The sequence below is a fragment of the Nicotiana tabacum genome, chromosome 18, assembly GCF_000715075.1.
Source record: "Nicotiana tabacum cultivar K326 chromosome 18, ASM71507v2, whole genome shotgun sequence".
NCBI lineage: Eukaryota > Viridiplantae > Streptophyta > Magnoliopsida > Solanales > Solanaceae > Nicotiana > Nicotiana tabacum.
The window spans coordinates 74,662,890-74,734,978 of record NC_134097.1 but is presented as its reverse complement, the minus strand read 5'-3'; the positions used below and the strand labels follow the sequence as shown (position 1 = coordinate 74,734,978).

The 72,089-nt window shown below is 38.5% G+C and overlaps 1 protein-coding gene across 1 annotated transcript; it reads left to right on the top strand.

Annotated features, from left to right (window-relative positions):
* The first annotated feature begins 30,889 nt into the window (after window positions 1–30,889).
* Window positions 30,890–35,938, top strand: LOC107766615 (ATP-dependent Clp protease proteolytic subunit-related protein 1, chloroplastic). Its single transcript, XM_016585426.2, has 9 exons — window positions 30,890–31,430; window positions 32,250–32,365; window positions 32,494–32,697; window positions 32,807–32,911; window positions 33,971–34,033; window positions 34,294–34,405; window positions 35,009–35,070; window positions 35,303–35,485; window positions 35,564–35,938. Exons 1-9 carry the CDS (start codon window positions 31,202–31,204, stop codon window positions 35,645–35,647), a joined length of 1,158 nt encoding a protein of 385 aa, XP_016440912.1. The 5' UTR covers window positions 30,890–31,201; the 3' UTR covers window positions 35,648–35,938.
* Window positions 35,939–72,089: the final 36,151 nt, after the last annotated feature.

The following is a 72,089-nucleotide window of genomic DNA, read 5'->3' as shown; positions in this document are numbered from 1 at the left end:
TAGGACTACATTTAATGAGAACATGTTACAGGCTCACAGTCACCTCCACAAATATAACAAGTAAGTACACGTCTTCAAACAACAGTCAAGTATTTAAGAGAAAATCCTAGAACATGATATCTAGGTGATCGGGGATTATACAGCACTGAATTAGGACAAAGTGTCAAAGACCTATTTAGCTTGCCTACTGATTTTAGACCTGTGAATGTAAACAGTCTAAAATAAGAAAGTGCAGCTTTTATAGTTGCAAGATTTTAATCGCCCTATAGGCTTGCCTAAGCATATAACAGTGACGTCCTAAAGGCATGATATCTATATTGATTAGGAATACACTAGGACAGTGACCAGTGTTTTTAAAGAATAACTTGAGATCCTATAAACATGCTTTCTAGTGATATTAATAGAGGCAGCGTCTGAAAGCTTATTAATAAAACATATAGACTAATTAACTAAGCCGTTTCAGAGTATATAAACACGAATTTGAACTGATTTATTTAACTAAACTGGTTTTAAGTTCTATAGGCATGATTTCTATTAGAGTTGATTTTTATTCCTATAGGCATGGTATCTAATTATTAAAAGTTGGCTTTTGAACTTATAGGCATGATTTCTAAGGAGACGAATTTGAATACATGCTATAATGAAAATTGAACTTCAATTACTTTACATTCGATAGGCATGATATCTAATTATAAAGCTGATTTTAACCCTACATGCATGATCTCTATTATTAAAGCCATTTAGATCCTTTAAATATGGTTTCTATTTGTGTGGAAGTAAAACAAACACAACAAATACATTTGAATCAACATGGACCCTATAGGCATGGTATCTACCCAATTTACCCAATATGTATAACTACCCTCCCCTTTTCACTAACCACCCCACTGTTTGTTTACAAAAATTATTATAGACCAATGAAGTTAAATAAAAATACATATATAAACATGAGTTAATCTATAGGGAGCCTACAGTAGGCCCAAATGACTTCCCAGCCTCCAATAGCCTCAAATGCCCAAAGTTCCATTGCTAAATTCATGTTTAGGTGTGTCAGAGCTCCCTAAGGACCTCAAGGATCTCGAGCAATGCTCACACCTAGACCTTTTCTCAAACAATAACTAATCTAGGTGCAGTGTGAAAAGGCCAGCTCTGACATGCCAGAGTTCAGAGAGATCTCAAGGAAGTACACATATCAGATGGGCAAAACCTAGTATTCTAAGAGTGAAGTGATAGTGTTTGACATAGTTTTGAAAAGGTTTTGAAAATAGTACAAAGATGTCCTTAGAAGTAAAAGGTTTTTCAGAAACATGAAATAGTTTGGTGGTAAAAGACAGTTTGAGAAGAGTACCAAAATAGCAGGCAATCAATTGGTCATAAAACTACCCAGATTCATAAAACACTTAACAAACAGATCTCACATGGGGGTAAAGGGATTGGGGGCACATAATAGTCAAATTAGGGTACATGGATAAGGTATAGAGGAAACATATAGTCAACCAGACTGCATAAACACTTAGGATATTAGGGACTTTTGCAGGCTAGTCATGGACAGTAAATAGTTAAGACATAGATCACAATTGTAATACGAAAAACCTGACATGTCTTGAATCGGATTATACATACAGTTTAGACATGCTAGGCAAAGAAGTAAGCAGGAAAGAGTGCAGAATATAAAGTATAGATTGAACAGGACAGAGTTCAGACATGCTAAGCAAAGAAGTAAACAGGAATACAAGTTGAATTCATAACTGATGATCTAGTGTAGGAATGAAACACAAATGGTTTGGATTTCAAAACTTAACTAGAGACATACCAGTTGAAGAAAAGGGTGCAGAATATAAAGCAGATGAAGTTCCAATATCTAGCCTTGGCTTTCAGCCGGCTAGATCAGTGAGTATCACAAGTAACAGAAGAGAAGAGAACTTTAGAGTGTAAGTGTGCTTTTTGTGAACTAATGTTTTGTTTTTGAAGTGAGAATAGGAGAGTTCTTATATAGCAGTTTGAGGGTAGAGTTAATAAGGTAAAAGAATTAGAAATCAGCAATTAAGGGCAAATCAAAATCCAATCATATAAGGAGTTCATAATAGACTCCTTTAATTAGGGCAATTAGACAAACGGTAACAACAGGGGCAAGCAATTAAGGCAGATACAACCAATTAAGGTTATAAACAAGGAAACAAATAAAGTCTATGCATACCAATCTTTAACGGAGTAATCAATCAGCCAGAATTTCAAAGTAATACTGATTTCTATAAAGAATATATATCAATTCCCATAAATAGAAAAATAAACTAAGTAAAATATCACAGAAACATAGAACTTAGTCGGAAAAAAATTAGGTTAGAACCCTAATAGGGCTCAGTTAGAGGAAAAATCACGAAAGAGTCAGCAAGTTTTAGCAGACAAGGTAAGAAATGAATAGTCAGGATGAACATAAACATATAGGATCAGTGAAAAGTTGAATTAAGAATCTCAGTAGAGGCATATTAGAAAACCACGAGACATTCAAATGGCTAAAGAGAAATCACAAGAACCAAAGCAAGAACACAATCGATATACCAATACTAAGGGTGTCTAACGGGTGGGCTGGGTCGAGTTGGGTAGGCAAAATTTGGAACCGTACGAGTTGGGTTCCGGACCGGTTATGGGTTAGGGCTTACCGAGTTTAACAGGTTCAGTTTCATTCAGGTAAAAAATGAACCATAAGGGTTACGGCTACAAGGGGTCGGGCCAGGCCGGGCCGAGTTAGCATAATTTTAATTTTTTTTTTGTATTTTGTTTTTGTATAACTATTGTAAGTTATATTAATATAAAGTAAAAATATAAAGAATACAATGAAAAAGCAAAAAATATTGAACTTATAAATTGCAAGTGCTACATTTATTTTAAAATTCAAACTTACAAATTGAAAGATTTACATTTAACAAGATGTAAATTAACGAAAAAAGAGTAAATTCAAAGGCCCAAAAAAAATTAAGGAGCTGTTATACCGGTCTGGGCTGGGCCGGTTAACCGGCTATACTGTAAAAATCGTTGACCGAGTTTGACCGGTCCAGTTAACCGGTAGCCCCAAGGTAAATGGACCAAACCCCTTACCCCTTTAACCCAGCCCTACCCGGCCCCCTTCTAGCGGACCGGGCCGGTTCTGATTTTAACCGATCTGGGTCGGTCCGGAAACGGGCTAACCCGGCCCGTTGGACACCCATAACCAATACTCAGAGACCAAACGAAGAATGTAAAAAAATTTAAGGCTTTCAGTACAAGCGAGTTAAGGTTGTAGCAAACTTATAAAATCAGTCAAAACACATGAGAAGCAGAAGATCAAACACTCAAAATAATAATCAAACATTTTGTAAAAGAAATTTTCGAAAACCCTAGTTTAGAAAAAGATAAAAATTACTTGAAAATCATACGATTCTTGTAAAGAATCTCAAGGTTGTTGTAAAACTCATATGAAACAAGTCCAAATGATCTTAGATCTGTATAGATCTAAGAGGTTTAGAAGAAGGAGATTAGGGTTTCGAGGAAAACACAACAGAGGTGAAGAAACATGCTTAGAAACCCATAGATCATTGTCAATATAGGATGACCTTAGTCGGAATCATACTGGAACAGCCTGAAACAAGAGAGAAAGGGACCATAGATGCAAGCCAACTGACCCTGGTCCCTTGAGGACCCTGGAGATGGCAGTACCAACGTGAGAGAGGTCATTAGAGGCCTGGGGTTGGTGAGAAATCATCATAGATAAGTGTCTATGAGGTTCAATTAGGGTTAGGTTTGAGAGCGTTTGAGAGAGGAGAGGGGTTTTAGGGAGGCGAGTGGTGTAGAATGAAAGGGTTTGGGGGGGAGGGGTCGTTTGGTTTATTTTAGGTAAGGGGTGTTTGTGGTCGTTGATCTCTATGATCAACGGCCGAAATTAAAAGGGTTTTGGGGCCGTATCGGGTAGCTGGGTTTGGGATGGTTAAATTCAAATTAAAATTGGGCTGGTATTGGGTTGAAATAGGGCTGAAATTGAAATAAAAATAGGCCAGATTTTAAATAGCCACTTTTAATAACTATAATTTATAAAAATAATGAATGATTTCCAAAAAAAATATTTTCATGTACTAGAATGATTTAAAATAGTTGTTAGAAATTTTAAAAATATAAAAGACCATTTTATGCATCAATAATGTAATTATGCATTAGTAGGGCTATTATTGCAAAGATGTGCAATTTAGCCTAAAAGTACAAATATAATTACAAAAATGCACAAAAAATATTTAAACACTATTTAGGCATAAATAAAAAATTCAGATGACTAAATCATCACAAAAGTAATTTGAAGGATAATTATTGAATATTTTATAAATAAAAAAGAAGAAATAAATTGATTTGGAGCTTTTAAAATTATGGAAAAATTATAAAAAATATTTATGCATGATTATAATATGTATGTATGTATGTATGTATGTATATATATATATATATATATATATATATATATATATATATATATATATATATATATATATATAATGAGAGAAATCTTGAAGTATCAACAGTGGTCAGAGTCACTCTCAATTTTCTCAGCCGTAGTAAAAGGATGAGTGTTTTGAATGTGGTGAGTATGGTCATATTCGGAGGATCTGTTCGAGATTAGTGGGTGTTCAGCCACAGCAGCAAGTTTCTCGTGCCATGATCCCGGCACCGCCCGCTTAGCCACCTAGAGGTAGAGGTCAGGGAGCCTGAGGTAGGGGTCAGCCCGCTAGAGGTGGAGGTCAGGCCGTTAGAGGTAGAGGCCAGGCCGCTAGAGGTAAGGCCAGCCAGCAGGAGGCCGTCCTAGAGATATGGTTCAGAGTGGTAGGGCCCAGCCCCGATGTTGTTATCATAGGTACTGTTTCGGTTTGTAGTAGAGATGCTTCAGTTCTGTTTGATCCAGGGTCTACATACTCCTATGTGTCTTCTTATTTTGCTTCATATTTGGTTGTGCCTCGTGATTCTTTGAGTGCTCCCGTATATGTGTCCACACCGGTAGGGGATTCTATTGTTGTAGATCGTGTCTATCGTTCGTGTGTGGTTGTTATTTGGGGTCTTGAGGCTAGTGTAGATCTCCAACTTCTCGATATGGTAGATTTCAATGTCATTTTGGGGATGGATTGGCTGTCACCTTATCATGCTACATTGGATTGTCACGCTAAGACCGTGACCTTAGCTTTGTTAGGGTTGACTCGATTGGAGTGGAGGGGGACTCTTGGTCATTCTACCACCAGGGTTATCTCTTATAAGGCTCGACGTATGGTCGAGAAGGGGTGTTTGGCTTATTTGGCTTATGTTCGTGATTCGAGTGTTGAGGTTCCTTCTATGGATTCTCTGCTAGTTGTCCGGGAATTTCCAGAGGTATTTCTTGCAGACCTGTTGGGGATGCCACCCGATAGGGATATTGACTTTTGCATTGATTTGGCTTCGGGCACTTAGCCCATTTCTATTCCGCTATATTGTATGGCCCCGCCAGAGTTGAAAGAATTGAAGGAGCAGTTGCAAGATCTGCTTGATAAAGGCTTTATTAGACCTAGTGTCTCGCCTTGGGGTGCTCAAGTGTTATTCGTAAAGAAGAAGGATGGGTTGATAAGGATGTGCATAGACTATCGGCAATTGAACAAAGTCACCATCAAGAACATGTATCCATTGCCGAGGATTGATGATTTATTTGTCAGTTGTAGGGTGCCAAAATTTTTTCGAAGATTGATTTGAGATCTGGCTACCATCAGTTGAGTATTAGGGCATTCGATGTCTCTAAGACAGCTTTTCAGACTTGATACAGGCATTATGAGTTCCTAGTGATGTCATTTGGGTTGACAAATACCCTATCAACATTAATGGATCTGATGAACCGAGTGTTTAAGCCATATTTGGATTCCTTTGTGATTGTTTTCATTGATGATATCTTGATCTACTCCCGCAGCTGAGAAGAGCATGAGCAGCATCTTCAGATCGTTCTTCAAACTCTAAGAGACATCCAGTTATATGTTATGTTTTCGAAATGTGAGTTTTGGTTGAGTTCAGTTGCATTCTTGGGTCACGTTGTATCAGCAGAGGGTATTCAGGTGGATCCTAAGAAGATCGAGGCAGTCAAGGACTGGCCTAGACCCACATCAGCTATAGAGATCTAGAGTTTCTTGGGTTTGGCGAGTTATTACCGTCGGTTTGTAGAGGGGTTTTCATCTATAGCAGTCCCGATGATCAGGTTGACCCAGAAGGGTACCCCGTTTAGGTGGTCAGACGAGTGTGAGGCGAGCTTTCAAAAGCTCAAGACAGCTTTGACTACAGCATCGGTGTTTGTGTTGCCCACAGGTTCAGGGCCATATACAGTGTATTGTGATGCATCTCGTATTGGAGTTGGTGTGGTGTTGATGCAAAATGGCAAGGTTATTGCATATGCTTCACGACACTTGAAGATTTACGAGAAGAACTATCCAGTTCATGATTTAGAGCTAGCAGCCATTGTTCATGCGCTGAAGATTTGGAGGCATTATTTATATGGCGTGTCGTATGAGGTGTTCATGAATCACAAGAGTTTGCAATACTTGTTCAAGCATAAGAAGCTAAATTTGAGGCATAGGAGGTGGTTGGAGCTATTGAAAGACTATGATATCACCATCTTGTACCATCCCGGAAGGCCAATGTGGTGGCCGATGCTTTGAGTAGGTAGTCGGCTAGTATGGGTAGCCTTGCATATATTCTAGTCGATGAGAGACCAATTGCATTGGATGTTCAGGCTTTGGCCATTCAGTTTGTGAGGTTGGATGTTTGCCCAGCCATATTCTAGCATGTACAGTCACTCGGTCTTCATTATATGAGCGTATCAGAGATTGGTAGTATGATGACCCTCATTTTCTTGTCCTTACGGACACAGTGCGACATGGTGGAGCCAATCAGGTTACAGTTGGAGATGATGGAGTTTTGAGGATGTAGGGTCGTATTTGTGTGCCCAATGTGGAGGGACTTCGTGAGTTGATTGTAGAGGAGGCCCATAGTTCTTGGTATTCTATTTATCCGGGCGCCGCTAAGATGTATCAGGATTTGTGACAACATTATTGGTGGAGGAGAATGAAGAAGGATATTGTTACATATGTAGCTCGGTGTTTGAATTATCAACTGGTAAAGTACGAGCATCAGAGACCTGGTGGTTTGCTTTAGCAGATTGAGATTCATGAGTGGAAGTGGGAGCGTATCACTATGGATTTCGTTATTGGACTCCCACAGACACAGAGGAAGTTCGATGCAGTATGGGTTATTGTTGATTGGCTGACTAAGTCAGCGCATTTCATTCCTGTGGCAGTTTTCTATTCTTCGGAGCGGTTGGCAGAGATCTATATACGTGAGATCGTTCGTCTTCATGGTGTGCCCATGTCTATCATTTCTGATCAAGGTACACAGTTTACCTCGCATTTCTGTAGGCAAGTACAACATGAGTTGGGTACACGGGGTCGAGTTGAGCACAACATTCATCCTCAGACTGACGGACAGTTCGAGCGTACTATTTAGATCTTGAAGGATATGCTCCATGCCTGTGTTATTGACTTTGGAGGTTCTTGGAATCAGTTCTTACCATTAGTGGAGTTTGCCTACAACAACAGTTATCAATCGAGCATCTAAATGGCTCCCTATGAGGTATTATATGGTAGACGGTGTCGGTCACCAATTGGATAGTTTAAGCCGGGAGAGGCTCAGTTATTGTGTACAGATTTAGTACATGATGCCTTGGATAAGGTTAAGATCATTTAGGATAGACTTCGTACAGCTCAGTTCAGGCAAAAGAGTTATGCTGACCGTAAGGTTCGTGATGTGGCATTCATGGTCGGAGAGAGAGTGTTGCTTCATGTGTCGTCCATGAAGGGCGTGATGAGATTTGGGAAGAAGGGCAAGCTAGGCCCTAGGTTCATTGGACTTTTTGAGATCCTTGATCGAGTGGGAGATGTGGCTTACGGACTTGTGTTGCCGCTAGGTTTATCAGCAGTGCATCCAGTGTTTTGTGTGTCTATGCTTCGAAAGTATCACAGTGATCCATCCTACATGTTAGACTTCAGCACTGTCCAGTTGGACAAGGATTTGACCTACGAGGAGGAGCCGATAGCTATTCTTGACTGGCAGGTTCGACAGCTGAGATCGAAGAGTTATACGTCGGTTCGTGTGTAGTGAAGAGGTCAGACTATTAAGGCAGCAACCTGGGAGTCCGAGTCCGATATGTGGAGCCGATATCCCCATCTTTTCACCAATTCAAGTACTTTTCTATGTCCGTTCGAGGACGAACGATTGTTTTAGAGGTGGAGAATGTGGTGACCCAAAAGGTCATCTTTTGTTTTAGAATCTGATTCTGTGTTCTGAGGCCTTCAAAACCTCATTTTATCTCTCATCGATTTGCGTATGCAGTCCGAGCGTGTATCCGAAAAGCCCTTATGTGAAAACGTAAGAAAATATGATTTTTGGTTTAAAAAGATGATTTTAGTTGACTTCGGTCAACGTTTTGGGTACACGGACCCAGATCCGTGAGGTTCCATAGTAAAATATAGGACATGGGCGTATGCCCGGAATTGAATTCCAAAGTCCCTAGCCCGAGAAATAATTTTTTGAAGAAAATTGTTTAACTGAAAATATAATGGTTTTTGGAAATTTAATAAGATTTGATCTTGTTGGTATCGGGCTCGTATTTTGGTTCCGGAGCCCGGTACAGGTCCGTTATGATATTTAGACCTTATCTGGGAAATTTGATGAAAAACGGAAGTGATTTGATGTAATTCGGGCCTTTGGTTGAGAAAATAGAAAGTTTGAACTATATTGAAAATTTCATGTGTTTTGGTGTTGAATTCGTAGTTTTAGATATTATTTTGGCGATTTGATCGTGCGAGCAAGTTCGTATGATGATTTAAGACTTGTGTGCATGTTTGGTTTGGAGCCCCGAGGACTCGGGTGAGTTTTGGATAGGCGATGGAGTGTTTTGGACTTAAGGAAATTTTATGGTATGTTGCAGGTCTGCAGACTTCCCAAGATGCGAGCATCACATTTGAGAAGACCCTTCGCAGTTGCGATCAGGAGGTTGGGCAGTGGACCTTCGCATTTGCGAAGTTCATCGTCGCAATTGCAACTTGAACAGTGGCCGCATTTGCAAACAATTGTTCGCATTTGCAAATATAGCAGGTCAGCCAAGCTTAGCATTTGCGAAGTATTGGTCACATTTGCGATTTCGCATTTGTGAACCTGTGATCGCAAATGCGATACTTGCAACTATTCAAAACGAGTTTTGGACGGGATTTTCAATTCAAGTTTCAAACCCTATGCTTCAAGAGGCGATTTTCTAAAGAGTAGTTCTTCCCCAAATCATAGGTAAACGATTTCTAACTCATTTCTTTCAATCTATTTAATCTTTTTACAAGATTTCATCACAAAATCTATGGATTTTCATGGGGAAATTGGGTGTTTTGGGTAGAATTTAGGAATCCGGGCTTAGGGGTAAATAGGTAATCGGGTTTTGGTCTGAATTTTGAGTTTGGACCAAGCAGGCCCAGGGTCGGGTTTTGACTTTTTGGGGAAAATGTTAGAAAACCTATACTTATGCATTTGGATTGATTTCTTTAGAGTATTGATGTTATTAAGTAAATTATAACTAGATACGAGTGAAATGGTGGTGGAATCGAGAGGTAAAGGAGTGATTGAGCTTAGAAATATCGTTGGCTTGAGGTAAGTGTTTGGTCTAACTTTGACTTGAGGAGTTAGGGATCCCCGACTTATTTTCTATTTGAAATTCCATGTGTGTGGCATATAGGTGTGGTGACGAGTACCTATGCGCCACCAAATTATCATTTTAGCATGTTCCCTTCCCCGTTTCCTATTATAAATGGTGATATATATATTAAGGAGTAATAAGGGTGGACTGGTCGGATCGGGTTACACGCTGCAATGAGGAGTAATAAGGGTGATTATTTATACCGTTATTAATTATATGGTAGGATAGGGATGCGCGCCGCACCAATTGTTGTTTATGTAATCATTTCTGTTGAGGCTCATTATTATGATGTTGAAATTCCCTTAAGGATTGGTTATAGTTGTGTATTGATAGAAGACTGGATTCCATATTTACTTAATGCCAGTTACCGTTATATTTCATTCGGTATTTTATTTCTATTTTAGTAGCAATTGTTGCAGGTTATATATATTGTTATGCCCCACCGTAGCCTCGTCATTACCTTGTCAATGTTAGGCTCGGCACTTACCAGTACATGGGGTCGATTGTACTGATACTGCACTCTGCACTTTCTGTGAAGATTTCAGAGCTAGTGGCTGATCGAGAGGTTGGTTGTTGTTATTGCATTCAGGAGACCCAAGATAGACTTGCAGGCGTCTGCAGGGCCCTAGCGTCCCCTTCTACTTTCTATATCTCTGTTTTGTTTACTTCCGAGACAGATGTATTCTCTTCTTTCAGACTAGTATTTTTAGAAATCTGTAGAATGTTCGTGAGTTATGACACCAGTTTCTAGGTGGTATTTACTTCTGTTTTCGTTAATAGTATAAGAGTAATTAGTTAAATCATGCACTTCCGCTTTTATTCCGCTAATTTAGTTTTGTTAAATGTTAATTATAAAAAGATGAAGGAAAAAGGTGTAATATTCCGTAACATTGACTTGCCTAGCGAGTACAATCTTAGGCGCCATCACGGCCCCGAGAGTGGGAAATTCGGGTCGTGACAGGTTTGATTTTCTTTGGTATCGGAAAGAATTCGATCATAATTAGTTTGGTTTAGTTGTAACTAAAAAAAAGTTAAACCGAAATCAAAGCAACCCCACATTACGTGTATATAAGTTTTAAAAATATTTTATGCATAAAAATATCTATTGTGATGTAATTTATAAATATTTCTTAAACTTTTTTATAGTTTTCTCTCTTAACGTATTATTTCGAGCTTGGATTTGGAATTTTTGAATCGTCCAATATATTTTATAGCTCATAAATGTTAGTAACTCAAATAAAGCTCAAACCAAAATCAAATCAATGCTAATGCTGATAAAAAAAAGTCAATTTAATATTATAAATCACAATAATGTTGAATATTTATTTTTTTAGTTTTGAATTAATTTAGATAGTGAAATGAATAACTTTTTTTAATTTGATTAGTCATGTAATTAATATTTAATACTTATTAGTTGTACTTATTTTAGCCTGACTAAGCACTTTTAGATTATATTCATTTTCATTATGGTTTTATACGATTTATTATATTTATTGTTGAATATTTTAGTACAATATTACTACTCATTTCAACTTATTTTGTATTATTTTCTTGGGTAATACCTTATATAGTTATATCCTACTTACTACTTTTAGATTATGTTCATTTTCACTATGGCTTATTAACTAGAAATATTTATTTTTATGCGATTTCATTATCTTTATTGAATATTTTAGTACAATGTCATGACTCATTTCATATTATTTTATGTTATTTTCTTCGATAATACCTTATATAGTTGTATCCTACTAAGATAAAAAAATTTGGAGCTTAAGTTATATGTTTTGTGCTATAAAGATTTTACCGGGAAAAAATCAGAAAAACTCGAGTAAATCGAAAAACCCAAAAAAATCGAGATTAAAAAACCTGACTTTTATTAGTTTGGTTTATGGAATTAAATTCCCGACCAATTGGTTTGGTTTGGTTTGGTAATTAAAAATTCCAATCAAAATATTATGACTTGTGTGAATCGTTGCTTTTGATTTTCAGGTTATTCAGAATCGATTTGGATGAATGAACGTCATGATTGAAGCTTAAGTTGGAAGAGTTGACCAAGTTTGACTTTTTAGCATTTGACCTCGAATTGAAGTTTTGATGGTTCTATTATGCCTAGATGATGATTTTGGACTCGGGTGTATGCCCGGATCTGCATTTGGATGTTCTAGAAGGTTTCGGCACAAATTGGCAGAAGTTGGAAATTTGTAGGTTTGGAATGTTCATAATTTGACCGGGAGTTGACTTTTATGATATCAGATTCGGATTGTGGTTCCGTGAATTGGAATAGCTTCGTTATGTCATTTGGGACTTGTGTGCCTAAAGTGAAATTTCGAGTTTTGAACATCAATTCGGAGTCGGATTTGAGTGAACTAGTATGGTTGGACTCCTAATTGAATGTATTGTCGGATTTTGTGAGTTTTGTTGGATTTTGAGGCGCGGGCCCGGGTATTAACGTTTTGGTCGTTTTGAACTTTTGACTAAAGATTCGACCTTTATCAATTGGTTTGCTTCCTTTGGCATCATTTGATGCATTTGAGTTGCTTTTGGCTAGTTTCGAGCCATACAGAGGTCGATACACGCGAGATGGCATTTTTGGAGCATCGCTTGGCTTGCTCGGCATTGGACTTGGATTGTTCGAGGTAAGTAACACTTCTAAACTTGGTGCTGATGTATGAAACCTTGAATTACATGTTATGTGTTTGGTGTTGAGGTGATACACATGCTAGGTGACGAGTATGCGGGCGTGCACCGTGTGAACTGTGACTCCATTATTTTTGTGGTACTGTGTAGTTACCTGATCTTATCTATAACCATGAAATTTGTACATACTAGAGCTATTGAACTATGATCCATGTTAAAAACCATGTCTAGGCTACATGCTTATTCTGTTGGGACCCGCTGAGGTCATTGTTTTTAACAATTTCATACTCTATCATGTTCATCCATTTCATATCATATCTCAGTATCTTTTGCTATTTATTGACACATCATATCATTATTTTTGGGCTAATTTTATGGCATTGTGAGCCTGAGAGACTGGAGAGATTGATGACTGAGTGAGGCCGAAGGAATAATTGTACGTGACATTATGGGATTGGGCTGCACGCCACAACATGTTATATTGATTTATGCCTGGATCAGGCATATTATAGCGCTTGGGCTGAAGGAGCCCCTCTAGAGTCTGTACACACCCCTTGTGAGCGCAATTGATTTATATCGAGAGATGGATCTTCCCTGGGCATGGATCTTGCCCGAATCATTTATATTTGGGATGGATCTTCTCCAGACTGGATTGGCCTTATACATTACTGAGCGACTGACTTTCATTTGATCTATATATACGGGATGGATCTTCTTTGGACTGGATTGTCCATATACAGTACTGAGTGACTAAGGGTGTCGAGTAATTGATCATGATGAGCGAAAGTATAAGACAGAGAGATTTAGTACTCTGAGAGTGTGAGTATACGAGTTCATCTTCGAAATACATTGCATTTGACATGAAAACTTGACATACAGGCATAGAGATGCATTTTTCCTCATGTTGTATGGTATCACGTCATTCATGACTTCTCACGCATATTGGAATATAGGCATAGAGATATATTTTCCTCATGTCATTTGAAAATGAAACATTTACTTGTTGAAAACTTTTTGGAAAAATTACAATTTTCAAACTTAGTCATATTTTTGGCGATTTCGGTAAAAGATTTGAGTTTTCACTAATATACTTGAAAAGCAGGCCTATTTTCTTGAGATTGTGAAGGAGCTGAGCATTTTATCTCTAAGTTACTTCTTTTATTCTTTTCATAATGTTATTATGAAATATTGTTGGCTATTGGTGTTGGACTCTGACCTTTTTTCCAGCTCATCACTACTTTCAACCTAAGGTTAGGTTTGCTACTTATTGAGTACATGGGTCGGTTGTACTCATACTACACTTCTTCACCTTGCGCGCAGATTTTGGATGCTGATGTTGCTATGTATGACGGGAGCTAGCGTTAAAGACATATCATCGTTCCAGTTACAACTGCCTCTTATTCATGGTAGCTCTAGACTTATGAAAAATCTGTTTATGTACATTCGGACAGATGGTGTATTTATTTCACACTATCTTTGGTAACTCTAAATCTTAGAAGCTCATGATTTGTACTACTAGTCCTTGGGAAATGTATCAGATTCATATATTTTCTTTTACTTATTTGTCTTATTAAACTTCATTAAAATTGGATAGTTATTAATTGGCTTATCTAGAGGGTTGGATTAGGTGCCATCGCAACTAGTTGGATTTTGGGTCATGACATGGGTGGTGATATATAATTAATAATGATGGGTCGTAGCGGCAGTTAGTGTTACATCTCGCGTTTTTCATACGTTAAAATTTCGTCTTCAGTTAATTGGCGTAGACTCGGAGGTGAGATCATCTTGACGTTAGTGTATTAAGCTATTTATAACAAGCGATAAATAAGTTCCATGAAGGATAAAGGGGTACACGAATTAAAGAAAACGAGTTTCGTTGAAAGTGGACAATTTGGAATAAAATACGGGTCGAACGATAATACCCGATAATTATGAACTAGTACCATGCAAGGTACCATGTGACCATGGTAGTATAATATATAAAATATATATGAAGTATTTTTAGAAATAAATAGAATTTTAAGTAATTTTGCAAAATTTATAAATTATGCGAGTAATTGATTAATTACCGGGTAATAGGACATTACCCAGTTAACTAATAAGTGGATAAAAATTATAAATTCTATCATCCTCCCACGTGGCACAAGGCCACTAATTAGGAAAGATGATTTATGTATAGGTGTCTTGAAGATAAGTCTTAAATAAGACTTGTAAAGTCTTATCCAGAAGACAAAGAACGTGGAAAGTAAGTCTTAAGTAAAGACTTAAGAGTGTTGGATTCCATTTTTGAACAAAATATTAGTAATCACTTTTGTTTAAAAAAGTCTGATTCTTGAAAAGGTTTCAAAGACACTTGGTCTTTAAGAAAAAACATTGAAGAACAGAACAGAATCAATTCGTTCAAATCCAAAACCAATTTCGTTCCTCAAGTTCAAAAGCGTAGATACTTAAATTCGATTTTTGGGTTCTAAATTCAATCCATGAAGGTTTCCAACGGGATAATTATACGTAGTTATTCCTATTCCAGGTATGCTAAGGCTAAACTTTTCCTTCATTTTAGCATGATATCGTAATTACACAAGTTTGATAACGAGGCATAAAAAAATTCATATCCCGAAATTTACGTATATTTTGCTAGTTTCGAAAATTACGTGTATTTCAAGCTACTAGTTGATTCCACTGAGCTAAATTGAGAAATTCCAAATTCTTTCAAATATAAGGTTAACCTACTGTATACAGTATAAGAATAATAGGTATTCCGCAAGACTAATTTTTGTTAGAGAAGTTACATATTTGGTCATTCGGTTTATATTCATTAGTAAGTTACAATATTCTCTTTATCAGGACTTCATATTCATTTGAGTATTTTCTTCTTCCAGTCAAGAGAGCAAAGAGTCTATATACACAGTATTATATTATTTTCATTACCATCGAGCTATAATCAGTGGGAAGGCCCCTATTGCGCAACCTCTGATCAGATGATAAGTTATATACCGAGCCTGCTGTGGTCGAGCGCCTATGAGGGAGCCCAGTTGGTCGAGATACAGAGCCTAGTATAGCCGAGCACTTATGAGCGAGCCTACTACGGCAGAGCATATATATATATATATATATATATATATATATATATATATATATATATATATATATATTCTGCATAATAGGGCCGGACAACTATTTTACTCACTATATTGAAAGAGTTGAGTCAGTATCAGCAGATGAGCATATCTTCAGATGTTCTTGACTCCCAGTTCTTTTCAGTTATTATATTATCAATTCAGTTTCAGCTTAAGTATATTGCCTTACATACTCGTTACATTATTTTGTACTGACGTCCCTTTTTGGGGGCACTGCATTTCATGCATTCAGGTTCAGAAAGATAGACGGGTAGACCTCCTTAATAGGTGTTGCCCGAGTTAAACTTTATCGGTAAGCTCCCCTTCTGTCGGTGTTGCCGGGTCTAGCAGTATGGTGTATATGTTGTGTATATATGTATATAGGTTATGGGTAGGTCAGGGCTCTATTCCAATCAAAGTACATCTATCAGTAGAGGCTTGTAGACATATCCTATCGGTTAGTGTAGTATGTTAGGCTTGTAGGCCCTGTACGTATATTTTGTTGGCATGTCAGTTGTAGTAATTATGACGGCCTTGCCCGCCCAGCTTTATGTTGACATTAGTCAGTGTTAGTCTCCATTTAGTTTTATATTTTGCATCGCACATTATCTTGTAATGTGGCCCATAGCCAAAGTATGACATTACATGTCCAGAGTTTTTTAGTCGCAAGTGGTACGCAAGGGTAGATGAGCCACTAGTTGCTGGTCTCGCCCCCGGGCTCGGAGCGTGACAAAAGTGGTATCAAAGCAGTCATGTCCTAGGGAGTCTACAAGCTGTGTCTAGTAGGGTCTTGTTTATAGATGTGTGGTGCACCATGTTATATAACCAAGGGACTACAGGGCATTTAGGAGTTGGTTACCCTTCTTTCAAATCTAAATCGTGTTGTAGCACTGAGTTATAGAAAATTTGAGTTAAACTTACGTAGTGGCTTTTGCATGCACAGATGACGGTAACTAGGAAGACTACGGCTAGCCAAAGGAGAGAAACAACAGTAGGTGAGGAGACTAGCAGGGTACCCCAACAGATGGGAACCAATCGGAGTCGCAAGGAGAGACCCCTACCTAGTGATTACTGGATCCTCCACCACCTGAGGAGATTCCTAGGGAGACCGCACATCCAGTTCCCCCTCCGCTTCCATCAGATCAGGACTTGAGGAGTGCGGTACATTTGTTGGCACAGTTGGTAGCTACCCAGCAACAGGTTAGGGCATCTTCTAGTGCAGGACCTTCTGAGGGATTTGGGAGTTCAAGGGTCCGAGAGTTTATTGCTTTGAATCCCCCAGAGTTCACGGGGATAGATTAGAGGGAGGACCCCAAGATTTCATAGATCGGCTTCATAGGATCTTTTGGGTTATGCATGCCACGGAGAAAGAGGTAGTTGAGTTAGCAGCTTTTCGACTTCGAGATATAGCCATCCTTTGGTATGAGGGATGGGAAAGGTCCAGGGGACGTGATGCACCTCCTGCTATTTGGGAGAATTTTTTAGATGCCTTCCTTGACCAGTACTTACCACGAGAGATCTAACAGGCCTGACTCGATCAGTTTCTTGCCCTCAAGCAGGGCAATATGAGTGTTCGAGAATATAGTCTCCGTTTTGACTCATTGGCTAGATATGCACCATCCATAGTTGCTAATATGCAGATAGAATCCATAGGTTTATAGCAGGGTTGGCTCAAGAGTTGACCGAGGCATGTGCCACCGCTGCATTACAGGATAGTATGGATATCTCGCGAATTCAGGCATTTGCTCAGAATATAGAGAGGGGTAGGCGTCGGTCGTAGAGTACAGAGAGGACTGAGTTAGGGCAGCGTAGGAGGATGAGATTTGCCAGGTCTCAAGAGCAGTCTCAGGGTAGTTACAAGCCCCAGTACTTTGAACGACCACCTAGACCTCTGCCAGCTCAACTACAGGGTTACAGGTATGACCGCTATATTCAATCAGGACCAGGTGAGAGCTCCCAAGTGTCAAGTTTGCAGCGACAACGAGGTTCGAGATAGACAGGGCCGTTTCTGCCGCGGTATGCCATCTACGGTCGAGGACACTTGGGCAAATGCCGAGCATTTTCCGATACTTGTTATACATGTGGACGTCCAGGGCATATGATGCGAGATTGCCCAAATAGAGATTCTGGGAGTATGGCGCAACCAGCGAATTCAACAACAGGATTAGCTATGTCTGTGCATCCTTTAGGGCACGACTCTCAGTCTTCGGCTGGTAGAGGTCGAGGCAGAGGTAGAGGGTCCAGTTCAGGTGGTAACCAGAATCGTATCTATGCACTAGCAGGTCGACTGTAGTGACCCGACTTGTCGTTTTAAGAATTAGTGTCCCGTTCAGAGGCTTAAGACCTCAATAATCTTCATAACGTGTATTATGACTTGCGTGTGCGATCGATTTTGGTTTTCGAATTATTCAAGACTTAATTGAAAGAACAATATATTCTTGTTTTGGAAGCTTGAATGAAAAGAGTTGACCGGAGTTTAACTTTTGTGCAAACAACCCCGGAATAGAATTTTGATGGTTCCAATGGCTTCTTATGATTATTTCAGACTTAGACACATGATCGGAATTGGATTTAGAATTCTGCAGAGCAATTCAGCATATTTTGGCGAAATTACAAAGTTGACGTGTTCTAATTATTTTGTATACAAACGAGGACTGATAAAATGATGGATATCAATTGGATATGATAATAAGTGTATGATGCATATTATAAGTGATATGGGGTTTAACGAATGTCCTAAGCCTAAGTCAAGTTGGAAAATTTCCTAATAGACTGAAGTTGCAAATGAGTACGCGCAAGACCTCACTTTGGACGATCATATCTACATATATACAAAGAATTATTTGATGGACAACCTATCAAATTATAGTTATTTTGAGTCTAGTTTCCAGCACTTCAAACTGTTCATCATTCGGATACTCCTACCAGAAGTTATGACCAAATTACCAAAGCAGCGCAGAAACGCACTACCGCAGCGTCCCATGCGGCGCCCCGTGTGGCGCGCCTGTAGCGAAATCCAGAGAGCATTAGAAAACATTTTCTGAGCATATTTTGTATAGCCTCCCCATCCCCCACGGCGCCCCATGCGCCGCGGCAGTACAAAAACGGGTTTTTTAAGACCCGAACCCCATTTCATTTAACTCGTTTGGGGTTTGTTATTTTGGGATTTTCTGGTGCTTTTAGAGAGAGGGAAGAGCAATCTAGAGAGAGGAAGAAGCTCAAGTTCCTCGTTCATCAAAAATCTTGTCCAAGCCTGGAAATCGCATCAAAGGGGTTGCTAAGGCTTCAAGAGGTAAGAATTTCTTTTTCCCAATTCTTCAATTTTGAAGTCTAACTAGAAATGGGTAATTAGTAAGATGATTCATGGATGTTTGAGAATTAGTTATACATGCTTGTAACAATAAGGTTATAGGAAGATGGTTGAGTTCAAATAGTAAAGATTGGGTTAAAAATGGTAGAACTTTTCAAAACTTTAATTGAGGATTTGAAAGTCAATCCAATGTCAGAATTCGATAATTTTGTATGGTTGAACTCGTACCGGAATGAGTATTCGAATTTCGTAAGTTTTTCCGGGATTCATGATGTGGGTCCCACTGTTGAATTTTAAAATATATTTTGGATTTTATCCGAAAACAATTAGGAAATTCATATGGAATTAATTCGTATGATTTATATTGAGTATATTGAGTTATTATGACTAGATTTGAAGCTTCGGACGAATTTGCGAGGCAAAGGCTTGTAGGAATTTTGAATTGGTTCCAAAGCGAGGTAAGTGTTTGGTCTAACTTTAGCTTCATGGATTAAGAGTTGTGTCCTATTTGTTATGTGTTATTTGTTGAGTACGATGTATAGGCATGGTGACGAGTATCTATACGTTGGTGTCAAGCATGCCCGTGAGTTTTATACTTTGAATAATGTGACTCCGTTTCGTATTGTATATGCTCTATATGATAATTTCTATTTAGGAATATGACTTGCGGAAGTATTATTGTTAATTGAACATTGTAGAGCATTAGCTCTAGTTAAAAATAGAATTGTTGAACATTATAGAGCATTGGCTCAAGTTGAGAATTGAATTGTTGAATATTGTAGAGCATTGGCTCTAGTTAAGAATAAAATTGTTGAACATTATAGAGCACTGGCTCAAGTTGACAGTTGAATTGTTGAACATTATAGAGCATTGGCTCAAGTTGAGAATTGAATTATTGAATATTGTAGAGCATTGGCTCTAGTTAAGAATAAAATTGTTGAACATTATAGAGCATTGACTCAAGTTGAGAATTGAATTGTTGAATATTGTAGAGCATTGGCTCTAGTTAAGAATAAAATTGTTGAACATTATAGAGCATTGGCTCAAGCTGACAATTGAATTGTTGAACATTATAGAGCATTGGCTCAAGTTGAGAATTGAATTGTTGAACATTGTAGAGCATTGACTCTAGTTAAGAATAAAATTGTTCAACATTATAGAGCATTGGCTCAAGTTGACAATTGAATTGTTAAACATTGTAGAGCATTGGCTCAAGTTATGAATAAAGGAGAGAGAGAGAATCATGACATTGTCTCCCTTGCCGGGATGTTATTGTTTTGATGTTGTTTCCCTTGCCGGGATTTGATTGTTGTACTATTGTTCCCTTGTCGGGATTTTATTGTGATTTTATTTATTTCCTTGCACTTATTTCTTGTGATTGTTGTTTGGGTGAGGAAGAGTGTTAAAACATGAAGGGTGATGCCGTGTATAATTTGTGAGGAAAGAGTGTAAAGCACGAAGGGTGATGCCGTGTAGCACGATGTACCATTCCGTGCCTATTATATTGAGAGTAAAAGCACGAAGGGTGATGCCGTGCAGTTTATATTGATTCTTATGGTGTGGACGAGAGTAAAAGCACGAAGGGTGATGTCGTGTACTTGTCCTTGATTTTTCCTGATTCTAATTGAGTTATGTTGTCCTTTAAGTTTATTTACTGATTTTCTGTTGTTACTTGATTTTATTTTGATGTTATTGATTACCTTACCCTATTTGCCTTGTGTTTGTTTCTTGGGTGAGGAAGAGTGTAAAGCATGAAAGGTGATGCCGTGTATTGTTTTGGTGAGAGAGTGTTAAAACATGAATGGTGATGTCGTATATTGTTTTGGTGAGAGAGTGTTAAAGCACGAAGGGTGATATCGTGCACTTTTGTTTGATGTGTTTACTTGTTATTAACAATTCAAGTGTATTAACTGTTTCGATCTCTTTACTGTTGTGATCCTTTGTGTTGGAATCCATAGTGTTTTCAATACCTCGCCTTATTTTTTTATATGTTCAATACTTCAAATTTCAATAATTGTTACATTTTTAACTCAATTGATTTCTCAACTAAATTTTTCCTGAAACCGTTTGAGGTTGTACTTTACTTAAAAGGGAATTCCTTCTATGTCTTGATTTATTGATTTCTCGTATTAGAGGTAATGATTCATTCGATATTGTACTTTAATTGAAAAGGGTATTTTCTTTATCAAATGATTTCTAAAAATAACTTCACTTTTCTTGTTGATTTCCTATTTGGGTTGGGGGTTGTACTCTACTTTATGTTAAGTGAATGAGGCTCCTTGAATATTCTTAATTGTATTGGGTTATGGAACCTATGAACTGAGTAATATGAGAATATTGTTGTGCAATATGAGACAGAAATATGTGGGCACGAGGTGCCGTGAAAAGATGAAAGTGGGTTGAGACCTATATTATCTATGATTATGAAATGAGGCATCATAAGGTGACATTTACTCGAAAGAATTATATTCGAAAGATGCTTATTTGAAAGATACTTATTTGAAGGAAATATATTCGAAATATATTTATTGAAAAGCATATTATCTTAGAGATTATTACTTGAAGGATTTATAGGCGAAAGATTTATATTTGAAGGACTTGATTAATTGATTGCACTTGTATTTTTTTTTGTTGAGAAGCATTTATGGTGTTCTTGTTGCCTACTATTTATATCACTCGTTGATCATTTTTGTCATCATTGTTATCTGCTTCCTATTATTTTTGTACGCTATATTGCACAGGTTTATTTGGTAGTATGGTCCTAGCCTCGTCACTACTTTGCCGAGGTTAGGCTAGGCACTTACCAGCACATGAGGTCGGTTGTGCTGATACTACACTTCTGTACATTTTTGTATACAGATCCAGGTATTTGATCGATAGTAACTGTTCGTTGCGGTGGAGACTCAAGGTAAACCTGTTGCAGTGTTCGCAGTCCTCGGAGTCACCTTAAATTTTACTTATTTCCACTTGTCCCCTTTTGTTTCGGAACAGTGATGTACTTATTTTGTATAACTACTCTTAGAAAGGCTTGTGACTTGTACCACCGATTTTGGGAATTGTAAATTGTTAAGAGTTATTGAATTTAAAGTTGGCAAATGTTAATGTTATTTCAGTTAATTAGGCTTACCTAGTTTAGAGACTAAATGCCATCACGACTCCTTCGGATAGATTTTTGGGTCGTGACATCGACAGGACCAAGAGTCCTCACCAGACGTTGTGACAGGTATGTTGACCATTTGTTCTCACGATGTTTATGCCTTGATAAACCCAGGATCTACTTTATCATATATTACCCCATTTGTCGTGCAGAACTTTGGTATAGTGCCTGAAATACTAAGTGATCCTTTTGCAGTATCTACACTGGTCGGAGAATCGATTATCGCTAGATGCATTTACCGAGGTTGTACGGTATCCATTTGTGGTCGTCAGACCTCAACCGACCTAGTTGAACTAGAGATGTTGGATTTCGATGCTATCATGGGCATGGACTGATTGGTAGCTTGTTATGCCACAGTTGATTGTCAAGCAAAGATAGCTAGATTTCATTTTTCAGGTGAGCCAGTCCTTGAATGGGTAAGTAATACAGCGACACCCAGAGGCAGGTTTATTTCCTATTTGAAGGTGAAGAAAATGATCGCAAAAGGGTGAATTTATCATATTGTGCAATTTAAAGAAACAGATGCTGAGATACCTACACTTTAGTCTATTCTAGTAGTAAAGGAGTATGCAAATGTATTTCCAGATGACCTTGCAGGTATTTCTCCAGAGTGAGAGATTGATATTGGCATCGATTTGCTTCCTGGAACGCAACCAATATCCATCCCTCCATATAGAATGGCACCTACCAAATTAAAAGATTTAAAGGAGCAGTTAAAAGATTTACTGGAGAAAGGTTTCATCAAACCTAGTACCTCACATTGGGGTGCACCAGTACTTTTTGTACGGAAGAAAGACAACTCACTAAGGATGTGTATCGACTATAGGCAACTGAACAAGGTAACTATTAAGAATATGTACCCCTTTCTAAGGATAGACGACTTGTTTGATCAGTTGTAGGGAGCTAGATGCTTTTCAAAGATAGATTTGAGGTCGGGGTACCACCAGGTGAGAGTTCGGGTGAAAGATATTCCCAAGACCGCCTTTAGGACCCGATATGGCCACTTTGAGTTCATTGTTATGTCCTTTGGGTTGACGAATGCACCTGCCATATTTATGGACTTGATGAATAGCCTATTTCGGCCATATTTGGATCTGTTCATGATAGTCTTTATTGATGATATTCTGGTTTATTCATGTTTAGAGGATGAGCATGTGGATCACCTGCGAGCAGTACTCCAAACCCTCCGCGATAATAAATTGTATGCTAAGTTTTCTAAGTGTGAGTTCTGGTTAAAGCCCGTAGCATTCTTGGGGCATATCGTATCCAACGGAGGTATAAAGGTAGACACTCAGAAGATTGAGGCTATGAAATCCTGGCCTAGACCTACCACTCCAACAGAGATTCGTAGCTTTCTAGGCTTAGCAGGATATTATCGCAGGTTTGTAGAGGGTTTTTCTTCTCTTTCAGCACCATTAACAAAGCTGACGCATCAAGCAACTAAGTTTCAGTAGACAGATGCTTGTGAGCAGAGTTTCCAAGAGCTGAAGAACAGGTTGACCTCAGCACCAATTCTAGCACTTCTAGACGGTCCAGATGGTTATGCCATGTATTGCGATGCCTCAGGTGTCAAGTTAGGATGTGTCCTGATGCAACATGGGAAAGTAATTGCATATGCTTCAAGACAGTTAAGGAAGCATGAGCAGAATTATCCGATCCATGACCTCGAGTTAGCTGCAGTTGTCCATGCACTTAAGATATGGCGGCATTATTTATATGGTGTGCATGTTGATATATTCAAAGATCATAAGAGCCTACAATATGTCTTCAAGCAAAAAGAGTTGAATTTGCGACAGAGGCGGTGACTTGAGTTATTAAAAGACTACGATGTTAACATTCTCTACCATTCAGGGAAAGCTAATGTTGTAGCAGATGCCTTAAGTCGTCGATATATGGGTAGCTTAGCACATGTAAAGGCCGAGAAAAGATAACAAGAGAGATTAATCAATTGGCTTGTTTGGGGGTTCGGTTAGTAGACTCTTGCAATGGAGGAGTTGTACTCCAAAATACTGCAAAATTATCTCTCATAGCTAAAGTAAATGAGAGGTAGTACGAGGATCTAGAGTTAGTCAAGTTGAGAGAACGAGTTCCACAACAGAAGAAGCCGTTGTTAGAACTCAAAGGAGGTGGGGTTCTCATATACAAGGGTCGTTTGTGTGTTCCAAATGTAGTAGGGCTACGAGACAGGATTATGTCAGAGGCACATTATTCATGGTATTCCATTCACCCTGGGTCGACAATGATGTATCATGACATTAAGGATGTGTATTGGTGGAACAATATGAAGAAGAACATTGCTGAGTATGTCGCCCAATGCCCTAGTTGCCAGCAGGTGAAAATAGAGCACCAGAAGCCCAGAGGGCTAATGCAGAACTATAGAGATCCCGAAATGGAAATGGGAGGCAATAAACATGGACTTTATCACGGGTTTACCTAATTCCCATCGTAAGTTTGATTCCATATGGGTGATAGTCATAGGCTCACGAAATCAGCTCATTTTCCTACCGGTTAGATCTACATATATAGCAGAAGATTATGCAAAATTATATATTAAGGAAATAGTGCGACTACACGGAGTACCCGTATCTATTATATCTAACCGTGGGGCCTAGTTTATATCACATTTTTGGAGGTCATTTTAGAAAGGTCTAAGGACTCAGGTGAATCTCACCACAGCTTTTCATCCACAAATGGATGGACAAGCCGAGCGCACAATTCAGACGCTCGAGGATATGTTGCGAGCATGTGTGCTGGATTTTAAAAGAAGTTGGGATGAACATCTGCCTCTTATCGAGTTTTCATATAATAACAGTTACCACTCTAGTATCCAGATGGCTCCGTACGAGGCTTTGAATGGTCCATGTGCAGATCTCCCATAGGGTGGTTTGATGTTGGAGAATCTGGGTTATATGGGCCAAACCTGGTTCAGCAGGCCATAGAAAAAGTAAAGCTTATCCATGAGCGACTGTTCACAACTCAGAGTCGTCATAAGTCATATTCTGACGTGCGACGACGAGATTTAGAGTTTGGGGTTAATGACTGGGTATTATAAAAGGTGTCACCTATGAAAGGTGTGATAAGATTTGGCAAGAAAGGCAAGCTTAGTCCACGGTATATTGGGCCTTATAGGATCATTCGGAGAGTGGGCCAAGTAGCTTATGAGTTAGAATTACCCTCGGAATTGGAGTCTGTTCATATGATTTTTCACATATCTATGTTACAAAAGTGCATTGGCGATCCTATCCAAGTGGTGCCCACAGATGATGTACAGATTACAGAGCACTTGACATACAAGGAAATTCCGGTTGCCATCATAGACCGACAAATCTCCAAGCTACGAAATAAGGAGATAGTATCCGTGAAGGTTTTATGGAGAAGTAAAAAGGTGGAAGAGATGACGTAGAAGCAGAGGAAGAAATGAAGTCTAAATACCCCCACCTATTTCAAACTGAAGATATGACTCGAGGGTATAAACTCACATGCCAGTAGTTCATCAGGTAAGCTCTCATTTTTAACTTTCAAAATTTATAATGGACAGTTGTGTGGAGCCAAGTGTTGCTATTTATAGACAGTGACCATGTGTGGCTTGTATAGTAAGTTTTCTAGCTGTGTACAGGTTGGTTTTAGTCTAATATACGAAAGAGGCTCCGGCAAAAATTTTCCCAAAGTATTAGAATAGACATTCGAGGATGAATGTTCCTAAGGGGGGAAGGATGTTACATCTCGCATTTTTCGTACGATAAAATTTCGTCTTCAGTTAATTGACGTAGACTCGGGGGTGATATCATCTTGACGTTAATGTATTTACGCTATTTATAACAAGTGATAAATAAGTGTCATGAAGGATAAAGGATGCACGAACTAGAAAAAACGAGTTTTGTTGAAAATGGCCAATTTGGGATAAAATACGGGTCGAGCGATAATACCCGATAATTATGAACTAATACCATGCAAGGTACCATATGACCACGGTAGTATAATATATAAAATATATATAAAGTATATTTAGAAATAAATAGAATTTTAAGTAATCTGGTGCTATTTTTAAATTATGCGGGTAATTGATTAATTACCGGGTAACAGGACATTACTCAATTAACTAATAAGTGGATAAAAATTATAAATTCTACTACCCTCCCACGTGGCACAAGGCCACTAACTAGGAAGGATGATTCATGTATAGGTGTCTTGAAGATAAGTCTTAAATAAGACTTGTAAAGTCTTATCCAAAAGACAAAGAACGTGGAAAGTAAGTCTTAAGTAAAGACTTAAGAGTGTTGGATTCCATTTTTGAACAAAAGATTAGTAATCACTTTAGTTTAAAAAAGTCTGATTCTTGGAAAGGTTTTCAAAGACACTTGGTCTTTAAGAAAAAACGTTGAAAAACATAATAGAATCCATTCGTTCAAATCCAAAACCAATTTCGTTCCTCAAGTTCAAAAGCGCAGATTCTTAAATCTGATTTTTGGGTTCTAAATTCAATTCACGAAGGTTTCCAACGAGATAATTATACGGAGTTTTTCCTACTCCATGTATATTAAGGATAAGTTTTTCCTTCATTTTAGCATGATATTGTAATTATATTTGATAACGAGGCATAAAGAAAAATTCATATCCCGGAATTTACGTTTATTTTGCTAGTTTCGCAAATTACGCGTATTTCAAGCTACTAGTTGATTCCACTGAGCTAAATTGAGAAATTCCAAGTTCTTTCAAATCTAAGGTTAACCAACCTACTGCATACAGTATAATAATAATAAGTATCTTGCAAGACTAATTGTTGTTAGAGAAGTTACATATTTAGTCATTCGGTTTATATTCATTAGTAAGTTACAATATTCTCTTTATTAGGACTTCATATTCATTTGAGTATTTTCTTCTTCCAGTCAAGAGAGCAGAGAGTCTATATACATAGTATTACATTATTTTCATGACCATCTGTGACGACCCGACACGTCGTCTCATGAGTTACCGCTCCGTTTTCCCCATTTCTGCTTCTTTATGCTTCGTTATCCGTGTTTTATGTGGTCGAGTTGGTTGGTTTGCGTTTGGCGTGGTTTTGGTAAGAAATGAGACACTTAGTCTCTTTAAGAAGGTTTAAGTTGGAAAAGTCAACCGGAAGTTGACTTATGAGTTAGAGGGCTCGGATGTGAGTTCCGATGGTTCGATTAGCTTCGTAAGGTGATTTGTGACTTAGGAGTGTGATCGGAAGTGGTTTTGGAGGTCCGGTGTTGAATTAGGCTTGAATTGGCGAAGTTAGTATTTTGGCGATTTCCGGCTGATAGGTGAGAGTTTGATCCGAGGGTCGGAACGGAATTTAGAGAGTTTTTGTGGCTTCGTTATGTGATTTGGGATGTGTGTGCAAAATTTTAGGTCATTTGGATTTGGTTTGGTTGGGTTTTTGATCAAAAGCGTATTTTGGAAGTTTTTAGAAACTTAGGCTTGAATTCGATGTGAATTGATGGTTTTGGTGTTGTTCGAGGTGTTTTGATGATTGGAACAAGTTTGAATGAGATTTTAGGATGTGTTGGTGCTTTTGGTTGAGGCCTCGGGGGCCTCGGGGTGATTTCGGATGGCTAATGGGAATTTTTGGAACTTAGAAGATAGTTGATGTCTGCTGCTTCTGGTATTTCCGCACCTGCGGAATTGGGACCGCAGGTGCAGTGTCGCAGATGCAGAAGGAAAGACGCAGATGCGGTTTCGAGGGGGCAAGGCAGGAACCGCAGGTGCGGTATAGGAACCGTATCTGCGGAGTCGCAGATGCGACCATTTGACCGCAGATGCGGATTTCAAACCTTCGGTGAAGTTCTACCTAGTGAGGACGCGAGCTACTGTACGAGGTAGACGACCACCAGTGCCACTAGCTGAGATCACTAGGGGCCGTGGGCATGGTCGTGGTTGTGGCAGAGGCAGAGTAGCGAGGGCAGCACCTGCAGATCCACCAACTACCCTAGCTCCGGATCAGGCTCCAGTTATGGATGCTCCAACAACACCAGTTCAGGCACCAGCTGTGCCCATCGTGATTCCAGGTCTTTAGGAGGTCTTGGCATAGATCTTATCGGTTTGCACTGGCCTGGCTCAGGCAGTTACAGCCACTACCGCAGTAGCTACTTCAAAGGCCGGGGGAGGCAATTAGAACTCCGCTGCTCGCACACCTGAGCAGGTAGTGTAGGGACTATAGACGCCGGAGGCACCTCCAGCCTAGTTGGTTGCACCAGTTCAGGAGTTCGTAATACCAGTTATGATGGATGATGAGCATCGTCGTCTTGAGAGGTTTGGTAGTCTCCAGCCTCCGACGTTCAGTGGTGCTGAGGGCGAGGATGCCCAGGGTTTACTTGACAAGATCAGCGTATGCTTCGTACAGCAGGGATCCTTGAGTCGAGTGGTGTGGCTTTTAATAAGTGTCGATGTCGACCTCTCGTCACTACTTCTTCGAGCTTAGACTAGATACTTACTGGGTACACGTTGTTTACATACTCACGCTGCACTTTTGTACATATTGTGTAGGTTTTGAGGCAGGTACATCTGGAGCTCGTCCAGGCATGCATCTGCATTACCCGGAGGCCTAGTGGTGAGCTGTTTCTCATGCTCCGTTCTGCAGCTCTCGGAGCCTTCTCTTGTTATGTTTATCATTTCTATCTATTCTGTTTCAGACAATAGTTTTAAAAAGTTTTGTATATTCTACTAGATGTTTGTGCACTTGTGTCATAAGGTTTTGGAAATTCTAGTAGTCACTCATGATTTCTGATTATTTAAGTCACTATCTTACTCTCACGTTTAGTTTATGCTTTAAATTCCTGCACTCATTTACTATTTAATTATTTATTAAATGAAAATTAATAATTTTTAAAATATTAAAATGAGCAATTAAGTGGTTAGTTCATGATTGGCTTGTTTAGCGGCGATGTTGGACGCCATCACAGTCTATAGTAGAAATTGGATCGTGACAAGAGGCATTTCTTCAAATATTTTAATCTTTTTTGTTGATGAACTACTGATGAATAGGATAAACTTTACTAATATTTAGAAATGAGAGTTAAAAGAGGACGAACACTGAAATAATTTGTTGTACAAACAGTTATCAGAATTGTATTGCAAAATGTGGGGCCATTTCGTAGCCTTTTTCCTTCGTGGGCCTATTTAATTGGTTATTGAACACAGATCATGGTAGAACTTACCTTTAAGTTTTAGTGGCATATTTTTATAACATAAGACACCAGAAGCGAGGCTCTATTTCATCCACCCTGCTCCAATCGATGTATGATATCCTCATCAATCTTCCTATTTTTCTGTATTACTAACTCAAGGTACTTGAAACTGTCTCTCTTGGAGAAGACCTGAGCATCAAGCCTTATATCCATGTCCGCTACCTGGGTTATGTCGCTGAACTGACACTCCAAGTATTCTGTCTTGGTCCTGCTCAACCTAAAAAATTAAATTAAAGGATCTGTCATCAAACCTCCAACCTATCATTACACCACTTCGCGTCTCATCAATCATAACTATGTCATTTGTAAATAACGTGGCACCTCCCCTTGAATGTGACACGTCAGTACGTCCACCACCAAGAAAAATAAAAATGGACTAAGGGCTGACCTCTGGTGCACCCTATCAAAATCGAAAAGTATTCTAAATCTCCTCCCACCATCATACATGTCCCTAATACCTGGGTATGAGCCCATCATACATGTCTCTAATCACCATAATGTAAGTTAAATGCACACCTTTAGCCTCTAATATCTCTATAAAACCTCTCTCGTGACTTTGTGCTATGCTTTCTTTAGGTCAATGAATGCCATATGCAAGTTTTTCTCCATGTTATTATATTGCTCCACCAATCTCCTTACAAGGTGAATGTATTCCATTGTCGAAAGATCCGGCATAAAACCAAATTGGTTCTCAAAAATAGACATACTCCTCCTCGCCCTTACTTCTACCACCCTCCCCCAAACCTTCATCGTATGGCTTTAACAACTTGATACCTCTATAGTTATAATAATTTTTGATATCGCCTTTGTGCTTGTACAATAAATTAAGACCAAGATGACTATAAAATGCCCTCTTGCTCATTTTGGGAAGAATGGCCACTATACTCTTGTATGTGATACCGCACTCCAGAAATATTTATCCAGAAAGCAAAATTAAAGCTCCCAAATAGCTATAAGCTAAACCAAACATATCCATATTAAAATGCAAGAACAAACCCTTATGAGACAAATATTTAACCTTGTCCTCCGTTTCAATTGCCCTTGTAATGGTACTTTTTCATTTTTAACATTTTTTGGGTTTTTCAGCAGTAAGGAGATCAAGAAAATCTGAAAATAAAATCACACACACAGTTAATAAAATATTTAGGAAAATAGAGATGAAGCAACAAAAAACACAAAATGAGAAGTTAAAAATTATATTGCAGAACGTCACTAGATAACAAAATGTACCTTTATTATTACCGAAATATGGTAGCTGACGCCAGCGGAGAATAGATGAGAGGATCGCCAAAATCCTAAATTGGTGCGGCGGTGGACAAAGGAGAGATTCTTGAAAGCTTAGATGGAAGAGAGAAATCGGAGAATATTGGGACTAAAGAGAAAGAATGAAAAGTATGACCGATGGAGAATATTGGGAATGAAAAGTATGACCGATTTGGGAAGGGAGGGCACCAGTAGGGGGGGGGGGGGGTGATGCATTTTTGTTTTGAGGAAAATGTTTTTCCAAAATGTATTTCCTCCTAAATTTAGAAAAATCATTTTCTCCTAATTAGAGGAAAATAATTGTTAAGAAGAATACTTTACAAACTATTTATCTCAACCAAACAAGAAAAAATAAAATAAAAAATATTTCCCCCTGCCAAATACACCCAAAAGATAATTTGCTCATGAAAAACATTTTTCCTTCACCGAACACACACTAGATTTTCGTTTCCTTTCATTCCGAACATTCTACTGAAATAGTAGATATTTTAGAATAGAAAAAGAAAGAGAAAAGAACAGAAGCAATCATACAGACCATGCATAGAAGAAAAGAAAGGAGAGGATAAAATTGGAAACTACAACATCAGATGGATTGAGCTTCTTTTGGGCTGCAGGTCCACCAATCCGGCCCATTTAGGTGATAAGCAAAATTCGTGTGCAGCTCAGGATCACCGTAACCTTCAACTTCTCATCTACACTCTTCCAACCAGAAGTGTGTGAGCGAAGAGCAAAAACAAAAACGTAACCATGGCTTCTTCTTTGCTTCTCTCTCCGCTTTCTAGCTCGACGGTTACTGAAAATCGCGAGCTGGGTTCTGGTAAATCAACTTTCATATCCAGTCCCAATTTCTCCTTTGCAACTTCTGTTCACAGTTGCAGGCCAAACGGCGTTCGAGGTTATTGTTACAGGTCTCCGGTAGCTAAGTCTTTGGACCATATACCCCAAAAATTCAGACTGGAAAATCTCAAAGATGGACGTAAGTGCCCTTTTCCTATTTCCATTAATTTCCTCCTTTTTTAAATGGATAAGTTCAAATATGTATCCCTAATTTGGCTTTAAGAAAAACAGATTGGTTTATCGGTGAGATTGAAATACGAAACTGTTGAGAATAGTCAAAGAAGTGATCTATTATATGTGAATTGTGTATCATTATTTCTTTGTATAAACCGTAAGCTCACTTATTAAGCAAGAAAGAGTAGAAAAGAGCTGCTAGCTCAATTAGGAGTTAGAACCCAATTACAAAGGATAGCCCTATATTTGTGCTTATCATAGGCTTTTACTTATCAAAAGTGAACGTAAAAAAGGAGAGTCCACAGTTCTGCTGTAACAAGAGTTATTGATTAATGGCACACGTATATGGAATATATATTTGCTGGGGAAAAAGTAGTACTTATAGCAGCTAACTCATAGCGACAGGACAGGCTCTTTATACATATGGATTATAATATTTTATATATCTCAAGTTTCTCCTTGCAATTTTTTGAGTGAGGGTATTGGTGTCTCTTATAGGCTGAATGAAATTCGAGCACATATTTATTTGATGTAAAAATACATGAATCAAGGGGGTAGAGGAGGAAGGAACTACTTTATGTTTTTTTAATTGGAAAAAGAATTAATGTTTAAGCTCTCTATGGTTCCTTTGCACTCTTACAGCAGTTTCGTTATTCGTCTCTACTCTAGTTTTTCAATTTACTTTTGATGTTATGTTTTGAATTTTCCTATTATTTGTGAAGATTTTGGTTGAATTTTTGTGCTGCAGCTTCTGCTCTTAATCATGTATGCTATCTTTTTGTAGTACTGGACAACTATAAAAGTGCCCCTCAGTATCTTTACGGCCTTAGTCCTTCACAGATGGATATGTTCATGACAGAAGATAACCCAGTACGGCGACAGTCAGAAAGTGTCACTGAGGTATGTTTTTTTTAAATACACGTATTTTAGTGGGTTTATGATGTTAATCGTGTTAAATTCATCTACATATCCCATTACAAAATCTCTGTCTTTGTACAAAGGACATTTAATATGTTTTTATCTAACAGGATAGTATATCTTCAGCCAATAACTATCTGAGCAATGGTGGAATGTGGAGTATGTCCGGCATGAACGATCGGGGCCCCTCGAAATACAGTATGAGTGTCAGCATGTACCGTGGAGGAGCAAGAGGATCTGGAAGACCTCGAACTGCGCCTCCTGATTTGCCATCTTTGCTTTTGGATGCTCGAATTGTCTATCTGGGCATGCCTGTACTTACCTTTTCCTGGATCTTGCCTCCCTTTAACTGGTTGCATGCATTTTACATTTGCACTGTTCTTATCCTGATTCTCATCTTGGTTTATCGTTTGATTGCCACAGATTGTACCAGCTGTTACAGAGCTTCTTGTTGCTCAGTTTATGTGGTTGGATTATGACAATCCATCAAAGCCTATATACCTATATATAAACTCATCAGGCACACAGGTATGACAGTTTTCCTCCAAATTTTTTTCTCCGAGTACATTTAATTTTTGGAACAAGAGGTAATATATGGAGGCTAGCATAATTCATCTAGCTCATCTTTCATTTTGGTTGCTTAATTCGGGGAGACTATGAGTTATCAATGACACAGTTATAGCAAGAGTTGGATGATTGATCTTTTAGGATGGTACAAGGTGGGGATTGCACATAGAGATTTGTGAGTCTTATTTGTGTACTGTATGACTAAAGCCCTCACGTGCATTTGCAAATGGATTACGCGTAATAGACTTGAATAGGTTTGCATCCATCTGCATACTTGCATACATTCATGAACATCGCAGATGGATGGTTCATAATAGTTAATCTAGGAAATTTTTTGATATGGATGCTACAACAACAAACAACAACATACCCAGTGTATTTCCATATTGTGGAGTCTAGGGAGGGTAATGTGTACGCAGAACTTATCCCTACTTTGTGGAGGTAGAGATGTTGTTTTCGATAGACTGAAAAGCATTCCTCAAGAAAAGCATTACCCCTGCCTATGTGTTGTCTAATGTACATGCTTAAATAAAGTATTCATGTACACATAAATAAGTTATTACTAGCACGGCTGACCTGGACGCCAACATCATAAAAAAATGCATCTACGCATTATGTGGTGCAAATAGTCTATATCTCAAAAGAAAAAAAATGTTATTGCCAATAGTCTGGTGGGAAAGCTTCAAATGATTATAAACTGCTAGGTTTGTTCTGCTGCATCATATCTCTGCAAATGATGGCACAATCTTCCTAAAGTAAGGATAATGTATTTGGTTTTTCTCATTATGATTTATCCAACTTTCAAATTGCAAACATAAAATGGGATCATTGATATGACTAATCCAGAGAATTATCTGACACTGGCCAAATGCAATAAATGATGTGTTCCTGGGCAGTAGTCAACCAAGAATGTATAATACTGGGATGTGAAATCTGGTGTCGTCCCATTTGTTGACCATGCATACAGTTTATACTATGTTAATGTACCATACTGATTCTCTCTCGCCATACTTTGCCCAGAATGAGAAGATGGAGACTGTTGGTTCTGAAACAGAGGCATATGCCATCGCTGACACAATGGCAGTAAGTATAACTAGACTTTTATGTTACTTATGTTTGTCATGTATGTAGTTTAATGTTTGTGCTAGCACTGCCTGCCTTAGTTGAGTTTTAAAATAAAAAATGTGATATGAACAAAGCCACCCGTATTTATCCATAAACAGGCACATATGGGGTGGAGGGAGTGGGTGAACAATTTGATGTAACTTATCTGTATGTATGTTACCCAAGACTTTGATCTTCATTCATCTAACTTATCACTTGTGTTTTTAAACTGTCAATAGTACTGCAAATCAGATATCTATACAGTGAACTGTGGCATGGCATATGGTCAAGCAGCAATGCTTCTGTCACTGGGAAAGAAGGGGTTCCGTGCTATGCAGCCAAATTCATCTAGTAAGGCTCAACTTTTCTTACTCAATTATGTTATGTTAATTCTAACACTGGCGACTGTAGAACAATTTTCTTTTATGTTTCTAGTTCGTATATGGGTACTAATAATGGACAGGAATGCACAGATGTCGCTTAAGGGTATCTATTTATCAGTATGGTGAGTTGAATCACTGTTTTACTTGACACACCCATGGCCTGAGGATGGTTTATTATAATGCTTCTACACTGTAGTATCACACAAGTGCTGCTATATATTCACAGCCAATCTAATGGTTCAAAAATTCTAATGATATATGATAAATCAAGGATTTTTGAGTGTAGAACAGAAGCTGCTAAACTTGGAACATAATAACCTGCTGTTATATATCAATCCTCTATGCTACTTCCTTCATTTCCTCCACCCCCCTTTATTTGCTTTCCTATTTTTTGGGGGGGACGTTGTGGTTGGTGGGAGGGGTTAAGGTTAGAAGCAGAAAAAAATATTTCCCCGACTCATGATAACTATCTATATCATTGAAAGGCCTGCACATGCTCTCATGCCTGCCAAATTTTGTCTAGTTTTCAGATTACTTCTTTGGGTTTTCACTCTCTATTGTTGGATTGCAGCAAAATTGTATTTACCTAAAGTCAGCAAATCCAGTGGAGCAGTGATAGATATGTGGATCAAGGTCTCTCTCTCTCTCTCTCTCTCTCTCTCTCTCTCTCTCACTCTATATATATATATATATATATATAGTTAACTCCATGTGTTTATGTGTGCTATAAACACTAATGAAATTACTCGTTTGCATTTATATTTTGCACGCATGGGTGCACATATATTGGCAATGTATACACCTTCATATCCAGGTTTATACCTGTCACTTGTCACTCAAGTATTCTGCTATTTTGCCTCTGCAGGCCAAAGAACTAGATGCAAACACTGAGTATTACCTTGAACTATTAGCGAAAGGAATTGGAAAACCAAAGGAAGAAATCGAGAAAGATATTCAACGCCCTAAATATCTGCGGGCACAAGAAGCCATTGACTATGGCATTGCGGACAAGATAATCGATTCAAGAGACAATGCATTTGAGAAAAGGGTAATTTACTTCAAATATTTGCCAGTTACCATGTTGCTACTCTTATTTCATGTTGCTCACAAATATTTCTGTTATCAGAACTATGATGAGATACTCGCCCAATCTAGAGCTATGAGGAAAGCCGGACCAGGTGCTCAGGCTGCTCCATCTGGCTTCAGGTGACTGGAAGAGCGGTAATGGTCCCAAACTTTCAGGAACAACTGTTGTTCCCTTATAGTTTCGAGGAACAAAGTTGCTGGTTACTTGGTCTGTGCCGGTATAATGTAACTGGGACAAAGAACATATTGTAGAAACCTTGTTTGAGCTGTGAAGTATAGGGGTTTTACAACTATTATGCACAGGTCTGCAAAGAGTACCCATAATGTCAATTGGTTGTACCAGTATCAAACAATCAGATAGTGCCAGTGTATGGTATAAATGAATATAGATCTCTCTGATGTCATTTTTCTTTTATCATGTTCCTATCATTTATAGTTTACAAATCTAGATTTATGGCTTGAAAGTGGTAAATTGGGTTACATGCTTAGCGTTTTGCTTGAGCTCTGGCGAATTTTTTGCTGGCAATATTGAGACCCATCAATTGTTTCTCATTGCATATGCCTTTGAACTTCAAGTTTTCCAGGGAAATACAGCCAAACGAATTGTTACAAATAGTTTTTCTTTTGCGAGAGAAAAGAAACGCCGGTTGACAGCCACCTAAGGCTACACCAACAAAAAAGTGATTTGAAATCAATAAGTGGACGGCAGAAGTCACTTTATTTTGAAATATATGCATAGCCCTTATCAATTTTCGGACTAAAATACAAGTTACAATTTCTCTTATTTGAGAAGGGAATTGTAGTTATCCCTTTTTGATGAGTACCTGTCCTTCGATCAATCTGCTTATTTGAAGAGAAAGATTTTTCTGTACTTCTATTTTTCTTTGAAGAGGATGCTCACTGTCACGATCCGGATTTCTCACCCTCGGGAGTTGTGATGGCGCCTACTAATGTGAGCTAGGCAAGTCGACTGTTCGAACAAATTACCTTTTTCAATTTTATATTATTTAACAATTATAAAGCAATAACGTGTAGATAGCGGAAATTACCATAAGCGGAAGAACTGCAGTAAACTATCTGAAATATATATCTAATACAACTGTTTGAGCCTCGACTACCCAGAACTGGTGTCACAGTTTCGCAGACGATCTAAGAATACTACATACAAGGTCTGAAAGATAAAAGATACAATGTTTCTGAACTAAGTAAATGAAACAGGAGTAAAAGGATAGTGGGAGACGCCCGGGCCTGCGGACGCCTGTAGGACTACCTTGGATCTCCGCGTGGACTGAAGGCAGCCACCCAATCTACGGTCCAAAAGCTGCTGCTCCGGGATCTGCACACAGTGCAGAGTGTAGTATCAGCACAACCGACCCCATGTGCTGGTAAGTGCCTAGCCTAACCTTGGCGAAGTAGTGACGAGGCTAGGACCAGACTACCAAATAAACCTGTGCAATTTAACTATATACAGCAGAAAAAAAAGAACAGTAATATACAGTCAAGTATTGGAAGGGTAACATGCTGTGGGGGAACTATCAATTTAGAATAGAAAGACAACAGGTAATTGAAAGAAACAACATATCTCAGATATCAACAAAGGATCAGAAATCAATAAGTGCACAGCACCACCCTTCGTGCTTTTACTCTCGTCCTCACCAAAGCAATCAAGTAATGAAATTGTGCACGACATCACCCTTCGTGCTTTTACTCTCGTCCTCACCAAAGCAATCAAGTAATGAAAATGTGCACGGCATCACCCTTCGTGCTTTTACTCTAGTCCTCACCATATAATCAATGTAATCGGTACGGAATGGTACATCGTGTGGCACAACATCACCCTTCGTGCTTTACACTCTTTCCTCACAAATCATACATGACATCACCCTTCGTGCTTTAACACTCTCTCACCAAAACAATACACGGCATCACCCTTCGTGCTTTAACACTCTTCCTCACCCAAACAACAATCACAAACAATAGGGCAAGGAAATAAATGAAATTACAATAAGAATCCCGGCAAGGGAACAATAGTTCAACAATCAAGTCCCGGCAAGGGAACAACATCAAAAGAAACATCAATATCCCGGCAAGGGAGATAACATCAAAAGCAACAATATCCCGACAAGGGAGATAATATAATGACTCTCTTCTCTTTTTCACTTTTACTTCACAACTCACTTCACAACTTTGAGCCAATGCTCTAAAAGGTTCAATTTCCACTTATATTTTCACATTTCATTGTACAACTTGAGTCAATGCTCCTCAATGTTCAAATGTCACAATTACTTCCACAAACTTTGCCCAACAATAGAAATCATCATCAAAGCATGAATAATACAACGAAGCCATAATAATCATAATATAAGATTCACGAGCATGCTTGACACCAACGTATAGATACTCGTCACCATATCTATACGTCGTACTCGACAAATACCAAATAGCAAATAGGACTCGACTCCTAATCCCTCAAGCTAAGGTTAGACCAAACACTTACCTCGATGCCACAAACACAATTCAAGTCTCTACTACCGCTTTACCTCTTGATTCCACCACCAATTCACTCGTATCTAGCCACAAGTTACTTAATTACATCAATAAACGCTAAATGAATCAATTCTAATGCATGAAAATGAGTTTTCTAAAGTTTTACCCAAAAAGTCAAAAATCGCCCCCGGGCCCACATGGTCAAAACCCGAGGTTCGAACCAAAACTCGATTACCCATTCCCCCACGAACCCAAATATATAATTTGTTTTGAAATCGGACCTCAAATCGAGGTCCAAATCCCCAATTTTTGAAAAAACTAGACTCTACACAAAACACCCAATTTTCCCCATGAAAATCATTGCTTTTGAGTTGAAATCATGTGAAAAGATGTTAATGATTGAAGGAAACGAGTTAAAATTGATTTACAATCAATTTGGAAGAAGAGTTGTCTTTGAAAAATCGCCCAAGAGTGTTTTGGTTTTGAAAGAGTGTGAAAAATGAGAGATTTTCGGCTAAGTTATAAAATTGCAGGTTGCAGATGTCGCAATTGCGACCAGAGTTCGCAATTGCGAACCCAGATTTATGCTAAGTTCGCATTTGCAAAGGGACCCTCGCATTTGCGAGGTCGGAATTGCGAACACACTATCGCATTTGCGATAACAGGCCCAGATTGGGGAGTTTCGCATTTGCGAAGGAACATCTCGCATTTGCAAGGAAGGGCAGGCCTGGGCTGTTTCGCAATTGCGACTCAGCCTTCGCATTTGCGAGCCAGGCTTCGCAAATGCGAAACCTGCATGCCTGTTCACACCAGCTGAAAACCTGCAATTCTCCAAGTCCAAAATCCATCCCATGGCCTATCCAAAACTCACCCGAGCCCTCGAGGCTCCAAACCAAACATGCACACCAACCCAAAAACATCATACAGACTCGCTCGTGCATTCAAATCACTAAAATAACATCAACAACTATGAATCTAGCATCAAAATCATGAAATTTCTTAAGAACATCAAATTTTCCAATTTTCTCAAAAACGATCTGATTCACGTCATTTCAAGTCCGCTTTTTACCAAATTTCACAGACTTATCTTAAATCACATATAAGACCTGTACCGGGCGCCGGAACCAAAATACAGGCCCGATACCATCAAGTTTTAAACACATTTCATTTCTAAAACTCATAAATCATTCCAGAAAATAATTTTCTTTAAAAATTCATTTCTCAGGCTTGGGACCTCAGAATTCGATTCCGGGCATACGCCCAAGTCCCATATTTTCCTACGGATCCTCCGAGACCGTCAAATTATGGGTCCGGGTCCGTTTACCCAAAATATTGACCGAAGTCAACTTAAATCCATTTTAAAGTCAAAATTCATCATTTTTTAGAGATTTTCGCATAATAGCTTTTCGGCTACGCGCCCAGACTGGGCACGCAAATCGAAGTAATGCCGAAAGAGGTTTTTGAGGTCTCGGAACGCAGAATTTACTTTAAAACAAGTGATGACCCAAATGGTCATCACACTGACCTTCTAATAGTGGCGTACGCAGAATTTTTTATAAGCAATATCTCATTTAAAGAAATGAATAAACAAATAAACCATTATAACAATATCTTACTAAAAAAAGATCAAGTACATCAGACACTACAACTCTTCTCTACGAGTTTTCATTTTTTGAAACGTATCTATAATAGACTTGCTTCTGGAATAGTGAATTGTTTGAAAAATATGCACCCACAACCTCGTTATTCTATTAGCTCTATCTTCCAAAAAAGAGTCTTAGAATTTTAAATAGTCTCCACTAATCCTATGTCAGAAAGTAGAAGGTTTTAAAGAGTTAACCTAAATAGCCGCTTACTTAATCTCTTAAATTAAAAAAAGTCGGCGGGTGTATAATGTATATAAAATTCATGTACAATATATTTATAATTAATGTATAATCTATGTGTACAGACTAGAAAAAATAAATATTGAATCTGACCGGCTATTTGTGTAACAATCTCGATAGAAAAAACTTTTAAAATTTATGTTTGTAAGTAATAGGTACCGCCCTACCAACTGGAATGCTTTGTTTCAAGGAGTCTGAAACCTAAATAATGATATTTTGGACTCAAAATACCTTTATACAGTTAAAAAAAATTATATTTCTAACTACAACACAGTATTATACTGCATTTTAGCTTAACGGAAAGTTAACCGTTAAAGAAAAATATAGTATAATACTGCGTTTTAATTAATAAATTATTTTTTTAATGTAAAACGCAATATAATACAACATTTTACTAAAACTTTGTATTATAATGCGTTTTACTTCATCCAAACTTAAAGCCACAAACTTAAAGCATTTATGAACGTTGTCCTCTACTGACAAACTTATCCAAAAGTAAATGTTGTCCGCTACTGCATCCAAACTTAAAGCATTTATGAATGACCGAAAAAATCTGGACTTGACTAATTTACACATAAGAATTAATACTTAATTTGATATATATATATATATATATATATATATATATATATATATATATATATATATATATATATATCTAGTCTTAGAGTACGCGTGTTGCGCGTGTATTTTATATCAATAAATACAAATTTTATAAAAATTACATAGATTCAATCATTATCATGATAAAGATATTATACATAAAAATAAACATCGTTACTTCCTTAGGTCAATAATGATGGGTATATCTGTTAGTCACATATCCCTAATTTGATATTTATTTGCAATTACATGCAATATTTATCCGCTAGATAGATTTATCGATACTATGAAACATTACGAAATTTATGACAACACTTTTGGAGAGTGTTTTATTAACAATTTTAAAAAAAAAAGAATAGTTTGAAATAGCTAACATTTTTAACAATACTCACCTTAAATCTTTAGAATTTTAGCTAATTTGAAAATAATTGTGAGCTCCCGAGTTTTGCTTTAAGTTTTCATCGCTTGGTATATTGAAGTGGAAGACTTTTAATGTCACCTTAATTATTGTTATTCCAGGTGAAATAACAATTCCTTATCTATTCTTGTGAAAATTAATTTAATCAACTTATATAGGTAATATTATTGGGATTACGTTCCTAAATATTAGGAGTTCTTATATAGTTCAATTAAGAAAAAATTTAATAATTAAAATTTTAGCGTCCTAAATATTAATTAAATATTAATTTTATCTAATGTAAAATTTATTTTATATGATTAAAAAGTCGACTAATTTTGCGTTTAAGCTTCATACTTTTATAATAGTCTGGATTGATTGAAGAAGATAAAATATATTTAGTAATTTTTAATTTTTATTTACCACATAATTACTATTAAATTAATATACTTTGTCGCAAGTACTAAATGAAGTAAACAAATTTCTTCTAAAAAAGTACTCATTTTTCAATTGCCATATAGAAATTACTTGAAAAGAACGGCTACAAAATTTGTACTAATGATCCAAATAATTGACTTCTTAATTATTTATTTAAGGTAAAATTTTAATTGCTTTTAAAGTCCTACATTTAGGTACCTAGTTTAAATAAGTAAAGATTTAATAACCAAATTTCAATGAATTTTTAGGTCCTAAATATTAGGTAATCAAATGACTATTTTGTCTAATGTGAATTATATTTTAAAGGAGTAAAAAAGGCGAACGATATTTCGCTAAAGACTTTCGTGCTTTTAATATAGTATAGATATAGATAGATATATAAGTTGAATATGGCATGTTGTAATTACTGACAATGACCAATTGTGCGTTTCATAAAATGATAACTAGCCACAATTTTCTCAAAATAATACTTTGTAAACTTTTGTATATTTAGCCAAAGATTTTCTCAAAATATTACAAATCGATTCACACAATTTAGCAATTCAGTACTTGCAACATATTATCGTTTGCCGACTATGTGGAGGTCTACACTTATGTCACTAAATAATGGCGTAAACTATAATGGTATTATCAACTTCAAAATAAATTAATAAATAAGGTGGTTAGTGGCACCTCTAATTAAATTGAAGTGAGGAATAAATTAAATCATTGTCTGCGCCGATCCTCCCAATTATAGATTGTTCAGCAATATTACTTGTCCAACACACTGAATGAACAATATACTGCGCGAATGAGACACGTTTATTTTATCATATAAACTTTGTCGCAAATACTGATTGAACGCAGTATTACCAAAATTGAAGTAAAACGCTTACTAAAACGTTGTATTATTATACTTTTTATACTAAAAGATCTAATAAATGCTTTAAGTTTGGATGCAGTAGAGGATAATATTTACTTTTGGATAAGTTTGGATGCAGCAGAGGACAACATTCATAAATGCTTTAAGTTTGTGGCTTTAAGTTTGGATGCAGTAAAACGCATTATAATACAACGTTTTAGTAACGTTGTATTATAATGCGTTTTACATTTTAAAAATGATCTATTAATTAAAACGCAGTATTATACTACGTTTTTCTTTAATGGCTAACTTTCCGTTAAACTAAAACGCAGTATAATACTGCATTTTAGTTAGAAATGTAACTTTTTTTTAACTGTATAAAGGTATTTTGAGTTCAAAATACCATTATTTAGGTTTCGGACTCTTGTTTCCAGTAATGTCCTTTTTGTTATTTGTGCTAATATTTTTGCTTGAGTTATTATATACACATATATTTAGTAAAACATTTCTATCAAGCGGTGTCCTGCTTGGGTCAACGTAAATCCACCCCCGCCTTCTAGGTTAAGAGAAAATTAACGTGACCCTAGATGAAAACGGAAAACTGAAAAGTATTGCCGAACAATAGCAAATAATCGGTATGTTTAACCTCTATTATATTTTCAATCACGTTATACATCATAAAAGACAAATATATAGATCGAAGTTGAGTTTGTCATGTTTTTATCAATGTTGTCGAGAATTCAGTTTGTTCAATCTGATAAAAATTAATAATAACTAACCTACAATAATTAAAGTACAATGATAATATTGTTATAAAATAAAGATTGTAAAGTAAAGACAAGTACAGAGAAAAATTGATATATTATTCAATTTCAAATTCATGTACATAATGAACTGAAATCTCTTCTATTTATAGAAGAAAGGAAGCTGCTGTGTAAGCTGCTACGTAAGCTGCTGTGTAAGCTGCTATTACAAGCTGCTGTGTAAGCTGCTACTGCAAGTAGCTGTGTAAGCTGCTACTGCAAGCTGATGTGTAAGCTGCTACTATATCAGATATGGATAATCTTCTACCTAGGATAATGTTTATCCATAACCGAGTACCGAAGTGACAAGCTTCTTCAGGAAGCTTATTTCCAATAGAGTACTAAATAGATAAACATATTTACGGTGGAGTCCCATATGGATAAGCTTCTTCAGGAAGATTATTTACAACGGAGTACTAAATGACCATCCATAATATAATATATTTATAACACTCCCCCTTGGATGTTCATTAAAAGATAATGTGTCTCATTAAAACCTTACTAGGAAAAATCACGTGGTAAAAAAATCCCAGTGAAGGAAAAAGAGTACACATATTTAGTAATACGCATTGCTAGGTGTCTCATTAAAAACCTTATAAGGAAAACCTCATGGGAAAAAACCTTAGCAAGGGAAAAAGAGTGCATCACGTATTTTACTCCCCTGATGAAAACTTTGTTTCAAATATTTGAGTCTCCGCATTCCAATCTTGTATACCATCTTCTCAAAAGTTGAAGTTGGCAAAGATTTAGTGAATAAATCTGCTGGATTATCACTTGAACGGATTTGTTGCACATCAATGTCACCACTTTTCTGAACATCGTGTGTGTAGAATAATTTTGGTGAAATGTTCTTCGTTCTATCTCCTTTTATAAATCCTCTCTTCAATTGGGATATGCATGCAACATTGTCTTCGTATAAAATTGTGGGTCTTTTCTCACATTTCAAACCACATTTTTCTCGAATAAAATGAATTATTGATCTCAAACATACGCATTCCCTACTTGCTTCATGAATAGTTATTATCTCAGCGTGATTTGAAGAAGTAGCAACAATAGATTGCTTTGTGGAGCGCCATAATATGATAGTACCTCCATATGTAAATACGTAGCCGGTTTGAGATTGAGCTTTATGGGGATCAGATAAATAACCTGCATCTCCATTACCAATACGATCTGCACCATTTTTGTTAGCATTAGCAAGATAAATAAGTGCACCATCTACACCGAGATAGAGTATTTCAGGACCAAGGAGCTCCTCATCCTCTTCTAGAGGTTGGAACGGATCCTTATTCACTTCAAGTGATTGAATATTCATTGGTGTACTTAATGGGTACACTTTGTCCATGTAAAAGTATTTTTAAGACCCTCTTGGAGCTCTTCCGGAGTTCCAATAAGATTTATGTCACCAACATAAATAGCAAGTGTAACAAATTTTGATGACATTTTCTTTATAAAAATACATGGACAAATAACATAATTTATGTAACTTTCTTTCAGCAAAAAGTTACTGAGGCGAATATACCACACGCGCACAGATTGCTTTAAACCGTACAAAGATCTTTATAATTTGATAGAGTACATTTCTCAAGACTTTGAATTATATGCTTCGGGCATTTTCAATCCTTCAAGGATCTTCATATAGATTTAGTCAAATAAGTCATATAGGTTAAGACTTGTATCTAAATGGTATGACATCTTCAAGTGTCTGGACTGCTAGTCCGATCCTCACAATCGTTTACAATATTGTGCACTATATTGTATTATATATATCGTCGATGATCATTTTGTGTCAGTTCCGAAGCGACATAACTTGTGGAGATCTCATCACTTTCTTTATTTTCAGGTACCTGAACTTTTTCGGCAGTTTCATGAAATGTTATGTCGTGGGCTCTTCTAGAGCTTATTTCCTCCTCATTTTGATCATTAGCTCCTACTATTTTTCAAGGATTGTTACCTTTGGAACCGATTGGTCTACCACGCTTCATGCTTATAGTAAACTCTCAGGGACTTTAATTTTAATAGGAGCATTTGTAGTTGAAATATGATATTTAATTTTGGATCAGCAAATGCTTCTGGCATTCGACTTGAATTATCTTCTAAGTGAGGATCATGATAATTCGATTCATATAGCATATTTTTCAACTGTTTATTCCATCCCCCAAATGTTAGAAAAACTAACGTATATCCCCAGTCATCTTTGGGAAACATATATTTGTGTATTATGGTAGAGAAATTAATCATATACCACGCAACAAAAGATAGTAAAAATATTTGGTTTCTGATCCTAAACCAATTGTGAAGGGAGGACTTATCATATATTGTTGATCTGATGCATACAAGTGCTGCTATATGCAATTTAGAAAATCTTAGACCAACACATGAAGCTTTGTTCTCATAAGCAATGGTTTAGCCATTAATAGGAGGTATTCAATGCTAAACCAGCTTGGATATAAACCAACATTATCAAGATGAACTGTCTTGATTTCATAATCTGAAAATTATGCTCTTAATCGAGAAAAGCAATTTCAAATGCCAAACTGCAGGTTGACAATAATTACACATGTAACCATCTCATATATGCACCTATAAGTGGTCCACATGATAGGTGAACGGGCCCATATTCACCTTTTATATATTTCAGAATCAGGGGTTTTAGTCTCAACAACTGGTATAATCAATTCATTATGAGAACAAGCAAAACATGAGAATTCCTGAAGAATCTTTTAGTTCTTTAGTATATGCTTATCTGAATTCTCAAATAGCTCATTTAAAAATGGCAAATGAAAACTTCAAGTTTATCATGTCATGTGTTATCTCTTAGTAAACGTTTGGTTTACTATGGCATAAACTTTTGCTTTAGTAAACTTCTGGTTTACTGTGATACATGATATAGTATAAATTAAAGAATAAGGCGAGTAACTTCTCACATACATATTATTTTACCCCCTATGATTGTGGAAACATGAAGATTATCAATCTTCCAATCATTTGTAGTCTCAATATGATAGCCATTTGTATTAGTAAACTTCAGGTTTACTACAACATATGTTTTGACCATAATCATATAATATGAATGACATATTTGTATATAAACTCTTCGAGAGCCTTCATTTATTATCCACAATTTAATATTTATCAGATACTACTGGTGTCATATGTCTTCTAGACAAACAGTTAGCTCTTCAGGAGTTGTTGATATATTTTGTACTATCAAATATTGCTCAGACACTTCTGGTATCATGAGAGAAATTCTTAATAAAATGAACATTATAAAGACATTATAAATTTATAAATGTAAGAAATTAAAAATTTCAGTATTTTTACCACCAACTTTGTGACAAATATCTCCTTCAGGGAGAAACGCCATTAACATCTGAATATTTTATATCAAAGCGGCAACCACATAATCATTACATCCTTCAGGGAAAGATACATGAGTTGTTATTTCCTTCGGGGAACTCGATAACTAACCATAAAATATTAATGTGGTTGTAGTACAAAGCATTCTACAAGAATGCTTTTTGCCTTAGAATGATATTTAATAAAATTATTCAAGATATTTTACGTACAACGAGTACGTGCGGTAATGATCTTTATGCCACAAAAACAAAATTTATATCCTTTGTTATTCTACCTCTTCAGGAGGTGAGTTGTGGTATTTCTTCATTCACTCCAGGGAATGAAAATGTGCTTCAAAAATAACTTTGAATAGCTTATTATTTTGTTTAAGCACATAAAGACACAGTTTCATAATATTTTCCTGTTTCAGGAGAAAATTTCAATTGTGTTACTTCTTCACGAGCAAATTTAAAATACGAAATATTGAGTATATATTCCTTCAATCATATTACCTCTTCTGGAGGTGAATTGTAATATATTCACATCAAAAACGTGTTCCTATTTACGCCCTTTATTAATATTGTCACATTTACTTCAGAAATGGGCTAATATTTATCAAAAGTTCTCATCCTTCAGGGAACAGAACATAATTATTTGAACGTGCATTAATCACACAAAATCGTGTGATGTCTTAGAAGCTCTTTTACGATAATGCTACTTCAGGAGCAAATCGAGGCATGCGTGTACTATAAAGAATATTTCTCTAGTTTATCTTCAATTGTAACCATAGAAAGCCTAAATTATCACTTCAGGTGATCATAGGCATATACCACTTCTGGTAGTTAACAAAACATAATTACAATGAGATATACGAAATATAACCACTTCTGGTGGTTGTATATTTCTTGCAAACTCTGCTGGAGTATAAGTGGATCTAACAATGTCATCCACTTTATAGTTTCCTATGCAATGTTACTCTTCTGGAGTAAAATTAAAATCTTAATTCGAAAACGAGTAAGTGAAAAACGAAACATAAAGATATACAAATTATAGTATTTTAAAATTCATAAAATGCTCCAGAATCTCGTCCAATGATTATGGCTCACTTACTAGGTTCCTAAGTACCTTTTTTATTTTATTTTAATGGCAGTAGCACACATAGCAAGTAAAACACATAACTTATCTTTGATGGTGTCTGCTAGACCCATCATATCAAGATGAATTCCAGCATCAAGCACCCAAGACACGTAGCTTTTGCCCGATATATCCAATACTACAAATTCACGTTTAGAAAGATTTGGCATTATTTACAAAAAGAAAGTTCGTACCTTTGATACTTTCAAAGTATTTGCTCAAGATGGCAGAGTCTCGTGCTGATAACGTGTTATAAAATAAAGACTGTAAAGTAAAGACAAGTATAGAGAGAAATTGATATATTATTCAACTTCAAATTCATGTACATAATGAACTGAAATCTCTTCTATTTATAGAAGAAAGGAAACTGCTGTGTAAGCTGCTACGCAAGCTGCTGTGTAAGCTGCTACTGCAAGCTGCTGTGTAAGCTGCTACTATACCAGATATGGATAATCTTCTACCTAGGGTAATGTTTATCCATAACCGAGTACCGAAGTGGTAAGCTTCTTCAAGAAGCTTATTTCCAATAGAGTACTAAATAGATAAACATATTTACGGTGGAGTCCCATATGGATAAGCTTCTTCAGGAAGATTATTTACAACGAAGTACTAAATGACCATCCATAATATAATATATTTATAACATATATGACATAAAGACGGAATTCATTAATTCATATTGATTCTCAAAACTTAATTCTAACGTATATGCTTTGATTGTTCTGTTTTTGTCGGGCCTTGAGAATCGTGACAAGGTAATATTTTTTGTATATGGTTAAAACCGGGCCTACCTGATTATGTTATTTGATTGAGACAAAAAACTGCATCGAGAGGTAGTCTCGTAATGACTCAGACCAGAGAACGAAGAGGAGGCATTAGGTCCAAAGATCGAGGTGCCTGTCGAGATCAAGGCCAACAACGACCAAAATCAAATATGACAGACTTCGAGCAAAGCGTAATTAGGGGTGGTAATTTGAGCTCAAACTTATCTAACCCGCACAACCCATCCAGAGATTAATGGGTTGTGCTACAAACATTTTAGGGGGAAGTGCACGGTTAGCCACTAATAACACATGTATTTACTTTTATGCCACTGTTTAAAATATCTTTAGTCTTTAGCCACTGCTTTAATAAACTTAACTGCCCGACTAAAATACCCTTCTGCTCATGTGCTTAACTTTTGAACTTAACTTCAGGACTACATGTTCTTAACTTTTGAACTTAATTTCGGGACTTCAGGACTACATGTCCTTAACTTTTGAACTTGTAACTGTAAGTTCAGGACCAAGAGTCCTTAACTTTTGAGCTTGTTAGTCTAAGTTCAGGACTTATTGTCCTTAATTTTTTGGCTTCTTAACCTAAGTTTAGGACATATTGTCCTTAACTTTTGAGCTTGTTAGTCTAAATTCAGGACCAAGTGTCCTTAACTTTTGAACTTGTAACTATAAGTTCATGATCCACAATGTAGCAGAAAACCAAACGTTATTTGTATCTTTTCACGAAAAAAATAATAATTGCAATTTACATATAAGATTGGTGTCAAATTACACAGCATAAAGCTAATAACAAAAAGAAACAAATAAAAATGTCACGACCCAAAATCCACTAAGGGTCGTGATGGCGCCCAACACCATTGTCAGGCAAGCCAATGCGGAAGTATTAGTAAATTCTTATTTTACTTACCCAAATTGGTTACAACATTTCTTAATTTCAATTAAAACAGGTGATGATAAGCAATATTTAATAATAATTATACAACCCAAAAGAACTATCTACTAATGTGTGTGCCAAGATCTGGTGTCACAAGTATTGGGCAACTAGTGGAATGTACAAAAGAATAATACTATCCTAATGTCCGGGATAGAATAGATAGCAAAAGTAAAGAAAGACCCCATCAAGCTGCTGAGTGGCACCGGAAGGGAGCAACTCATCGTGGAAGTCTCAGTCTATGAATCAGGGGCGCGTACCAGTCTGATAGCCAGATATACCTGCCTCAGATCCTGTACAATTAAGTATAGAAATGTAGTATGAGTACATAAACAATATGTACCCCATAAGTGTAATGACCCGACCGGTCGTTTTGAGCTCTAGCACGTCGTTCAATAGTTAAAAGTCATGAACAACTTCATTTCAGGTATATTGACTTATACGTATGGTCAGAGTTGAATTTCGGGAAATTCGGAGTCAAATTGGAAAGAAACTTTTCATTGCGGCAACCTTAAGTTGAAGAAAATGGCTAAGATTGGAATTTTGAGTAAACGACCTCGGAATAGGGATCTGAAAGTTCCATCATGTTCGTATGATGATTTCGAACTTGGACGTATGTCCGAATTTGGTTTTGGATAACCCGTGAACATTTCGGCGTATATTGTTTAAGTTAGAATTTTACAAGAATTTCATAAATTTGGGTTGGAAGGCATTTCAGAGTTATAGATGTCCGTTTTGGATTTTGAGTCTGGGAATAGCTCCGTATGGTGATTATGGAGTTAGGAGCGCGATCGGAAGTGAATTCGGATGTCCGGAGGTCATTTTGAAGTCATTTGGCTAAATATAGAAATTTGAAGGTTTCTAAGAAAATTCGACCGGAAGTGGAAATTTTGATATCGGGGTCAGAATGCGATTCCGAAAGTTGGTGCAGGTCCGTAATGTCAAATGTGACTTGTGTGCAAAATTTGAAGTCATTCGGACTAGTTTTGGTAAGGTTTGAGACACTTAGTCTCTTTTAAGGAAGCTTAAGTTGGAAAAGTCAACCGGATATTGACTTATGTGTTAGAGGGATCAAAATGCAAATTTTATGATTCAGATAGCTTCGTTAGGTGATTTGGGTCTTAGGAGTGTGTCCGGAATATTTTTGTGATGACCGATGTAGAATTAAGCTTGAATTGGCAAAATTAGTATTTTGGAGAATTCCGGTTGATAGGTGAGATTTTGATCTGAGGGTTGGAATGGAATTCCGAGAGTTACTGTAGCTTCGTTATGTCATTTTGGACTTTTCTGCAAAATTTGAGGTCATTCGGACGTGGTTTGGTTGGGTTTTTGATCAAAAATGGAATTTGGAAGTTCTTGAGATTCATAGGCTTGAATCCGATGATGATTTGATGTTTTGATGTTATTTTGGTTGTTCCAAAGGTTGAGACAAGTTTGAATGATATTGTGGGACATGTTGATATAATTGGTTAAGGTCCCGAGGGCCTCGGGTGGATTTCGGAAGGTTAACGGAATGAAATTCAGAACCAAAAAGAAAAGAAAAAGCTGCTGCAATTTTTGCTGCTAAGCTGTCTTTGGACAGCAAATGTGCAGTCGTGGAGCGTACTTCGGAGGCCCATATCTTTTGATCTACAAGAAATTTTGAGATGATTTAAAAACGAAAGTTGTATACCTTCGTGTCTAGTTTCCAGAAAGCTAAGGAAATTGTAATTTGGACATCTGTATAGAAAGTTATGATTGATTGAAGATGATTGGTGGAGCAGTTTCTCCAGAATTTTCTGATTTCATGGAGCCGACTTTAGAAGCTCATATCTCGGGATATATAAAGAGTTATATGGTGTACAACCTATAAATTTAAAGATCTTCGAGTGTTGTTTCTAAATCTTCAAACCGTTTGTAATTTGGATATTTATACAAGACGTTATGCGTGTTTAAACAGAAGGTGTCCGACAAGAGAAAATTTTAATAGGATGTACAACTTGTATAGCACAAGTACAGGGTACAACTCGATGAAGCACGGGCAGATTCTTTAAACACGGATTTGGCTTATTTCTTTCATTTCTTTCATTTGGCTTGGATGATTTTGGAGAGAATTTCAAGGGGGATTTTATCAAGCATCAAAGGTGAGTTGTTTTTACTTATTTCCAAGTTAAATACAAGATTATATGTGAATTAGAACATGAAAATCAGTAGAAAAGTGGGGTTTTAGGGCTTGTGCTTTTGAGATTTTCTAGGGTCGATTTGAAGGGTCAAACGAGCTCCGATTTTTGTGTTCTTTACATGTACGGACTCGTGAGAGGACGAAGAACATTTTGGTATAAAAATTCCTGAGTTTTGAGATATGGGCCCGGGGCTCGGGTTTTATCAAATTCGTGAATTTTGATATTTTTCGATTGCTTTCGATTGGGTATTGTCCCTTTAGCATAATGCGACATATTCGTTGTGATGTTGGGCAGATTCGACGCACGTGGAGGCCAATTCGAGGGGTAAAGGCGTCGCGAGCTAAAGAACTAGCCGGTTTGAGGTGAGTAATTGATGTAAATGATGTCCTGAGGGTTTGAAACCCCGGAATTTCACATCGTAATGCTATATTAAGGTGACTTGCACGCCGGATAACGGGCGTGGGGTAGAGCACCATTGGGGATTGTGACTTAGTCCGTCCCGAGAGATGTTTTTACCGTGTTTTCTACTTGAACTAAATTGAAAATCATCCTTACTTGGATTTAATTGTTACATTTGGGCTTCTTGCCAATTATTTGAATCCTTCAGGGATTGACATCATTGTTTTCGCATACATGCATATCATTTGATCTCAGTCCAAGGTTTTAAATACTGTATTGCAAACTCAGCCATCTTTCTAAGATTTGAAAACTTAAATGATATTTCTAAATGATATTTCGGGCTGAGAACTACTGTTTTACTAATGCCCAAGGGGCTTATTATGATTTCTGGACTGAGCATGGATTAGGCTGCGCGCTGCAGCAGTGATTTGGAACAGTGGTAATAATGACACTATATGATGTGACTTGAAACAGTGGTAACAATGGCACTGTGTGGTATAAATTGGTCAGGTAACAATGACTGACCAGGACTTGATTGATGCCACGAGATGACTTGTTATTGCGCTTGGGCTGTAGGAGCCCCTCCGGAGTCTGTACACACCCCCAGTGAGCACCGTCGATGATAAATAAATATGGATGGCTCGGGCTGCACGCCGCAGTGGGTACCAGAGGGTACCGTCATATGAATTGCATTGCACTCATGCATTTATTCCTCATCTGCATTATCCGCCATAATAATTATGTGCTCTTATTTCATTGACTGGTTGCTTCATACTGTTATGAGCCTGAGGGGCTGATACTGTTATGAGATACTAAGCCCGAGGGGTAGATTTCTACTTATTATTTTGATACTGAGCCCGAAGGGCAGATTTCTACTTATTATTTTGATACTGAGCCCGAGGGGCAGATTTCTACTTGTTGTTTTGATATTGAGCCTGAGAGGCAGATTTCTACTCGTCATTTTACTGCCAAATTATCATTTTTTTACTGGTTTAAAAGAAATTTCACATGATGTTTCATTGAATTGTTATTTTAAATGATTTCACTGCTTCTGTATAGAGTGTTGTGTGCCTTAACGTGTTTTCTTACCTTCAGTTATTATTTATATTTATTACTCACTGGGTCGGAGTACTCACATTACTCCCTGCACCATGTGTGCAGGTACAGGTATTCCTTAGGCATATAGCAAGTTTTTTGCTGTTCAGTTTTCATCGGAGTTATCGAGGTAGTTGATGGTGTTCGCAGACCCGTTTTCTCCCTTATCTTCTGTATTTATGATATCTTCAGATGTCGTTCCTAATTCCATACTTTGTAGAATTTTAGTAAATTCTGTAGTAGCTCATGACTTGTGACACCCCGGTTAGGGCTGAGTTGGGTTGGATTTCCGTATTTTATCTATACTTTCCGCTATTGGATATTATTAAACCATGTTTATACTATAATTGTGTTAATTAATTGTCTTAAAAGGATGAATTCGGTTGAATGGCTGGCCTTGTCTTCATGAGAGGCGCCATCACGACTAGGTTCGGGAATTGGGTCGTGACAAGTTGGTATCAGAGCCTAGGTTACATAGGTCTCACGAGTCATGAGCAGGTTTAGTAGAGTCTCGCGGATCGGTACAGAGACGTCTGTATTTATCCTCGAGAGGCTACAAAACCTTTAGGAAAACTTCACATTCTTGAATTCTTATCGTGCGTTCTTGATTCAGCTTGAAAAGTAACTCTTGAAATTCCTTCCACGCGTTCACATGCGCGCATGAGCGCTCAGTATCAGATGTGCCTTGATGTCTTGTGATTCCCTGATTGAGGGGCGAGACGTGATCTCTATGAGTTGATGTTGGGCCAGTTTGAAGGACTTGAGGCCGGATCTTTTCCTGCGGCTTAAGCACCGAGGTGCTGATTGTGTGAGCAAGTGTTTTGAACTTATATGTCCGGTATTGCCCCTATTAGCGGGAATGACGGCTGGGTAGCAATGTGATGGGTATGTTAGTACTGCGAGATGTTTCTATATGACTTGGAAGTGTTGAGGAAGATCTGCTGGATGATAGGTGAACTATTGAGTGTATGATTTCCATTGTGATTAGAGGTGTAGCTCCGAGTTATGGGCGTGAAGAATCTTTTCAAGTCTCCTGTTTGGAGTGAAGTAAATTCAAGTTACAGTATGAGTTTAGACCCAGGAAGACTATGTGATTGTGTAATGTGTATGACGGTGGAAGGTATACAAAAATGTTAATTGGAGGCAAAGTAGGTGGGTTATCTCATGCGGAATAATCTACGTAGGTGTGTTCCTTATAATGTTGTGTAGAGAGTTTCTTTTCTACTAACAGGGTGTATGTGTTGAGATTTGAATTTGACTCTAATTGAGAAAATTGAGTTGATTGTCACGAGAATGAAGGTGATCTTAGTATTGGAATTGAGGTATTTTACGGTCTGTGTTACCTAAGCTTATGAAGAATTTTTGTTGAACTAGCTGTAGTAATATGGCAATATTTCTGAGTTTGATGACCTGCATGGCCTGGTTGAATTAGAGGAATTTAGTTTTGATAGCTTGATTAGGAGAAAATAGATTTTCAAGTGTTCTTGATGGTTTCTACCATGGTTTAAAATAGATACTTTCTACAGGTATGGGGAACGTGTTGTGTATTGTGAGTTCCTGTATATTTCTTCATTATTGATGGGGTATGAAGGTTTTGGAGCAAGGTTCTGTTTAATGTGGGGTTTCCTACTGGTACTTGGTTGGTTTGAGTGGTTATGGTGATCGAGAATGGTGTTGTATACGAGTTGTGTAGTATGTTATGCGATTATATCTAGGGTTATTGTTATGGCTTGATACAGTTTGTTCGGACTTATACAGTGTGTGTATGTGAGATTCGGGTCTTGAAAAGAATTCTGAATGTTAGAAATTGGGCTCCAAGGATTTGGGGTAAGGTTAAAGTAATGTTTATTATTCACTACAATGGGTTTAATATGTTTCGGAATAATTGGTTCCAACTGTTTTTATGAATTATATGCCCTACCGGTGTGAGGGTTCGTTATGTGCTATGAAAAAAAATGTTTACGAAATTTATTGAGAAGAAGAAAGAAAGGAAATTGAAAACTGCAGTTGGCACAATGTGAAATATTTAAACCGGGCTGTAAGCCGCGGTGAAGGTTATGTAAGGACAAGGTCCTTGTGGTAAATAATTATGAGTTTAAAGTTTTCCTTTGTAAAGTTTAGTTCGTATGATAATTTTAAAGGGAGTCATGCCAGTTAGGTTGATTTGATAATTCTTGTATATTTTATGTTCATATTCAGCCATTTTCGTACTGTAAACATTGAGTTTTAGCTTATGAGATGAGTTCCCAGGTGGCGTTAAATGTGACTCATTAATCCGAGTAAGTAATAATGAGGTCTTCATGCCTCACATTCTGTTGTCAGTATTGTGAAAATTTGAAATGAGGTGGTGGTTAATATGAGATTTATTGATAATGATGGAATTATTTATGAACAACTATTAAGACCAGAAATGTGGTTATGATCATACAAATGATACGTTTCATGTCAAAATATCATTGTGATAATGTCGGGCTTATAATGCGGAGATTAGTGTTATTGATATACTTGTGGTGCTTGTTGGGTTGTGGACATGCTGTTAGGAGTTGTTTTGGTGTTACTCTGACAGGTAGATAGGCCCAATTACAAGGGAGACTCTGCCGAAATATTTGAAAAATCTGGGAGTTGGTCAAATTTTGGGGACTTAAGAAAGTTGAAATGTTGGAAGAATATCTAAGATCTATATGAAGTTGTTCGGTTCATTTGGTTGTGGATTGTGGGGTATTATCCCGGCTATGGTGGTAGTTCTTTCATGTTATGAGAAGAAATGACTTATTACTGGTCCAGGAAAGGCTATCAGCCTAGTTCAGTGCGAGCAGAATCGACCTGAAGTGGGTGAATGGATTTAAATAGGATTATGGACTTCATGTGAGTCAGATGTGTTCATTTTAGTATAGCACTCCTCAAGGAGGGGTGTTGGAATATCATATGTTGTTCCGTGTTCGTCAACTCATGTAATTTTGTGATTGTGCCATGTATGCTGTGAAACGGCTTGATAAATTCCTATTCTCTAGGGAAAAGTCCATATTAGTTGTGTGAGTTGAGCAGTCCATTCCTGAATCATTTCCTTATGTATCTTGTTCGCATTATGGCCTATTGGCGCATTTTTGCATCATGTGAGACCGTTGGTCATTGTCTGTGGTGATTGGTTGTCTGAGCAGCTCGTACTAGGTGAGGCGAGACTATTGGTAACTGGGACCATTGCAGTGGGATTATGTGAGGTATATTACATGGCAGTTACCAGTATTTGGGTAGTAATGAGGTGATGATTTTAGTCAAAAAGGAGAGAATTAATGTTTGGTTAACTCTGCAATTGGTTAGAAATTTCTGCACATCTCCTCCGTTGTGGTTGTATCGTCAGCATTATAACAGAATGTATAGGTATATCATCATATGCATTGGGAGCATCAGAGTCGTAGAATTTTGGCTATTAAGGTTCATGGAGTGTCATTGTGGTTAGATGGTGAATTATGCGATGCATGGTGCTAATTCAACAAAGGTACGCAGTCGTGTTCTGGTACCTCGTGTGGTAGTTGATACAGTGTTTATATACAGGGAACAGGTCTGGCAGATAATTTCAGGTGTTGGAATTGGGTTCTGAGCTTATTGTATGGATAAAAGAGGATATCTGCAGATTTGATCAAGCTAATGTGTCCATATGAGTTGTGGTAGCACGGGCAGGTGCACGAGTCGTTAAACAGTGATTTCAGATAACTTAAGAGCAGTTCTTGGAACGTTCGAGGACGAACGTCTATTTAAGTGGGGGAGAATGTAACGACCCGATCGGTCATTTTGAGCTCTAGCACGTCGTTCAGTAGTTGGACGTCATGAATAGCTTCATTTAAGGTATATTGACTTGTACGTATGGTCAGAGAAACTTTTCATTGCGGCAACCTTAAGTTGAAGAAAATGGCTAAGATTGAAATTTTAAGTAAACGACCTCGGAATTGGGATCTGAAAGTTCCAACATGTTCGTATGATGATTTCGGACTTGGGCGTATGTCCGGATTTGGTTTTGGATAACCCGTGAGCATTTCGGCGTATATTGTGGAAGTTAGTATTTTAGAAGAATTTCATAAATTTGGGTTGGAAGGCATTTCAGAGTTATAGACGTTCGTTTAGGATTCCGAGTCTGGGAATAGCTCCGTATGGTGATTCTGGAGTTGGGAGCACGATCAGAAGTGAATTCGGATGTCCGGATGTCATTTTGAAGTCATTTGACTAAATATAGAAATTTGAAGGTTTTTGAGAAAATTCGACCGGAAGTGAAAATTTTGATATCGGGGTCGGAATGCGATTCCGAAAGTTGATGCAGGTCCGTAATGTCGAATGTGACTTGTGTGCAAAATTTGAAGTCATTCGGACTAGTTTTGGTAAGGTTTGAGACACTTAGTCTCTTTTAAGGAAGCTTAAGTTGGAAAAGTCAACCGGATATTGACTTATGTGTTAGAGGGCTCAAAATGCGAATTTTATGATTCAGATAGCTTCGTTAGGTGATTTGGGACTTAGGAGTGTGTCCGGAATATTTTTGTGATGATCGGTGTAGAATTAAGCTTGAATTGGCAAAGTTAGTATTTTGGCGAATTCCGGTTGATAAGTGAGATTTTGATTCGAGAGTCGGAATGGAATTCCGAGAGTTACTGTAGCTTTGTTATGTCATTTTGGACTTGTCTGCAAAATTTGAGGTCATTCGGACGTGGTTTGGTTGGGTTTTTGATCAAAAATGGAATTTGGAAGTTCTTGAGATTCATAAGCTTGAATCCGATGATGATTTGATGTTTTGATGTTATTTTGGGTATTCCAAAGGTTGGGACAAGTTTGAATGATATTGTGGGACATGTTGATATAATTGGTTAAGGTCCCGAGGGCCTCGGGTGGATTTCGGAAGGTTAACGGAATAGAATTCGGACCCAAAAAGAAAAGAAAAAGCTGCTGCAATTTCTGCTGCTAAGCTGTCTTTGGACAGCAAATGTGCAGTCGTAGAGCGTACTTCGGAGGCCTATATCTTTTGATCTACAAGGAATTTAAGATGATTCAAAAACGAAAGTTGTATCCCTTCGAGTCTAGTTTCCAGAAAGCTAAGGAAATCGTAATTTAGACATCTGTAGAGAAAGTTATGATCGATTGAAGATGACTGGTGGAGCAGTTTCTCCAGAATTTTCTGATTTCATGGAGCCGACTTTAGAAGCTCATATATCGGGATATATAAAGAGTTATATGGTGTACAACCTATAAAATTAAATATCTTCGAGTCTAGTTTCTAAATCTTCAAACCGTTTGTAATTTGAATATTTATACAAGACGTTATGGATGTTTAAACAGAAGGTGTCCGACAAGGGAAAATTTTAATAGGATGTACAACTTGTATAGCACAAGTGTTAGGTACAACTAGATGAAGCACGGGCAGATTCTTTAAACACGGATTTGGCTTATTTCTTTCATTTCTTTCATTTGGCTTGGATGATTTTGGAGAGAATTTCAAGGAGGATTTTATCAAGCATCAAAGGTGAGTTGTTTTTACTTATTTCCAAGTTAAATACAAGATTATATGTGAATTAGAACATGAAAATCAGTAGAAAAGTAGGGTTTTAGGGCTTGTGCTTTTGAGATTTTCTAGGGTCGATTTGAAGGGTCAAACGAGCTCCGATTTTTGTGTTCTTTACATGTACGGACTCGTGAGAGGACGAAGAACATTTTGGTACAAAAATTTCTGAGTTTTGAGATGTGGGCCCGGGGCTCGGGTTTTGTCAAATTCGTGAATTTTGATATTTTTCGATTGCTTTCGATTGAGTATTGTCCCTTTAGCATAATGCGACATATTCGTTGTGATTTTAGGCAGATTCGACGCACGTAGAGGCTAATTTGAGGGGCAAAGGCGTCGCGAGCTAAAAAAGTAGCCGGTTTGAGGTGAGTAATTGATGTAAATGATGTCCTGAGGGTTTGAAACCTCGGAATTTCACATCGTAACGCTATATTGAGGTGACTTGCACACCGGATAATGGGCATGGGGTAGAGCACCATTGGGGATTGTGACTTAGTCCGTCCCGAGAGATGTTTTTACCGTGTTTTCCACTTGAACTAAATTGAAAATTATACTTACTTGGATTTAATTGTTACATTTGGGATTCTTGCCAATTATTTGAATCCTTCAGGGATTGACATCACTGTTTTCGCATACATGCATATCATTTGATCTCAGTCCAAGGGTTTAAATACTATTTTGCAAACTCAGCCATCTTTCTAAGATTTGAAAACTTAAATAATATTTCGGGCTGGGAACTACTGTTTTACAAATGCCCAAGGGGCTTATTATGATTTCTGGACTGAGCATGGATCCGGCTGCGCGCCGCAATAGTGATTTGGAACAGTGGTAACAATGACACTGTATGATGTGACTTGAAACAGTGGTAACAGTGGCACTGTGTGATATAAATTGGTCAGGTAACAATGACTGACTAGGACTGGATTGATGCCACGAGATGGCTTGATATTGCGCTTGGGCTGTAGGAGCCCCTCCGGAGTCTGTACACACCCCCAGTGAGCGTCGTCGACGATAAATAAATATGGATGGCTCGGGCTGCACGCCGCAGTGGGTACCAGAGGGTACCGTCATATGCATTGCATTGCACTCATGCATTTATTCCTCATCTGCATTATCCGCCATAATAATTATGTGCTCTTATTTCATTGACTGGTTGCTTCATACTGTTCTGAGCCTGAGGGGCTGATACTGTTCTGAGATACTGAGCCCGAGGGGCTGATACTGTTCTGAGATACTGAGCCCGAGGGGAAAATTTATACTTATTATTTTGATACTGAGCCCGAGGGGCAGATTTGTACTTATTATTTTGATACTGAGCCCGAGGGGCATATTTCTACTTGTTGTTTTGATATTGAGACCGAAACCCAGATTTCTACTTGTCATTTTACTGCCAAATTATCTTTTTTTTTACTTGTTTAAAAGAAATTTCACATGATGTTTCACTGAATTGTTATTTTAAATGATTTCACTGCTTCTGTATAGAGTGTTGTGTGCCTTAACGTATTTCTTACCTTCAGTTATTATTTATATTTATTACTCACTGGGTCGGAGTACTCACATTACTCCCTGCACCATGTGTGCAGGTACAGGTATTCCTGAGGCATAGAGCGAGTTTTCTGCTGTTCAGTTTTCATCAGAGTTATCGAGGTAGCTGCATGGCGTTCGCAGACCCGTTTTCTTCCTTATCTTCTGTATTTATGATATCTTTAGATGTCGTTCCTAATTCCATACTTTGTAGAATTTTAGTAAACTTTGTAGTAGCTTATGACTTGTGACACCCCGGTTAGGGCTGAGTTGGGTTGGATTTCCGTATTTTATCTATACTTTCCGCTATTGGATATTATTAAACCATGTTTATACTATAATTGTGTTAATTAATTGTCTTAAAAGGATGAATTGGGTTGAATGGCTGGCCTTGTCTTCATGAGAGGCGCCATTACGACCAGGTTCGGGAATTGGGTCGTGACAATAAGTATCCCGTCTAATCTCGAAGAAGTAGAGACGAGAGGTCGACTTGATACTTACTAAGGTCAAATAATACAAAGAAGTGTTACACTAAGCATGGAAATCACAAATAATCAACAGTTTGTAGCAAGAGGTAATATGTCATGTTCTTAACAATTTTACAATTAGCCATTTACATTTCAGATATTTAGCCGGTCAAGTCATGGATAAGATTTCACATAGATATCATACGCACACTATGCCGAGGTCGACGACCCGATCCAATAAAAAATAAATTGTGCACTGCCAGAGGGTTGAATGGCACGAACCATATATGCATCTATTTCTACCGAGGCGATCAGCCCGATCTACAAATATCAATTAATATCAAGAACACACATGAATGCGCATTTAATTCCAAGTAAATTCATACAAGTGTCCAACAAGTGTATACATTTGCTTATATTCCTTTCCAAGTCTCTAACATGCCCTAAGTGGTCGCATTAGCAAGAAAATATAGAGACATTCACAAATATAATATGATACGGGTCCTAGACTACCCGGACAATTAACATAATAGTAGCTACGCACGGACTCTCGTCACCTAGTACGTACGTATCCCCCGCATTTAGCAGCAAATTACTCAATTATTGCACCTATGGGGACAATTCCCTCTTACAAGGTTAGGAGGGAGACTCACCTCGCTCCAAAGTGCACTTCCAATACCACAAACGAGCCCAAACCCTCAATTCGGAGCCGAGCGATCCAAAACTAGTTAAATGGGGTAGGAACTAGTCGATATAAGATCACAAGATTGAATTCTAGATTTTTTATCCATTTCCCAACCATTAATACAAGTTTCCTAAAATCCGACCCCGGGCCCACGTGCCCGGATTCCGAAATTTCCCGAAGGAAGTTGTTCTCTATAACCTAAGGATCAATAATATTCAATTTCAAATTAATTCCATAACAAATTTCGTGGATAAATCTAACTTTTATTAAAACCCTAGGTTTTGCTCTAACCCCTTGTTTTTACCTAAATTCTAGTGCTTAATCTACCTAAGATACAAGTATTAAACTAAGAATTAGTGGGATAAACTTACCTCAAGATACTAGGTGGAAGTCATCTCTCAAAAGCTCCCATAATCGCCAATGGAGGAGTGAAAAGTGGTAAAAATGACTTAGAACCCGTATTAAATGAAGCTCACTGCTTCAGCAATTTCCGCATCTGCGGTCAGGGGACCGCATCTGCGGTCCCGCTTCTGCGAAGAAGAGACCGCATCTGCGAAAATGGGCCAAGCGGGCTGGGATCGCTTCTGCGGTCTTGAAGACGCTTCTGCGGCTTGGGAGCCGCTTCTGCGGTTCCTGGCCTGGCCTGCCTTGGCCGCATCTGTGATAGAAGGCCCTCTTCTGCGGTCTCGCACCTGTGGTCAACCAACCGCAGGTGCAATTATGACAGAAGCAGATGCTTCAGCACTTCTCAAAAATTCCAATTTCACTCGAGCCTCGTCCGATTGACTCTCGGGGCTCCTGGGCTCCATCCGAACATACCGACAAGACTGAAATCATGAAAAGGACCTACTCGAACCTTTAGAGCACCTGAAACAACGCTAAATCTAAGAATCACCCCTTAAACCAATTGAATCAAACTTATGAATTTCAAGTTCTTAATTTTCCTCCAATGAGCCGAAACGCCCTTAAACTACTCGGATTGACACCAAATTTTGTGGGCAAGTCTTAAATGATATATCGGACCTGTGCCGGGCTCCGGAACCAACATACGAGACCGATACCCATGGAATCAACTATTAATTAGTTTCTTTAAATTTTTAAAACTTCAGATTAACTATTTCTAATAAAAATTCATTACTCGGGCTAGGGACCTCAGAATTCGATTCCGGGCATACTCCCAGGTCCCAAATGTTCCTACGGACCTTTTGGGTCAATCAAATCATGAATCCGATTCCGTTTGCTCAAAATGTTGACCAAAGTCAAACTTAGCCTTTTAAGAAAATCCTTAGGAATAAAATGGGCATATTTCACTCTAAACTCTTCCAAATCCCGAACCCACCATCCCCGCAAGTCGTAAATTAGTTAAAGCAAGCGCGAGAAGTTTTATTTAAGGGAACAGGGTTCTAAAAGGCAAAAAGACCAGTCGGGTCGTTACATTCTCCACCTCTTAAACAAACGTTCGTCCTCGAACAGACATAGAAAAGTACCTGAGCTGCTGAATAAATGTGGATATCTGCTCCGCATGTCCTCCTCGGACTCTTAGGTCGCCTCCTCGACTGGTTGGCCCCTCCACTGGACCCACATCGCAGAAATCCTCTTGGACCTCAACTGGCGATCCTGTCTATCAATAATGGCAACTGGCTCCTCCTCATAACCCAAACTCTCATCCGATCGAATAGTACTAAAGTCTAACACATAGGACAGGCCGACATGATACTTTCGAAGCATCGATACATGAAAACCCGGATGAACTCCCGATAAGCTGGGGGGTAAAGCAAGCTCGTAAGCAACCTCCCCAACTCGTCTCAACACCTCAAATAGGCCAATAAACCTTGGGTTCATCTTGCCTTTCTTCCCGAATATCATAACGCCCTTCATTGGTGAGACTTTCAAGAGGACCTTCTCGCCAACCATGAATGATACATCACGCGCCTTCTGATCCACATAGCTCTTCTGTCTGGACTGAGCTGTGCGAAGCCTTTCCTGAATCAACTTTACCTTGTCCAAGGCATCTTGTACCAAATCTGTACCGTATAACTTAGCCTCACCAGGCTCAAACCACCCGATAAGAGAACGACAACGTCGACCATATAAAGCCTCATATGGAGCCATCTCTATGCTGGACTGATAGCTGTTGTTGTATGCAAACTCTGCCAAGGGCAAGAACTGATCCCACTGCCCTCCAAAGTCAATCACACATGCTCTGAGCATGTCCTCCAAAATCTGAACTGTCCGCTCTGACTGCCCGTCGATCTGTGGATGAAATGCCGTGCTAAGCTCCATGCGGGTCCCCAACTCACTCTGAACAGCTCTCCAGAAATGCGAAGTGAACTGATGGACTCTATCTGATATGATAAAAACAGGCACACCGTGCAATCGGACTATCTACCGAATGTAGATCTGAGCATACCTCTCTGTTGTATAAGTAATCGCTACTGAAATAAAATGGTCCGACTTGGTCAATCTGTCAACAATGACCCATACTGAATCGAACTTCCGCAAAGTCCGTGGCAACCCAATTATGAAATCCAAGGTAATGTGCTCCCACTTTCACTCAGGTATAGGCATCTGCTAAAGTAGGCCACCCGGCCTCTGGTGTTCGTACTTGACTTGATGGCAATTCAAATACCTAGCCACATACTCCACTATGTCCTTTTTCATCCTTCACCACCAATAATGCTGTCTCAAGTCATGATACATCTTCGTAACTCCCGAATGAATGGAATACCGCAAACTGTGTGCCTCTTCTAGAATCCTCTCCCTCACACCATCAACATTAGGAACACATAGATGACCCTGGAGTCGCAAAACACCATCCTCGCCCATAGAAAACTCCTTGGCACCTCCCTGAAGCACCGTCTCTCTAAGAACCGCCAAATGTGGATCATCAAACTGTCGGGCCTTGATTTTCCCCAATAATGAAGACTGAGCAACAACACATGCAAGGACTCGGCTGGGCTCCGAAATGTCCAACCTCATAAGTCTGTTAGCCAAGGACTGCATGTCCAAAGCTAGTGGTATCTCCTTTGCTGGAATGAATGCCAAGCTACCCATACTCTCTGCCTTTCCGCTTATGGCATCCACGACCACATTTGTCTTGCCTAGATGATAAAAAATGGTGATGTCATAATAACTCAAGCCACCTGCGCTACCTCAAATTAAGATCCCTCTGTTTGAACAAACGTTGTATGCTGCGATGATCCGTATAAACCTCACATCATACCCCATACAGATAATGCCTCCATATCTTAAGAGCATGAACGATCGCGGCCAAACTTAGATCGTGCACATGATAATTCTTCTCATGAACCTTCAGCTGGCGCGAAGCATAGGCAATAACTCGCCCCTCCTGCATCAATACAAATCCCAATCGAACGCGCGAAGCATCGCAATATACTGTATACATCCCTAAACTAGAAGGCAACATAAGAACCGGTGTTGTAGTCAAGGCTGTCTTGTGCCTCTGAAAGCTCACCTCACAATCATCGGACCAATGGAAAGGAGCACCCTTCTGGGTCAATCTAGTCATAGGTGATGCAATAGATAAAAAGCCCTGCACGAATCATCTGTAATAACCTGCTAACCCCAGGAAACTCCTAATCTCAGTCACTGAAGTAGGATATGGCCAACTCTAAACTACCTCAATCTTCTTGGGGTCCACCTTAATACCCTCTCCTGACACAATATGCCCCAATAATGCCACTGACTCTAGCCAGAACTCACACTTGGGGAACTTAGCATATAACTTCTGCTCATGCAAGGTCTGAAGCACTACCCTCAAATTCTGCTCATGTTCCCCTAGGCTACAGGAGTATATCAAGATGTCGTCAATGAAGACGATGACAAATGAATCAATGTAAGGCCTGAATACCCTATTCATCAAGTCCATGAATGTTGCTGGGGTGTTAGTTAAGCCAAAGGACGTCACCAGGAACTCATATTGGCTATATCTAGTCCAGAATGCAGTCTTCAGAACATCCGAGTCTCGAATCTTCAGCTGATGATACCCTGACCTCAACTCAATCTTGGGGAACACTCTAGCACCCTGCAACTGGTCGAACAAATCATCGATACGAGGCTACAGATACTTGTTCTTGATGGTGACTTTGTTGAACTGGCGGTAATCAATGCACATCCGCATAGTTCCATCCTTTTTCTTTACAAATAATACTGGTGCACCCCAAGGCGATACACTGGGTCTAACAAACCCCTTTTCTAACAACTCCTCAAGCTGCTCCTTCAACTCCTGCAAATTCTTCGGAGCCATACGGTACGGTGGGATAGATACAGGCTAGGTGCCTGAAGCCAAATCAATGCAGAAATAAATATCGTTATCTGGTGGCATGCTAGGAAGATCAGAAGGAAACACATCGACGAACTCTTGAACTACTGGAACTGAATCAATCATCGGAGACTCTGCGGTGGTGTCTCAAACATAAGCCAAATAAGCCAAACACCCCTTCTCGACCATTTGCCAAGCCTTCAAGAAAGAGATAACCCGACTAGATGTATCAACTGTGGAACCCTTCCACTCCAACCTCAGCAACCCTGGCATCGCTAAAGTAACAATCTTGGCAGGGCAATCTAGGATGGCGTGATATGAGGATAACCAATCCATGACCAGGATGATCTCAAAGTCGATCATGTCAAGCAACAGGAGATCCGTACTAGTCTCAAAACCACATAATGTGACCATACATGACCGGGATCCGATCCACAACCACAAAATCGCCCACAGGGGTGGACACATGAACAGTAATGCCCAAAGGCTCAAGAGAAATAACCCGAAAATGAGCAAACAGAGATGATACATGTGAATAAGTAGACCCTGGATCAAATAATATCGAAGCATCCCTACTACCGATGAAAATAATACCTGTGATGACGGCATCTGAGGCCAATGCATTTGGCATATCCGGAAGGGCATAGGATCAGGCTGGAGCACCGGTTGGCTGGCCTCCACCGGACTGAGAAGTAGCTGGCTGACCTCTCCCTGCCTGGCCTCTACCTCTAGGATGGCCCATACCTGTCTGCCCTCCACCTCTAGGTGGTGGGACAGCCGATGCTGAAATCATATGCTGCTGACCCTACTGTATTGCCTTGCCCTGAAGCCTGGGGCAGTACCTCCTCATATGGCCAAGATCTTCACACTCGAAATAACCCCGTAGTGCGGCGGCCTGCTATCCTAATGGCTGACCCTAATGGCCTGTAGACCTATTGGAAGAAGCCTGAATAGCTGGTGGACAGTATGAACTCTTCGGCATAGCACTGAAATAAGAATCAAAAGAGCATTGAGGACCTGCATACCCCCGGAGGAACCTTGAATAGCTGGCGGGCGATACGAGCTCACTGGAATGGTGCTGAAATAAGGACGCGCTGGAGCAGCCCGAGCAGGCGGTGGTGCTGAATATGGGTGTCTGTTGGGCTGACCCCTCCCAAACTACTTCTACACCTAGCTGGGGAACTTCTGAACTCTTTGGAGAATCTTGCCCTCTTATCCTGCTGCATCTGCTCTCTACCCCTCTGGCGATATCCCTCAATCCTGCGAGCTATCTCGACCACTAGCTGATACTCTGTACCATCTCCACCTTTTAGGCCATGCCAGATCGAATACCAGGGTGCAACTCGCAACAAATCTCGGCACTCTCTCTGCATCTGTGGGAAATATCATGAGTGCATGGTGAGACAACTCAAAAAACCTTGCCTCATAATCGGTCACAGACATCTGACCCTGCTCAAGATGCTCAAACTGATACTGTAGCTCTTCCTTTTCAGAGGGTGGAATGTACCTATCCAAGAATAACTGTGCGAACTGACCCCAAGTGATGGGAGGAGAACCTACTGGCCTGCCTAGAACATAGGACTGCCACCATCTACGGGCCCTTCCTTCAAGCTGAAAAGTAGTGAAGTCAACTCCATGCGACTCCAATATCCTCATGTTGTGCAGTCTGTCCCTGCACCTATCTATGAAGTCTTGGGCATCCTCATGACGCTCGCCCCCGAAGACCGAAGGGTAAAGCCTTGTCCATCTATCCAATAACTTCTGCGGATCGCCATCCACAGCTGGTCTGTGCTGGGGTGCCACTGCAGCAACTGACAGAGCCCCATCTACGGGTAGTGCACCCAGAGTCTGATACACTGCAGCTGCATGTCCAGGAGCCTGAGCAGTAGGGGTTTGTGCTCCCCCTCTTGCCTGTGATATAGCCGGATCTGCTGGAAATAAACCAGCTTGAGTCATAGAATCCATGAACTGTAGTATACGGCCCATGACCTCCTCGAATCCCGGTGCTATCATAAAGTCCGTTGGGGTGTGCTCAGCTGCGGGCACCTCGCCCTGCTCCTCGATGATAGGATCTCCCGCGGAATCTGCTAGTGGTAATACTGGGATAACTCTGGGACGCCCTCGTCCCCTACCTCAGGCCGGTGCCCTCCCCCGACCTCTGCCTCGGCCTCTAGTAACGGGGGGAGTAGCTCCGACCGGGTCTGGAACATCAGCCGTGCGTTTCCTAGCCATCTGTGAGAGAATAGAAGAGAGAAATTTAGCATAACAACCACTGCACGATAGGAAATGAATAAAGAGTAGTTTTTCCTAACAACCTATAGCCTCCCAAAGATAAATACAGACGTCTCCATGCCGATCCGCAAGACTCTATTAGGTTTGCCCATGACTTGTGAGACCTACGTGAACCTAGTGCTATGATACTATGTTGTCACGACCCAAAATCCACAAAGGGTCGTGATGGCGCCCAACACCGTTGTCAGGCAAGCCAACGGGGAAGTATTAGTAAATTCTTATTTTACTTACCCAAATCGGTTACAACATTTCTTAATTTGCAATTAAAATAGGTGATGATAAGCAATATTTAATAATAATTATACAACCCAAAAGAACTGTCTACTAATGTGTGTGCCAAGACCTGGTGTCACAAGTAGTGGGCAACTAGTAGAATGCACAAAAGAATAATACTATCCTACTGTCCGGGATAGAATAGACAACAAAAGTAAAGAAAGACCCCATCAAGCTGCTGAACGTCACAGGAAGGGAGAAGCTCACCATGGAAGTCTCGGTCTATGAATCGGGGGCGCGCTCCAGTCTGATAGCCAGATATACCTGCCTCAGATCCTGTACAATTAAGTACAAAAGTGTAGTATGAGTACATAAATAATATGTACCCCATACGTATCCCGTCTAATCTCGAAGAAGTAGAGACGAGAGGTCGACTTGATACTTACTAAGATCAAATAATACAACGAAGTATTACACTAAGCATGAAAATCACAAATAATCAACAGTTTGTAGCAAGAGGTAATATGTCATGTTCTTAACAATTTTACAATTAGCCATTTACATTTCAAATATTTAGCCGGTCAAGTCATGGATAAGATTTCACATAGATATCATGCGCACACTATGCCGAGGTTGACGGCCCGATCCAACAGAAAATAAATTGTGCACTGCTAGAGGGTCGAATGGCGCGAACCATAGATGCATCTATTTCTACCGAGGCGATCAACCCGATCCACAAATATCAATTAATATCAAGAACACACATGAATGCGCATTTAATTCCAAGTAAATTCATACAAGTTTCCAACAAGTATATACATTTGCTTATATTCCTTTCCAAGTCTCTAGCATGCCATAAGTGGTCACATTAGCAAGAAAATATAGAGACATAAACATGATAAGGGTCCTAGACTACCCGGACAATTAACATAATAGTAGCTACGCACGGACTCTCATTACCTAGTGCGTACGTAGACCCCGCATTTAGCAGCAAATTACTCAATTATTTCACCTATGGGGACAATTCCCTCTTACAAAGTTAGAAAGAAGACTCACCTCGCTCCAAAGTGCACTTCCAATACCACGAACGAGCCCAAACCCTCAATTCGGAGCCGAGCGATCCAAAACTAGTTAAATGAGGTAGGAACTAGCCAATATAAGATCACAAGATAGAATTCTAGCTATTTAAGCCATTTCCCAACCATTAATACAAATTTCCTAAAATCCAACCCCGAGCCCACGTGCCCGGATTCTGAAATTTCTCGAAGGAATTTGTTCTCTATAACCTAAGGATCAATAATATACGATTTCTAATTCATTCCATAACAAATTTCTTGGTTAAATCTAACTTTTATTAAAACCCTAGGTTTTGCTCTAACCCCTTGTTTTTACCTAAATTCTAGTGTTTAATCTACCTAAAATACAAGTATTAAACTAAGAATTAGTGGGATAAACTTACCTCAAGATGCTAGGTGGAAGTCTTCTCTCAAAAGCTCCCAAAATCGCCAATGGAGGAGTGAAAATTGGTAAAAAAACTTAGAACTCGTATTAAATGAAGCTCACTGCTTCAGCGATTTCCACATCTACGGTCAGGGGACCGCATTTGCGGTCTCGCTTCTGCGAGGAAGAGACCGCATCTGCGAAAATGGCCCAAGAAGGCTAGGACCGCTTCTGTGGTTCCTGACCTGGCCTGCCTTGGCCGCATCTGCGATAGAAGGCCCGCTTCTGCGGTCTCTCACCTGCGGTCAACCAACCGCAGGTGCGGTTATGACAGAAGCATATGCTTTAGCACTTCTCAAAAATTCTAACTTCACTCGAGCCTCGTCCGATTGATATTCGGGGCTCCTGGGCCCCGCCCCAACATATTGGCAAGTCTGAAATCATGAAGCGGACCTACTCGAACCTTTAGAACGCCCGAAACAATGCTAAATCTATGAATCACCCCTTAAAACCAATTGAATCAAACTTATGAACTTCAGGTTCTTAATTTTCCTCCAACGAGCCGAAACACCCTTAAACTACTCGGATTGACACCAAATTTTGCGGCCAAGTCTTAAATGATATATCGGACTTGTACCAGGCTCCGAAACCAACATACAAGCCCGATACCCATGGAATCAATCATTAATTAATTTCTTTAAATCTTTAAAACTTCAAATTAACAATTTGGAATAAAAATTCATTACTCGGGGTAGGGACCTCGGAATTTAATTCCGGGCATACGCCCAGGTTCCATATTTTCTTACGGACCTTCTGGGACTGTCAAATCACGAATCCGTGTCCGTTTGCTTAAAATATTGACCAAAGTCAAACTTAGCCTTTTAAGAAAATCCTAAAGAATCAAATGGGCATATTTCACCCTAAACTCTTCCAAATCCCTAACCCACCATCCCCACAAGTCGTAAATTTGTTAAAGCAAGCGTGGAAAGTTTTATTTAAGGGAACGGTGTTCTAAAGGCAAAACGACCAGTCGGGTCGTTATAAAAAAAATAAAAGAGTACAGAACCTTCATTTTCTCTTTCATGAAATATCTTCTAAAATGCATTCATGGTATTTTTTCGATACACAAACACATGAATTAAAAGACACTTTATATAGAAGGAACTAATAAGTTATGATGCATTTAATGATGTAAACTTAGAATAGCTTGGCTAAAGGGCGAGTTTAAGATCAGAGATATAACCATGTGTTATTGAGAGAAAAAATGCACAGAAGAGATTGAGAGAGAAGCACACTAGCCAGCCACTTCTATACAGAGATAAGCGAGGGTTTGGGAAGAAAAGAAATGGAAGAAAGGGTAAAAATATCTTTTCAAAATAATTTAATAGAGTAATGGATTTTTGCTCAGCATTAGAAATGGTGGATAAAAAATAAACGCCATCTTATTTAGTGGCTACCACACGCCATTTTTACAATATTTTAGCTCATGGGTCAATTTGCGCTGAGCCCATTAACCCATTATGTTTTTGAGAAACTTTCAGAAATCACTATGTTTTAGTGGTTATTAGCTAGTTGTAGCTACCATTTACTACATGACTTCCTATAGCTATATTTTCAGGTTTTTTAGAGTGTATTCGATATATTTAAACTACTGTATTCATGAATACAGTAGCATTTCTAGGCATGAAACAGGAGATTACAACTAGACAGATTTTTGTATTCGAGTGTATTCACAATATGTATTTGTGAATACAGTAACGTAAATAGCATAATTCATGTTCTATTCAACTGTTTTTAAACGGAAAGTGAATCAATTAACATAGTAGACTCCTAATATAATTCAACAAACTCAATTATAACACACAAAATTTGTATTTCCAGTTACAAAAAAGATTCTCAACCGAAAAACACCCCAAAACATAGCAATCTTCAGAGAAAATATGCTGAATATTTTTTTCAGCCGATAAATACAACAAAAGCAGAGCAATTTAAATACATATATACATATGAATACATAAATTATATTAATTAAAGAAATATATGAATACATTCATGAAATACAATGAGACAGTGAATACGATGAAATACATGGAATACAACGAGATATATTGAAATACAATGAAAAAAGACAATGAATACAATGAAATAGATGGAAATACAGCAAGATACATTGAAATATATTAACAGAAAATTCAAGTTGCTCAGCCCCAAACTCCGTCGTCATCGTTCAAAAACAACCATAATGTCGTCTCATCGAGAAGGCCGTGATTCTGAATCGAAACGCCACTGTTCCGACATCAGTTATACAACACACATCTATTTATTTTTGAATTCCCCCACTTCAGCAAAAAATAGAGAAGAAGACCAAAAAATCATACACACACAGATCTGTCGCCAATGACCTCAAAAATTCTCTCACCCTTAACCCTTGAATCTCCTCCCCTTTCTTCTCCACCTCTTCGGACTCAAGCAACCTAACAAGCACACACAGATAGAAATGGACAGATTTCTGGGATTTTGGAAAAAGAAACAGAATACATAGTATAAAGGCTAGAAGCGAGATGAAATGAAAGGCGAGAGGTGCGAGTTCTGGCGAGTTTTTGGTGTAGTTCGAGTTTTCCGGCGAGTTCTGAGTTCATCGAACATCATACTCTAAGGTTTCCGGGTAGATTCGCGGTTCCGTAGAGGTCGTCGAGTCCCTGTCTACTATTCCGGTTGTGGTCATTTTCCGATTTGTCTTCTGAGTTGCAGTCTTGAATTCATCAATAAAAGCTTTTGGTTAGGGATAGGAGAAATTTGAGTGGAGATAGAAAAATAATACAAACCTTATTTT

Bases quoted from the DNA above. Each gene is read 5' to 3' on its own strand.
- LOC107766615 (XM_016585426.2), top strand. From the start codon at position 31,202: ATGGCTTCTTCTTTGCTTCTCTCTCCGCTTTCTAGCTCGACGGTTACT. The intron at 31,431-32,249 runs GTAAGTGCCCTT...ATCTTTTTGTAG, and splicing joins GGAAAATCTCAAAGATGGAC to TACTGGACAACTATAAAAGT. The intron at 35,071-35,302 runs GTCTCTCTCTCT...TTGCCTCTGCAG, and splicing joins TGATAGATATGTGGATCAAG to GCCAAAGAACTAGATGCAAA.